General features: G+C 36.4%; 5 protein-coding genes and 2 long non-coding RNA genes across 9 annotated transcripts; 4 read left to right on the forward strand and 3 right to left on the reverse strand.

Moving 5' to 3' along the window:
• Nucleotides 1–7,758: 7,758 nt before the first annotated feature.
• On the reverse strand, nucleotides 7,759–8,847 carry LOC148781883 (uncharacterized). 2 transcript variants are annotated; one of them, XR_016055474.1, is made up of 2 exons: nucleotides 8,593–8,847; nucleotides 7,759–7,971 (listed from the first exon to the last, which is right to left on the reverse strand). It is a non-coding gene; the product is annotated as an uncharacterized LOC148781883 (long non-coding RNA). The 2 variants fall into 2 exon arrangements; XR_016055473.1 differs by having other exon boundaries at nucleotides 8,383–8,847.
• A 5,369-nt stretch (nucleotides 8,848–14,216) lies between these two features.
• LOC18426570 (uncharacterized) lies at nucleotides 14,217–22,124 on the forward strand. Of its 2 annotated transcripts, none has more exons than XM_020662557.2 (3): nucleotides 14,217–14,563; nucleotides 14,872–15,035; nucleotides 21,873–22,124. In XM_020662557.2, the coding sequence occupies exons 1-2, from the start codon at nucleotides 14,409–14,411 to the stop codon at nucleotides 15,023–15,025; spliced, it is 309 nt and encodes a 102-aa protein (XP_020518216.1). In that variant the 5' UTR covers nucleotides 14,217–14,408; the 3' UTR covers nucleotides 15,026–15,035; nucleotides 21,873–22,124. The 2 variants fall into 2 exon arrangements, with proteins under 2 accessions (XP_020518216.1, XP_006833282.2); XM_006833219.4 differs by having other exon boundaries at nucleotides 14,872–14,990.
• Nucleotides 22,125–24,162: 2,038 nt separating this feature from the next.
• Nucleotides 24,163–25,930, forward strand: LOC148781884 (uncharacterized). Its single transcript, XR_016055475.1, has 2 exons — nucleotides 24,163–24,243; nucleotides 25,508–25,930. It is a non-coding gene; the product is annotated as an uncharacterized LOC148781884 (long non-coding RNA).
• Nucleotides 25,931–39,826: 13,896 nt separating this feature from the next.
• Nucleotides 39,827–42,432, forward strand: IQD6 (IQ-domain 6). The gene is made up of 5 exons (XM_006833222.3): nucleotides 39,827–39,909; nucleotides 39,999–40,226; nucleotides 40,489–40,716; nucleotides 41,013–41,126; nucleotides 41,312–42,432. Exons 1-5 carry the CDS (start codon nucleotides 39,841–39,843, stop codon nucleotides 42,005–42,007), a joined length of 1,335 nt encoding a protein of 444 aa, XP_006833285.1. The 5' UTR covers nucleotides 39,827–39,840; the 3' UTR covers nucleotides 42,008–42,432.
• Nucleotides 42,433–43,753: 1,321 nt separating this feature from the next.
• On the reverse strand, nucleotides 43,754–46,318 carry LOC18426574 (polyol transporter 5). The gene is made up of 2 exons (XM_088866562.1): nucleotides 46,124–46,318; nucleotides 43,754–45,370 (listed from the first exon to the last, which is right to left on the reverse strand). The coding sequence occupies exons 1-2, from the start codon at nucleotides 46,254–46,256 to the stop codon at nucleotides 43,980–43,982; spliced, it is 1,524 nt and encodes a 507-aa protein (XP_088722688.1). The 5' UTR covers nucleotides 46,257–46,318; the 3' UTR covers nucleotides 43,754–43,979.
• A 13,664-nt stretch (nucleotides 46,319–59,982) lies between these two features.
• On the reverse strand, nucleotides 59,983–65,713 carry LOC18426575 (RAD3-like DNA-binding helicase protein). The gene is made up of 9 exons (XM_011622284.3): nucleotides 65,193–65,713; nucleotides 64,480–65,073; nucleotides 63,952–64,040; nucleotides 63,209–63,562; nucleotides 62,798–63,103; nucleotides 62,473–62,703; nucleotides 62,116–62,337; nucleotides 60,796–61,342; nucleotides 59,983–60,602 (listed from the first exon to the last, which is right to left on the reverse strand). The coding sequence occupies exons 1-9, from the start codon at nucleotides 65,323–65,325 to the stop codon at nucleotides 60,391–60,393; spliced, it is 2,688 nt and encodes an 895-aa protein (XP_011620586.1). The 5' UTR covers nucleotides 65,326–65,713; the 3' UTR covers nucleotides 59,983–60,390.
• A 2,660-nt stretch (nucleotides 65,714–68,373) lies between these two features.
• Nucleotides 68,374–70,404, forward strand: LOC18426594 (large ribosomal subunit protein eL37x). Its single transcript, XM_006833225.4, has 4 exons — nucleotides 68,374–68,455; nucleotides 68,892–69,027; nucleotides 69,818–69,919; nucleotides 70,101–70,404. Exons 1-4 carry the CDS (start codon nucleotides 68,453–68,455, stop codon nucleotides 70,145–70,147), a joined length of 288 nt encoding a protein of 95 aa, XP_006833288.1. The 5' UTR covers nucleotides 68,374–68,452; the 3' UTR covers nucleotides 70,148–70,404.
• Nucleotides 70,405–71,283: the final 879 nt, after the last annotated feature.

Here is a 71,283-nt window from a genome sequence, read left to right on the forward strand (position 1 = left end):
CTTTCTATGATTTTGGGTTTTGGTTTCATGGTAAGAAGTTGGAGGAGAGATGGGAGTTACAGGGGGGCAGAGTCTTCCTTCGCTTTCAGCAAATGGAGAAGCTCTAAAGAACACTGGATTCGAAGCCATGGCGGTTCTGGTTCTGGTTCTGGTTCTGCCTTTTGTGTTAAAAAGAGGCCTGGTCTCATTTTTGAAAAGGCGACGAGAAGGGTAAAAGCGTGGGCTTTGGGCCATGTCCAAAGGGTCTTTCTTGCTCTTGCTCGATGATGAAGAAGATGCAGAAGACCTACATGACTGAAAAGGCGCCTGCAACATGCGAGAGATTCTCTGCTTCAGTCGACTTTCCATCTCTCTCTCTCTCTCTGTGGTTGCTTGCGGTGTGAGTCTGAAGAAGTCAAGAGGATTTTATATTGCTATGGACATTTCTCTCTCTCTCTCTCTCTCTCTCGCTTTGTGTGGGTTTGCAAAAGTAAATGGATTTTATATGTCTTTGGACATTTGGGGAGAAGGGTGTGGACACATAACACTCGACATCCAACCATGGTTGTGTTTTTTTTTTTATTATATATCTTCAAAGCATAATACAAAAAATTCGATGTATATTAGATTAATAGAAAATTTACTGACCCGAGGTAAAATTAGAAAAATAAAAAATAAATAAAATAAAACAAATAAAAATTAGAGATCTGTCCTTCCGTATAATGACCTATTTTTAGGCTATTTGTTATTAACGCAAAAAAAAGACGGTATCTGCGTAAATTTCCCTAAATTAATTTCGTCTAGATAGAGAGAGAGAGAGGTGGTCAGATGGGGAAGGTGCAAGTAGGTGGAAAAATAGTATTTTCTCTCTCTACACCTCCCAATTTTCCATGGAAAGTGAATTGAAGAGCTCCTGCTCCTTCTATTCTCCCTTTTTGTGCAAAATAAATATTCGAGAGAGAGAGAGAGAGAGAGAATTTTAAGGCATTGAATGCGACGCCCCACTTACCAATATATTCCAGACAGAGAAACAGTGGCCAATTTGCTAAAACAAGGAGATATATATCTCTCTCTCTCTCTAACAAATTAAGGAAGTAAACAAAAGAAGATGAAGGTGACGGAATATGTTACGTTGTGATGTTTACCAATCACAAAAACATTCTTTCAAAAATTATCTACAACACATGTCCTCTTTTCAGCTAACCTTTAATTTAGAGAGAGACTGTTTTGTGTGTGAGAGAAAAAGGACAACATGTTCTTTGTCCACTACCCATTTATTTGAATCTAAATTCAAAATTACCCACCATGACAGACTTAATTGAATTAAATAGAAAAGAAAAATGCTGCTCATTTTACCCCTTCTTTTTCAAATACCTACAAGCTACCCAAATTAAATAGTGCAAGTTTATTAAGACAGATGTCCCCCGCTATTTTAAAAATCAAAGTTTAGAAAACAAACAACTGTTTTGAAAGAATGGAAATTAACGTTGAGATTCCAAAAACTAGTAAAGAATGACTATGATTTAAAACTTAGATAAGACAATTAAGGCCCAATTCTTCTTATATTGAGTTCAGTTAGGGTGACGCCTGCATAATAGATTGCTAGCCTCTTCATTCTGAAATTTGAAGCTCAAAAAACAATACAGATTTGACAAGTCTGTCGGAATTTGAAAATAAACGGTGTAGGCGGTATGTTACAAAATACATTATATTTAGGGCTTAAAATCATCATTTTTCTCCATACTCATAATGTTGGTAGTTGAAAGATGAATTTGAGGATTTTCCAGTGTAGAAACGATCTTTTCGGATTTAGAGCCGCAGCTCTGTCCTAACCTTGTTCTCTTACATGTAACAAAACAATTGAGCGACTAATCTTTGTGTAGCAAGGGAATAAATAGTTGTCTTGCAAGTAAATAAGTTTCTTTCTGCAGAAAAGACATTTTGGCAACCCATTTATATAAGAATCGTGGTAATCCTGATGACTAGTGAGCGAGATATCGAGCTCGATCTTCTAGCCTGATAAGCTAACTAGCTATTCGCATGAGAGAGAAAGAGGGGTTTAACACACTCTATATATATATATATATATATATATATATATATATATATGTAGAAAAATTTAAAAAACACTTATAAGTGAAGTGTTACAGTGTTTCACTTTCGTCACGGACTTGCTATATCTATGACAGTTTATTGAACGAATCCACAATGTTCCGCGTGAATTTTTTGACCGCGATAGACCTAGTATGTCTATGACGGTAGGCGGATGAAAAACGCATGCCATTCGACTTTTTTGGACAGCGATTAGCCTATGGGTGAAATCACTGTAACAGCCACGGACAAGCTAACATGTATATATATATATATATATATATATATATATATATATAGATGTGTGTGTGTGTGGGGTTTGCATAAGGTTGAAACCTTAAACAATCCAATTAAAGTGGACCTCTAATTTCGATCATAAATGAAATTTTGATACAAAAAATTCTCAGGATGGCTTGAGAATCTATATTCATCTCTAGTTATAAAATTTTAAACTCTAAAAATAGTTCAAATTAAGTAGATCTATAAACACATGAAAATCTTGTAAATGAACGGTTTAGATAATATGTTGCAAAATACACTATTTCATAGACTCGAAATCTTTTTTTCTTTTTATATTCATACATCTCGATGTCGAGATAATCAATTATAGGATTTTTCAACGTCCAAATAGCTTTTTAAGATAGATTTTTGAGGTGCACCTTTAACTCTACATTTTAAGGTTGCAAACTTTTATATATATATATATATGGAGAGAGAGGAAAAGGGGGGGGATAATTTTCGAAAAAGAAAAACGATCATTTTTTTATGATGCATGAACTCTCCCCCGGGTTCTTCGAATGCTCCTCTCGCAAACTTGAGTCTCCTGTTCACAATTATTATTACATTACATTATATAAAGGAGTCATCAGAAGCCAACAAAAATCACAAAATCCCATGGTAGAGACAAATAGAAGAGACGTAAAATTAAAGAATACGACACGTTGAAAGATATAGTAGTAGAAGAAATGTCAGCTCTCTCTCTCTAGAGTTGTAGGAGAAACGTCAGTCCTCCCTCTCTCTCTCTCTTCAGCAGAAAAATGTAATGGCCAAGACAGTGTTTCTCTGAGTCCTTTGTACTTAACAAGTGATCCGAAAAACAAGGGAAATTGTCATGGTACCCTTGTCTTTTAGCCTAAACCCCTCGTTGATGACACCAGGGACTGATGCTTCAGGTGGGTTTCACGAGGGATTCCCCTAAAAACTCTCTCACTCTCTCTCTCTTCTTTCACTGTAATTTTATAAATCTATCCCACCGACCCGCCCTCTCTCTTTGGCCTTTGACTTAATTTGGTGGATGCGGTTTTCATAGAAAGAGAATCCATAAGCATCCAACGACAGGAGACAGGAAGAAAGAGGTGTAGAATCACCCTTTAAACCAAGCAAAAACAATGGGTAGGAGACACGAGGATGCAGCTTTTCGACCCCTTTCTTCCCTTTCCCCTTAGACAATCCAAAAACAAATCTGTAATATGCATGGACTGCCCTCTCTCACTCTCAAGGAAGAAGATAAAGTATGCATGGATCTCTCTCTCAAAATATAATGTGTGTGGACCAGTGTTCGAAAAATCAAACCCGCCTTACCAACTGGCCAAAGCCCGGATTCAAGTAACCGGTAAATTAGCCAATTCAATTGCCCTAACCGGATAGGTCTTGGCCAATCCAAAAAGTATTAAAAAAATAAAAAATATGAAAATTAAACAAAGCACATCCAAATAAAATCGAAAAGTAATAAAAAATTAAATTTTAAAAAAATCGATTTGATTCGAGGGCATTTTCAAAATTTTCTGAAAAATATTGAAAACAGTAAAAATAAGTAATTATAGCTATAACACTTTTCAAGCTTTGTCAAAATGATAATAAATATTCAAAAATACACATACAAACAAATCCCTTATTTTAAAAAAAAGTTATATTTTTTTTGGAAAATTATAGAATACCTCCCTAAAATCAGTTTTCTACACATCTTACTTCCCAATACCTTTTGTATTATACCTTAAACCCCAACACTATTTTTCTTTGTCTTTACCAGTTAAATAATTAATGCATTTTGGGATAAAATTGCCATTTTTTCTCTTTCTTCCTTTTTTTTTTTTTTCCCTCTTTTTCCTTTTAATCACATGACCCTATCTCTTACTTTCTCTCTCTACCTTGCTCCACCTGTCTCTATCTCTTTCTCTCTCTACCCTCCCTCACCGTTTCTCTCTCCATTTTTTTTTTTACAAATCTTTTTTGTGTTCGACAAGGAGTGTGCCATACTGCATTATGGGTAAAGAGGGTTACTGGAATATAATGCAGTCCGGACCGCATTATATGAGGATAAAATTCACTGGAATTTATGCGGTCCAGTCTAGCACATTCATTACTGAACCGAAATTTTTTTGTTCCAGATCGCATTATGTTGTACCGGACCGCATAAATTCCGGTAAGTTTCTCACATAATGCGGTCCAACATAATGCTTGAGGGACCGAAAAAAAATAGCAAAAAAAAAATGGACAGAGAAACGGTGAGGGAGGGTAGAGAGAGAAAGAGTGAGGAAGGCTAGAGAGAGAAAGAATGAGGATGGATAGGGAGAGAAAGAGAGAGGATGGGTAGAGAGAGATAGAAAGAGAAAGTAAGGAGAGGGTCATGTGATTAAAAAGAAAAAAAGCAATATAGTTTTGGAGTTTAGGGTATAATACAAACAACAGTGGGTAATATGCATAGAAAGTCGATTTTGGAGGGTATCTATAATTTTTTTTTTTTTTTTTAAAATTTTGTAACATACCTGGCCAGACCACCACAACTAAATCGACTAGTACTTGATTCCGGTTTTACCGAGTATGGACAGACCACCAATGCCTCTCTCTCTAACTCTCCCCCCGCCGTACCCCTCCCCTTTTTTTCCGATTCTATGCGGGATAAAAGAGCTACACCGTATTCCCTCAAGGTCAAATTACTCACTTAGTTCACTTCAAATTATGTGACACCCTTTTGAATCACTAAACTCGTATATTAATAAAGAAAAAATAGGTTTTAAGGTCCTAACCCTAGGACCATGTTTATTCTATGTTGTTTGTTTCTAAAGTTTTTGCTAAGCTGAAGACCTTACATGCTGGACAGTTTTTGTTTTTATAGATTAATGGTGGGAATAGACAATAAGATGTTATGTTGAGGCTGCTAGACAAGGTGAACACGCAGTTTGCTCCTGCAGGAACAAAATAGCTAATCTTTTGGCTGCAAGCTATATCTCTCTTTCCCTTTTCACCCCGTATCTCACTACAATAATGTTTGCCCTAATTACATCGGGAAGTCTTATATTGAAAAAGAAATTCTTATATTGAAAAGATTTAAACTACTTTTATTGATTTTTGGCACATGAAGGTGCATGTGGTAATTTTACGTGTATAGTTTTGAATATGTTAAGAAGCCGGACTCAGATCCAGACTGGATATCCCTAGTACAACTTGGATGGATCCGAGTCTGATTCAATGATTTTGTTAGAATTTAGAAACAAATGAAAATCAGAAGACTTGAACACCTCTTCGGTCTTTTGTCGGGAACTGCCGGCCCCAAATCAGCATGTTTTAAATTGGAGCAACGAATTTTCCAAGACTAGCTTATTGAAGGAAAAATGAATTTTCCAAGACTAGCTTATTGAAGATGACGAGTTTTCACTCATCAAGATAATCATGCTTTTAGGATAAATTAGCTCAATCCAAATCGTTAGGATAAGGCTCGGATGATGACAATGATAAAGTACTTGTTTTAGTATGTAATATAAAGGACATTGTAGGAAGACCCTCTGTTTCTTGGTGGCTCCCCTTATCATGTGTTACATATCCTGGCTCTTGAGATATTTTGAGACCAGGCCACCTTAGCAAGTAGGGAGGTGCGCATAATGTCCATTAGCAAGTGGTGTTTCTAACTAGGAAAAGCATGGGGTGAGTTTGCCCGCTCTTGCAATCTCTCAAGTTTATGAAAGATTTAGGACTAAAAATATAGATATTTAGGAACCAAAACTCATCCTAAATTACCATGAATTCATTTCCACCGTATATCCATGTATATGAAGCATCAAAAGTAATTTGTAATGATTTTTGAAGAATTTAATGGACTAGAAAAAAACAAAAAAAAATTGTTGAAAAATTTATCAACAAATTTTAAATAGTTCATATTATACGGGTACATCAATAAATTTCCCTAAATCATTTAAGCTAAGGGTGGCAATGGACCCAGGCCCGACTCGGGACCCAAGGGTAGGCCCGATCCGGGTCAAGGTATGGGTTCAAAAATTGGATCGATCGAGTCGAGTCCAGGTCCAAATCTTGGACCTTAATACTATTTGGGTATGGGTCCGGTATTATTTTTCGCTTACCAATATATGAAATATACTTAACATAGTTAAATACATAGATATTTTAATGTTTGGGTCGGGTCCAGGTCCTATGAATTCAGATCTTGTCAGGTTTGGGTTCGGGTCTGAGTCCCATAGCATTTTTTCGAGTCCATGCCCGGGTTTGGCCAGACCCGGACCCGATCCGACCCATTGTCACCCCTAATTTAAGATAGACTTTGGGTGGGTGGACTCACTTTAACAAGCGAGGTTTTAAATATCGGCAACCTAGATCTGAATTGACCGCTCTGGAACAGGAATCGATCAACCCGATCTAGATCGCTGTAAATATCAAGAATCGGTCAGTTCATGGGTGAACCGGCCCATTCTCTAACAAAACTGACCACAAAACCGGCCAATTCTATGAAAGCACCATTCCCACTATATTTTTAAATTTTTTTTACTTGATTTTCAGTTTTATACCAAGGAGGTCAACAATTGAGGCCATTTTCCTACTCATGCAACTGATTGACAAGTCCAGGGCAAAAGAAAAAGACCTCCATATGACCTTTATTGATTTGGATAAAGCTCATAATAAAGTACCTCGATATATAATTTGGTGGGTATTGAAAAATAAAGAAGTCTCTAGATACTATATCGACTTGGTGAGGGATATGTACAAGGCAGCCCTAACTAGTGTACAAACAACTAATGGAGAGAAGAGAGTTTTTAGGAAAAATAAGTCTACATCGATGATCAACGTTGAGCCCATACATCTTTGTCATAGTTATGGTCGACTTAACTAAGCACCTAAAAGATGAGATACCATGGTGTATGTTGCTCGTGTATGTTGCTCGTGGACAACATAGTGTTGATCGATGAGACTCGAAGCAACGTCAATGCAAAGTTAAAACTTTGGAGGGTTATTCTAAAATCTAAAGGTTTTAAAATTAACTAGAGTAAGACAAAGTATATAAATGCAAGTTTAGGTCCAGTTTGGATGTCAAAGAAAAAAACATTCACATTTAAAAAATGCTATTTTTTTCCTCCTCAATTGAGAAACATTATCGTTTTATTTTATTGTGTTGGTAAACTGTTTGGATGTCTATTAAAATATGAGAAGAAAATTTTATTTGCCAGATATGTCTGTTTGGATGTGTTGCAATAAATTCTAAATTCGTATGTTTTTTTTTTTGCTACACAATAACAAACAAAAAGGACCCAAAATCTAGCGTCCTTGGTCTTATTTGCTCGTTGAACCTCTTCTGTGTGGTTCTTCACCTTCGTAAAACAATTCCAAACACTTCAACTGCTACAGATAAACGCCCTGGCTCCTTTTTTTGCTAATATTAACATATATAAACATGGCAGGTAAGTTTGTCCTCTGTGCCATTTTCAATAATTATTTTCCTTATAATGTATTATACTTCTGTCAAACTTAAGAAAACACAAAGACTAGATAAAAAGCTCCCAACAATCCAACACCATAACATCAAAGAAGAGGTGTACAAACAGTAAGAAGCAAACACTCTGTCTTCGTGATACTATCAATGCTATTTCTAGCGTTTCCACCACAATTGCCTCAACCCTGCAATAGCAAAGCAAGGAGAAGCACTCAAAAACTCAAAAAAGAAAAATAAATGCAATGTCCTCTTCATCTCTTTCTACATTAATCCAAAAATTTCCACTTAATATCCATCAAAACCCTTCAATAATCTAAATCTACAACACCTAAAGGCGTCAAATAAAAGCTCCCTGGACTTTGTTCTTTTGTTCATTCAAGCCCTAATTTCCACTTTATTTCCATCAAATAACTAAAAGATCTATTTGCTAAAAATAAGATGAAGTGCTAAAATGCTAACACATAAAGCAAATAAACTCATGTTTCTTTCCAACTCCTTCAATCCAAATATTATTCTCAGTAACTCAGTAAAAAACAAAGCATAAACAGAGAAGAAACCATGAAAAAAAAAGGAAAATCAGTCTTTGAAGCTTCTACCTAAGCTTTATCCATTAAATGCTCCAGAAAACCCTAATGTCCTGGCAAAAACGCACGACCAAAGCAAAGATCTACAAGAAATATCATGATTTATTGCCCTTTTCTATACATAAACGAAACAAAATCAAGCTTTGTTCATGACAAGTCTCAGAGTTCAAAAACACTTCTTGCGTGCAGGACGCAGCAACAGGGTCATGAAGGAGCCCTTACTGTAGATGCTCTGCATCCATGTAAGAGAGAGAGAAAATACAGAGGGGCACGAAGAAGCTCTTGTAGGGTTTTTTCCTCCTCTCCCTTCTCTGTGTGCCTCTTCGGCAAATTCTTTTTTTCTTGCTCATGAGAGAGAGAGCAGAAGGAGGAGAGGGAAAAGCAGGGAGGAGAGGGAAGAGCGTGAGGATTAGAGAGAGATGCCAAGAAATGTGACTCAAGCCAGAGCGTAAGGGTTAGAGAGAGAGACGCTAAGAAACGCGAAAAAGCAAAAAAAATCTAACTTCAATTTTTTTGGATGGCAATTTTTGCCATTGATGTGGGATTTTTTTTTCTTTCAATCTAAAAATTTGGAAAAAATGTGTAGTTGTCCAAACGGTCAAAATAGGTTTCACAAGATTTTTGTATTGCAATCCAAAAATATTCCAATTTTAAGTACGTCCAAACTGGCCCTTAGTAATAATAAGAGTAGAGAAGAGGAAGTAATTAAGATTGACCGCCAATAAATACCAAAAAGAACACACTTTCGATATATTGAATCATTAATCCATAAAAATGTAAATATTGATGAAGATGTCACACATATAATTAGAGCTGGATGGGGCAAAGTGGAGATATACAACTAGAGTTTTATGTGATAGCCGCATACTAATGATACGGAACGGGAAGTTTCTATATAACGGTTGTGAGACCAACCTTACTTTATGGGGTACAAAAGATCATTTATGCCCCGATTTTTTTTTTTTTTTAAGAAAAAAGGTTTTTTTGTTCCATTAAGGACACGAAGGGGTTAAATTGTAAAAATAAAACTCAAGGGTGAAGTTTATTTTCAAAATAAGAAAGAACTTTATTTTCCCCATTTCCTTCAAATTCGATATTTTTGTTCTCTCTCACTCGCTCAAGCTCTCATTTTCTCAACTCAAGCCTCATCCCTCTTAGGTGTGATTCGGGCCACCTTCAACAATGAAGTAATATTTACTACTTTAGAGTTTATAAAATAGAATACGAAAATATTCATAATAGCAACAAATTAAGAATCGCGTTTTCCAATTTTATTTTTTATATTTTGTTTTTGGTTTTAGATTTTAATTTTAGGTTTTTTTAAAGGGTCATTACAAAGGAAAAGTATACCAAGAGACCATTTACTTTTAGTACAAAGAGGTCACAACTATTTATGTCGATCAAATTTCAAATCATATGGTTATAAGTATATCTGTGACTAAACTCAATGCCCAACAATAAATTTCTTGAACTTTGTGACACACCCCAAGCCATCCAATTGGACATCTAATGATTAGGATTAATCGTGACCTCCTTGTACCAAAGATAGATGGTCTCATAGTACACAATCCTTTTTACAAATGGTAAAAGCCCCTCAAAATATTACTCAAAAATTTTTAAAAAAGGGAAAAACCTTATTAATTTTGGGGTTTTTGTTTTTTACATATAATACAAATAATAGAAATAAAAATAAAAATTAATAAATAATAAAAAAGAATAAATAACGTTGTTGTATTATTAATGAGTAATTTAGTATTTCTTTATTGCTTTAATAATTATATGAAAATGTATATAATTAGACCATTTACTTTTGATACAAGGATGTCACTATTATCATTGACCATTAGATTTGAAATAGGGTGGTTGAGGATGTGTCGTTGTTTGGGTATGAAGTCCAAAATAAAATTTATCGAATATATTGACAAACTTTCATCTATTAGATTTCACATCCAATGGCTAAAGGTGATTGTTATCTCCTTGATTCAAATATCAATGATCTTGTAGTATGGAATCCATATTTATATTTGTTTCTAATATTCTTTGAATTTTTTTTTAGTTTTTAGTTTTTTCAAAATTTTCTAGGGAAAATTACTAAAAAAAACCCCCAAAATGAGCTTTTTAAACCTTCACCCCCACCCTAATCTTTCTTTACTCCTTTTTTTAAAAAACCAACTTTCCTTACTAAACCCCCCCCCCCCCCCCCTCCCAACTGAAAAAGGTTTATTTTTTTTGTCAAAAATACCTCTTTCCGTACCTTGAACATGCGATCAAATCCTGCGGACGGATCCCAATTTCCATTAACACCGAACTGCGGTTATTATTTGTCGAAGTGCTTATGAGAAAACAATATGCCGGATTAAATATCTAAAATGCCGGACTGAAGTGCCTGTGTATCTAGGAAAAATATCGCTGGAGTGCTTCTTAGTATTGCCGGTGCACGTTTTTTAGATTCCGAACTGGCTATTAATAGTGAATCAATCTCCGGAGTGAATTCAAGAAAAGCGTGACTTTTTGTTTTGCATTTTACAGATGCCGGACTGCTTTTTTACAGTGAACTAATCTTTGGAGTGCTTTCTAATGTTGCCGGAGTGCATTTTACAGTGCCAGAGTGCTTATTTAACACTGAACATTCTTCGGAGTGCATTCAAAAAACGTCGGAGTGCTTCTTAGTTTTTCCGGTGCATGTTTTTAGATTCCGAACTACCTATTAACATTGAATCAATCTCCGGAACGGATTTAAGAAACCATGGAGTGATTTTTAATTTTGCTGGAGTGCTTTTTACAGGTGCCAGACTGATTTTTTACAGCAAACTAGTCTCCGGAGTGCTTTCAGAAAATGCCGAAGTGAATTTTAGTTTCGCCGGAGCGCGTTTCATATATGCTGGACTGTGATCTTCGGAGTGCGTTCAAAAAGTGTGGATCCCCCAAAAATGCTCCAAGTTCTTGGTTTGTTCCTTCATTCTTTGTTTGCTATAAATATTGGTTTTCTTTCACCAAACAACCTTCTTTCTCTGTCTAGAAAACATGTGCTGTGTGAAATCTCTCTCTCTCTAGAATACTTCTATTGTGTGAAATCTCTATCTTTTTCTCTTTCTAGAGTACCTCTATTGTGTAAAATATCCATCTCTCTCTAAAATACCTCTATATTACGTAAAGTCTCCCTCTGACTGTCTCAAACACAAACACAAACACACACTCTCTCCTCTCCTCTCTCTCTAGAATACTTCTATATTGGGTTGGAATTTCCTCTATATGTTATTTATTTTGCATACAGATAAATTCGATTAGTGTGTGGAAGCCAATGGAGAGAGAAAGAACTTCATGGAGAGGGAAAACTGTGACGAAGCTAATGGAGAGGGAAATCCGACGAGAAGAAGAGGTGACGAAGAAGCTGAGGAAAATAGAGAAAAGCGTGAGGAAGAAGCCGTGGTGGTGAAGGAAAAAGCTGTGAGCATGAGGAAGAGGCCGTGAGCCCTGAGGAAGAAACCGTCAGCATGAGGAAGATAGAGGAATAGGTAAAAACCAGTATTCGTGAGGAAAACATAGTAAATGGGTTAACGGGAGGGGTAAGAGCTAAAGGTGAAAACGAGGTAAAATTGCCTTTAACTCTTCTTTTTTTGGGTTGGGGGTTTTAGTAAGAAAATTTAATTTTTTAAAAAGAAGAGTAAAGAAATGTTAAGGTGGGGTAGAAGCTCTAAAAAGATCATTTTGGGGCTATTTCTAATTTTCCCAATTTTCTATATTTTTACCTATTTTCCTTATTTGAATAATTTTAGTAATTATTTTATTTATTAGAACAATCCGACTGGTCCAACCGAATCAATGCCTCCATTGGTTTGATCACCAGTCCGGTCCTAACAATATTGAGAGTGATCCATCATGATATAAACACGACGCCTAGGCCTTGTGTTGATCCGGCATGGTATCGGTCTTTGTACGCCCACAGGATGGGTTTTGTTGCTCATTTGCTCCTCTCTCTCAAAAGAGGGGCAACTGCAAAGTAATGGGCTTCACGTTGCGTGGCCAGGGTGATCGGATGTCACAACATGATGTTTTGAGCAGTGACTTAAAAATTTGTGACCTTATCCGAAATTGGGCGATTCAGATTGAGATTTACCATCACAGTATTAGATATGGTAAAAATCTAGGATTTAGTTTATTCAAAATAATAGACTCGCTGATCTTTTCGCAGAACCATTGATTCTTCACTGAGTCAAGCGAAAAAAAAAAAAAAAGATGACAAGTTTTCTCCTAAATTATTTTTTTAAAAAATTTGACACACAAATTATCGATTAGGCTGATTTTTCTAATTTGATTCCCCAATCCGACACGGGCACGGTCTGTGATCGATTTGAGTCACCAATCCATTTTTTTAACCCTGGGATTTGAGTTTTATTTTCAGTATGGGTTGAAAACTCCTTCGCCGGTAGGTTTAGTATCACGGGCCAATGAACAGGCGAACTGGTACCCTTTTTGGTGCCTTCAAGTTACTACACCAGCAGGACTAGTGAAAACTAGTCATGGACTTGTGGACCAACTAGCCCATTATACCGACCAGTTGATTGGTCAATAACTAAACTATGTGGTAAAAAAAAAAAAAAAAAATTATAAAAATAAAAACCTCACATGAACAATTTTATATTTTAATTATTTAAAAAATACCTAAAACACATGCGACACTTAAAAGAGTTGCAAACAAGTAAAATAATAATAAATCATATGCGATAAATTTGGGTGAGTCTTGACCATTTATGTTTGGTTATTTGGAAGGTAGGCTCTAAACAACCAAATTAGAGCCCACCTCAAAAATTTCGCTAGGTGCTGTTTATTTTTTTGAAAGATATTTTCTGAAAAGTTGAATATTTTTAATTTTTTTGAAAAGTTGAATGTTTTGTTCTGGAATGCTTAATTAAGTTTGAGTTACTGTGTTTGATAACCTGTTGAAATGTTAAAAAGGTTATGGGTATTGTGTTTGATAATATATACATATCTATGGGTTACGTTAGGGTACTCACACTATAGAGTAATTTATCATTTGTGAGCACCCTATCACCGTTGGGTCTATATGAAGCTGTAAGCTAGTGGGCCTACACCAATATATATATATATATATATATATATATATATATATAAATTGGGATTAGCCCACTAGCTCATATGAATATACGAGCCCAACGTTTGAGATTGAATCTGGGCCGATCTAACGATCATGTACGCTCGTTAGTGTTCGAATTTTAGTTTTTTTTTTTACAAATTCAAATCACATGAAATTTCAGGCGTGTGTTCATAAAAAATAGGTGAATCTTCGAAAAATATCAAAAAAATGTTTTATATGAAAAAATTGATCAAAATACCCCCAAAATGTTTCGAGAGGTATTTTGGTCATTTTGTTTTTCACGGATAATTTTTTTTTATATTTTTATTAGGTGTGCATTGATGAGAAGAACACATACTTAAAATTTCAAGTGATTTGGATCTATATAAAAAAAAAATTAAGCATTATTAGACATCCGTGATCGTCAGATCGGCCCAAATTCAATTTGATCCGTTAGACTCATATGTGTTAGTGGACTAATCCCAGATTTTTCCATATATATATTCACTAAAAGATGTTGTTTTGATGCCCATATATTCTCAAATTGATCTTCTCAACATCAAGATGTATGTAATGAGAAAAAACAAGATATATGGACATAAGAAAAAAATGAATTTCAAATTTAACAAATAGTATATTTTGTAATACATTTATAAACAATGGATTTTTTAGATTTTCAAGTTTTCATAGACCCGCTCGATCTACGAGCTTTAAAAAAAAATTAAAATACTGAAATCACATTGGCGCTTTTGCTTTGATTACAAACCGCACCTCAAGGGTCAGACCTTGAGGTGTTAGGGGGGGTTTCGTCCTTATGCTTTTTATAAGGGGCATTTAAGAAATTCGAAATATTCAGGGTTTATCAGTTTTAGGTTTTGTAGGGGTTTTCAGGATTTCCTGTGTCTGTGTCTGTGTCTGTGCTGAGTGTTTCCAAGGCAGGAGAATGGCTACACGTTTTGGTTACGCTGCTTCGAGGTCGCTAATGGCTGCCGCAAGATCTTCTATCCGCTCCGCAGCCCCTCGCGCGCCTCGTCTTCGCTCCCCTCCAATCACCACATTACCCAACTTCCACCGCCGTCGCCTCCCCTTAACTTCCAGGTCAACATTCATCCCTCTATTTCCTTCTATCGTATCCCCTTTTATAATTTTATTTTCCATGTAGTATTTCTCTATGTGGTTTTTATTTTCTACTAGGATCTCTTTCCAATCAAGGTGCTTTAATTTTCATCTATCTTCTTTCCTTATTGTTTCCCTTTTCTGTCTAGCACCTCTCATTACCTGCATCATTCCCTCTCTTTTTTTGTGAATTTTTTACCACCTAGCATCTCCCTTTCTTTGCATTTTTCTGTCTCTACATGTCTCTTTCTCTACAAGTATGGTTAGTTGAATTGGAATAATTTAATCAGGTGGATGGGGGAATTGGGCTGCCTACAGTCAATGGTGCCGCTCCACGATGTGATTGCTTCTGCTCGACTGACCTCTCATCTCTCTGTCAACACCCGCGGCTGCTGTGAGCTGTCTCAGGGTATCCTTCTCCCTCGCACTTGTCCTGATCGCTAGTATTTTCTTTGTGAGTTTCTGTTTTTTTTTGTCCGTTTTTCTTCTTCATTTCCTACAGTACAACTTTGTTTTTCCTCTCTTTCTCTCAGTCAGGATTAGCCTGAGTCAGCTTTTCCTCTCTTTCTCTCAGTCAGGATTAGCCTGAGTCAGCTCGGTGAGTTTGTCGTTGGTCCGCCATAAACTACATCGAAAAGTTCTTGAAAAATGCCAAAAATATGGAAAAATGTGAAATTGGCAGGAAATAACTGAAAGAATAATTGTCTGTATATTGAAGGAATTGTATACGTAGAACTTATATTGAGGGTTTTAGTTGCCAGGGTGCCAAGCATACATTCACTGGTCCTAATTTGAATTGCATAGTGATAATGGTTTTCATGGGGCACTCAAAATTACAGTGATAATACAAAAGAACTCAATCTGCAACCCATATGATTAACTGGCAGAGAGGCTCATAGTCATCCTGATCATGTTCATCCCGATTATCTTGTTCATCCGTATTATCTCCATAATGGTTCAGGAATGACTTTGATGGTTGGGTATAGTGTTCGCAAAATTGAACTGGAATGGTTAACCGGACATGGGCCAGGAAGCGGTTTAACCGGCCTAACCGGTAAACCGACCAATTAAACCGTTCTAACCAGGCAAGTCTCGGGTGGTCAAAAACGTGTTGAAAAAAATAAAAAAAAGACATAAAAAAAAATCTACTAAAATATGAAAAGCATATAAAGAATGATTAAAACCAAACACATTTAAATGAAGTTGAAAATTAATTAAAAAAATGAATTTTAACGAATCGACTTGTGCCTAGGGGTATTTTTAAAATTTTCTAAAAAATATGAAAAACTATAAAAGTGACTATTAATGACCAAAACAATTTTTAATCTTTACCATAATGCAAAGAATATTAATAAAATGCATTACGAACCATTCCTTATTTTTGAGAATTTATATACATTTTTTTTTTTTTTAAAAAAAAATACCGGCGGCTCACCAAAACCACTCAAAACCGGAACCAGCACTGGCCGGTTCCGATCTAACCATGTGGTTAGCAGTTAGATTGCCCAGTTTTTTCAATAGTGGTTGGGTAGCTCGGTTAGTCCTTCTTATCCCAAAGTTCCAAAGGCTAGTATATCCCTCATGCTTGTTCTCACCTTTTTGCTTATGCTCGCTCTTAGGTGGCCTCATCATCTTCACTATTTTCTCCTCCATCTTGTCTTTGCTCCTTAACTTGTACCTCTTCAATTCCACCTTCCTCTCATTCCTTTTCGATGGGTCTCCAACTTCTTCAACTACCCATAGAGACGTTTCTCCTTCATATTTGCCAACCACTCCTTAGCTGGATCTCTACAAAGATGTCATCCAAACTATGTCGCTTGTATTCTTCACACTAGGCTTCATACCATGTTAGACATAGATGGATATCGGTATGGCATGGACACGGCTAGATTCTCCATTCCACATAATCATGAAGAGCGTATTCTTTAGACACATCTCTGGCACATTTGGATACTTCTCAGTATATGGTACATTCTTCTCCCAAAAGAATCCTTTAATATAATATAATAGTTTGAAATTTTATTTATTTTAATATTAATATATTTTATTAGACTTAAACATGGAGAACATGTATGCATTTCAAACCTCTAGTTTGAAAAATCTATAATCTCCTATCCATACTATAGTCAGATGGTTATGGTATGCATTTCAAATCTCTGCTTCATAAACCCTATTATATCCTGCCTATACCACAGGAAAATATTTGTGCGTTTCTCATTATAACTTTGCTAGATTCTTGGATTTTGGGCAGTTCTTCTATGAATATTATGTGCCTTAGATATTCTCCAAAAAAAATAAATTAATAGTAATGTGCATTAGATTCTTGCATCTTTTGTGCAGCAGTACATCCAATTTGCATTCACTAACATTTTGATTTCTTAATCAGTCATGCTTGTCATATTGCTGCATGCACATATATACATGTGTGTGTGTGTGTGTGTGTTGTTGAATCCTTTTTTTTTTTTCAAGGCTTGAAGAATTTGATACTTTGTATTGGTGTCACACACTAATAGCCATACTCATGTACATGCAACATAGAATCCAAGTTGATTGGATTGTAGTCCTTAATTTCCCTCATAATGAGAAGGACTAGAAGACTCGACCTCGTACTCGTACTCGTGCACCCTAAAATTGAGTTCAATGGTTGGCTACAATGTTTTAAAAAGCTCGAGGTGGTCTTGACACCTAGGTGACTAGGGGGCGCTGGCTGCCTAGGAGTGATGTGGTCGCCTAGGCTGGCACCTTCGTTTTAAGGTGCTCCAAACACACACACATGTAAGTGTATAAGCAATAAACTCATAGTTTCATGAGAAATCCATTCCTTTGGGTAACTGAATGAGGAAGCATGTTTCTTCTGCTGCAACCTTGGAAGCAAGCTACCTTCTTTGCCAAACTCAAATTGCTGCTTCTAATTCTCCTCAGCCTATGTTTTAAGATTCCTGGGCCATGTCCGAAGATCAAGGTCAGCCGAATACTTCGAATGTTTGAATTGTATATTCTATATAAAGTGTATGTATAATCAATTGAACGTTAGAAATATGAAAAGGAAAGTTCTAGAGTTTGAAAGCAATTAGGTAAATGTCAGATCAAATTTTACCCATGTAAGATGTAACAAAACAAAGTGTCAATGTAATAGCATTTCCAAATCTCAGTGCCATATGCTTGAATCCACAACGGTTGGTTCCATGTATAAACTCAAGAGTACTATGACATAAGTACAAATCCACAATATAAAGAAAGGGACACAAAAGAAGCATCAAACAAAGTAGAAAATGAAATCCTTTATGTTTAATCCTCATCTTTTTCAATTGCTTTGACTAGTACCCCAATCCAAACGTTATCATAAGATTCATCACCCTTCTCTATGTACTCGCCCTCCTCCCTGTCTCTCTTGAATTGGTTGCCTCTTGCTCCTCTATCTCCCTCCTCTGTGTACTGGGCTTAGCGGTCGATCTAGTGGTCTTCGTAAGGTCGGTAGGGTCTCCCTTCAACTCTATCCCAAGTCAAAGCCTTTAAAGGGATGTCCTCTTCTGCTTCAGGATCAGTCAACAGTTCCCTGCCATCATTTATGTCATTTATAGCGGTGGGATTCTACTTGTCACACTCATTGAAGCGCATTAAGCTCTGATTATACTGGGAGATGACTAAATCATTAAGTTTATTGTTCAAGCCTATTCCTTTCCTTTCCTTTAGATGCACCTATTGGAATGTGAAAAATGAATGAGCTAGAATTTAGAGAGTTAAAGCTCTACATTTAACTTATAATTGAAGCATGAAGTTGTCAGTTATAATCATGAATTATAACTCATTATCTTAAAAATTGAGAAAAAGTCAAGTATCGAAGCCATTTTTCTACTTAGGCAGCTGATTGAGAAGTTTAGATCGTAGGAAAAAGACCTCCACATAGTCTTTATTGATTTAGAGAAAGCATACGATAGTGTACCTAGATATTTAATTTGGTGGGTGTTGGAAAAAAAAGGAGCCACTAGAGGCTATATTGACATAGTGAGATATATGTTTGAGGGAGCGCTAACTAGCGCGGTAGACAATCGCGGAGAGAACAATGAGTTCTTAGTGACAATGGGCATGCATGAGGGGTCAACACTGAGCCCAATAGTTAGCGCTGAGCACTAATTATTGTTTTGCTTATGGACGAGTTATTGAGGAACCTACAAGATGCGATACTGTGGGGTATGTTGTTTGTGGATGACATAGTTTTGATCAATGAGATTAGAGGCGGTATCAACCCAAAGTTAGAACTTTGGAGGGATGCTCTAGAATCTAAAGGTTTTAAAATTAGTTGACTAAGATAAAATATATGGAATGCAAGTTTAGTAATAATAGGAGTGGAAACGAGGAAGTAGTTAAGATTAATGGTTAAGAAGTACCTAAAAGAGATTGTTTTTGATATCTAAGGTCCATAATCCATGAGAATGGAGAGGTTGAAGAAGATATTGCTCATAGAATTAGGGTTGGGTGGGCAAAGTGGAGATGTGCATCTGGAGTTTTATGTGATTGGCTCACACCATTAAGACTAAAGGGGAAGTTTTATAGGACGGTTGTAAGACCAGCCATGCTTTGTGGGATGAATTTTTGGGTTGTCAAGAAACAACATATTATAAAATGAGTGTAGTTGAGATGAGGATGTTGAAATGATAAGTAGTAAGACAAGAAACGATAGAATTCAAGATGAATACATATGAGGGAACTTAGGTGTGGCTTCAATAGGTGATAAGATGAGAGAAAGTAAACTTAGGTTGGCTGACCATGTGTAGCGTAGACCTAATACAGGACCAGTTAGGAAGTGCAATTTGGTTCAAGGCGAGGGCTCTAAAAAGGCAAGGGGAAGGCCCAAACTGACATGAATAAAAGTAGTGAGAAAAGATATGCTGACTTTTTCTCTTACTGAGGATATAGCCCTTGATAGAAGAGAATGGAGGAATGAGATTCATGTTGCCGATCCCAAATAATTGGGATAAAGCTTGGATGATGATGATGATGATATTGACTATTAGTAGTATGAAATGTTATAATCTTTGCAAATACTTCCTTAAGTGAATTGCTCGCAAACAAATGAGCTACATGTCAAGTTCACTATGCGGATGGGCACTAGTCGCATGTGGTCTCCACCCTTCGCTTGCTTTGTTTAAATTTTAAAGTTTTGCAAGTTTGTAATTAATAAAAATCAAACAGTATGCAAAATTCTGGAGGAGCCCGCTGTCCACCTCTTACCAGTGCTGTGACTAGATGTGGGTTATGCCCTAATCAGTTGTCCAAATTTTTGGAGTGTATTTCTCGCCCCCATTCCCTTTCTTGTGGTTATTCCTTTGGTGTTCCTATGCTTTGGCGATGATATGTGCCATCCTGCTCAAACAGAGCGACAAGCTATCTGAAAGTCAAAATCCAGTGTTGAAAGGGTGGAGGATTGCACCTTATCTTCGATGATTTCTTTGGCTAGAATCCTTCCTTAGTTTCAGTCTTTAACTTCGTTGGACTTCTTGTGCAGTTGGCTGGCTATCCTATTCAGCAGATCAAAATGACCGTTCCTTGATCCCTCCTAGGGCTTCCATCAGAGCCAGAGGTGATGAAGCGTAATCGTAACTGCTGTTCCTTTGGATACACCAGACCAGCGGGCATTGGGAGTCTTTTGAGAAATAGCAAGACTCATATTATTTTGTCATTTTCTGGCCCGATTGGTATTGCCAACTCCATGTTGGTTGAGGCACAAGCGTTACTAGAGGGGCTTTTCTGTTTGTTTTGATGGAGATTCACAAAGCATAATCTTGTGGGTAAGTAGAGTTTCCCAATCCACTTGAAGAACAGATCCTATTTTTGACCTAGTTTTCAAGTTCATGAGGACACAAGTGGTAGTCAAGTATTCCTGGAAGGAGACATATGTTGAGCTTATGCTTATCAAAAAAAGCGGCTAAGTTTGGCTATAACTCACCCTCTGTATGACTTCATAGTCCAATTTTGCCTCTTTTGGTGCACAAACAAGAGTCTTTTTGGTCGTGTTCTCAAATACAATTCCATGTGATATGTACATTTAAATTAACTAATTTAACAGAATGTGGTCAATTTCTTATAAAGAATGCGTAAATAACCAAATTTTTGGCGGGTTTCTTTTTTCCTTGAATAGGACCAGTTGTCTAGGTGGTTGATTGGTTCCAAAATCATTCAATGAATCACAATCATGCTGCTGACTTTTATCCAAGTTGGTTTGAGACTGCTAGCTTCCATCTGAGAACAACTAATGTTGGACTTGGATGGTCCACCCCCTGTGGATTGGTAGACCTTATTGACATTTTATAAATTTTTCTGTGTGGAAGCAAATAAGATAAATCTTTTTCGATAAAGTTGGTTGGTTAAAATCCTATCTAATCGTAAGAAAATAAATCCATGTGGCTAATTGGATTGACTTATAACTTGGGTAGTTTAAGCATGTCGGGAGGGAATCAAGGTAGCAGAGGCCTCTATAAAAGGGATTACTGAGAGAGAGGAACAAGGTTTTTCTTTTTTTTCAAGAAAAAGGGCATGTTTCTCGTTCTCTCTTCTTTTAGTTTTATCCTCTCTCGAAAGTGCCACCACGTCCCCTCTCCTCCCTTGTTCCAGAAACCCTAAGCAATGGAATATTCTCTTGGGAAGCGACAATGGATTTGTGTTGTGAAAGATAACCTCCTGGTTCTAGTAATCGAAGAGGGAGATCTAAGGAGGCAAGATTGAATTCTTGAACGGGAAGGAATCGACATGAAATGGGAGATCAACATTGAATCCTCGTATTTATATTTTTATTGTTGTTTCCCCTCTATTGGGACACCCCACTGTGTTTAACAATTATGGATAGTGGCTATACAAGCTACCCAGATTATATAAATATTAGTTAATAAAAACAGAAGCAGAACAATTGAGCAATACCAGCCATACTAAAACTCAAATGTTGGAATTTTTTTCCCCGCCTTCTTGAATGTTAACATGGAACTGCTTGGAAATGGAAATCTAGATGTATTGTGCACCTGCTCTGACCACCTGTGTGTAGGCCCCATTCCCAACCCAAATATTCGATTTTGATTGCTAAACCCACTAGTCATGTTTCATTGCTAAAACTTGGCATGTCTTCTACAATTAACTTCCATGCTGTTATATTTAATATTAGTACACGAGGAACAGTTCAGACTTCACATGAAGGCATGCGTTCATTTTGTTTTTTTTTTTTTCATTTTTCAGTTGTGTATGGGTGCATATAAATGTTAAGGAACTTAGGATTCTGTTTGTGACATTAATATTTGTGCAGGTACTTGAATCGTGGTGGGATTGACAAGACAGTCACTGAGACAGTCGTCTTGCCATTGTCATGGGTAATTCATCTAAGGGCGCTTTAATTCCTTAGTGTGAGCTCTTCCAGAATCATGAGAATGTGGACAAATTTTGCTCAGTTTTTGCTTTGAGTTTGCTTTGACTTTTCCTTGTATCTCGAAAGGTTGATTCAGTTGATTTACCAGAAATCATACTTCTTTATTTTTTATGCAATAACTGATCTTGAACATAGTGTACCGCCCCTAATTGAACATGATGATGCAAATCATGCTTGTCTTTATACGAAACAAAGAACAAACTCGCTTAACATGTGAATAGTGTATTTTAATGGTATGAAGCTGTCTCAAGCTATTATTTTGGATTGATGAGGCACAAAACGACGTCAACACAAAGTTTGACCTTTGGAGGGATGCTCTAGAATCCAAAGGTTTTAAAATCAATCAGATTAAGACAGTATATGGAGTGCAAGTTTAGTAGTAAGGAAGTACAAAAAGACCGCACTTTCGATATCTTGGGTCGATAATCTTTGAAAATGGAGAGATCAAGGGAGATGTTGCACACAGAATTATAGCTGGGTAGGCAAAGTAGAAATGTGCAGCTGGAAGTTTATGTGATTGCCGCATACCAAAGAGGCTGAAGAGCAAGTTCTATAGGACAACGGTGAGACCAGCTTTGCTCTATGGGGCGAAATGTTGGGTGGACAAAAAACAATATGCTCATAAAATGAGTGTAGCGGAGATGAGGACGTTGAGATGGATGAGTGACAAGACAAGAAGGGATAGAATTCGAAATGAATATATTCGAGAAATTTAGGCATGCCACCAATATGTGATAAAATGAGAGAGAGTAGACTTAGGTGGGCTGGCCATGTGTGGCTCCAACTGAGTACAACACCAAGTACAACACCTGTTAGGAGGTGCGAGTTAGTTCAAATGGAAGGATGAAAAGGGCAAGGGGTAGAGGCCCAAAAGGACGTGGTTGGAAGTAGTTCGAAAAGATATGAGGACTTATGGCCTCATTGAGGATATGACTTTTAATAGAGCAGAATAGAGAACCAGGATTCATGTAGTTGACCCCAATTAATTGGAAAAAAGCAAAAATGATGATGATGATGATGATGATGATGATGATATGAATTGCCAGAAGACCTCAAGTGCTACCTGAGCAAAGATTATGGTGCACTTAGGTATTTTATGGTGTTGAAGTGGTAAAGTCTAGGAAGGGATAGTTTTCTCTAAGGAATTAATATGTGCTGGATCTATAAACTAATAGATTCCTCTATGGGAGCCAATCATCGACTCGATGCAAAAATGGGAGAGTTGTTAAAGGACCTTAGCCAATATCAAAGGTTAGTGGGCAAGCGATAGGGATCGCTCCTAGCCATTAAAGGATCAACAATATGCCGAAAGATGATTCATTTGAATCGTATTTGGAGCATACTCTTTCTCTAATGCTTTTGTATATTGCAATAAAGCAGCTTATTATGCTTTGGGAAGTTGTTTAGTTTGAAATTGTAAATAAAGCTGGCTTTGATCAATAAAAAATATCCCCCTTGTATTTGTTACCCTTCATTCCGAGGTGCTCTTTTTTTATTGATTTTGTATAGCTATTCTTTGTGTGCCCATTTTGAACTTTATTTTGATGATGTTCGATTTTTTTTTTGATAAAACTTCTAATTTCTTAAACATATTTATTTTTAATTAAAAAGTTGTGGTATGAGCTCTCAACATAGCGATCTTCCTGTATTTGTTGATCTGTTGCCCACTCTCGGCTTTCATCCATGTCCCAACCATCACCAACCGCCCAATATTAGCTGATATTGGGGTTAAATTTTAGTTATCAAGACTCCTTATTGTGTTTACTAAGCACCCGTCTTGATATCAGGCACTGTGCTTCTTATGCTCACAAGTTCAGTTCTACAACTTATGCTTGCTTTTTCTGAAAGGAGTGCAGCTTCAAGCATTTTTATTATCTTGTGGGGTAGATGATGAAATCAAAATTCAATAATATCCTCGGTTCTCATGATTTATTGTATGGCATTGTTGTATCCATTTGGTGGAAGATATTTCGTACCTTATCAAAGGTTTCTAAAACCCTGACCCCTGCCTGCAGTTCAATATCAGAGGCTAAAAACCTAAAACCCTTCTCTCCTCATGGTTTTTGTGGTTTTTTTTTTCATCTGGCATCTCTCTTTGCCTGCATCTTTCCCTTTCTCTGATTTTTGTATTTGGTTGAGCATCTCTCTTTGCATTGTTCTCTCTCTTGAAGGTTGGTTGAATTGGAATAGTGTAATGAGGTGGGGTGGGGAATCAGGCTGCCTACAGTCAATGATGCTGCTGCATGATATGGTATGACCACTGCTGCTCGGTTGAGCTCTCATCTCTTTGTCAACAGGCGTGGCTGCTGTGAGCTCTCTTAGGCATACCCTTCTCCCTTGCATTTGTCACTATTGCTGGTACCAAATGCTCATTTTTTTTGCCTATGAGATTGAACCTCATGCAGGAGTCAAGGTTTTAAAAACCTTGCATAAGGCACGAAATGCCAATATTTTTTGCCAAGTGGACACGACATCCCTGCATATGAATTGTGAGATTTGATGATGCTTTCGAATATTGATTTCGTCATCTACCCCACAAATACTAATATACATGCTTTGAGATTACATTTTCCCCGTTAGGTTTGAGGAGAAGGTACCAAATATGCTTAATGCAGCACTTCTTTTGAGAGAAGGAATGCATAAGCTACAAAACTAAACTTGTGCGTGTACAAAGGGTACTAGTGTTTGGAAATTGCCTCAGCCATGTACTTGGCCCTTGGCCGAGGAGCACCTCGGCCGAGTTATATGCACCCAAAAAATGAAAAGAAAAAAGGTCAAAAAATTTGTTAGAAATATTTAAATTTTAGAAAAAGTTTAAAGGGTTAACAGAAATCACTAGAAGACTAAAGAAGATGAAAAAATCTATAAAGGGTGCGGTTTCTATAAGGTTGCGACCTCAAACAATCCAATTAAGGTGCACCTTAAAATTTTATCATAACATGTAATTTTGTTGTAAAATATTCTTAGTATTATCTTAAAATCTATTTTCATACCTAATTAGAAAATTTTAAATATAAAAAATGGTGAAAATCAAGTAGATCTATAAATACATGAAAATCTTGAAAATAGACGGTCTAGATAATGTGTTGCAAGATGCATTATTTTCAGGATTCAAAAACTCTTTTTTTTCATATTCATATATCTCATTGTTGAGATGATTAATTAGAGAGCTTTTTCAACATTAAAACAACATTTCCGATAGATTTTTGAGGTGCCTTTGTGATTCTACATTTTAAGGTTGCAACCTTATATGAACGTTTCCCATCTATAAAAGATGGGTCATTAAAAAATTAGATCTGCACCTTGAAAATAATATTAGAAAACATATGAAAGTTTCCAAATGATCTTAGAAACTAGCAAAAAAAACTTCTAAAAAAAATATTGGTAACCAATATACTGGTGTTTTCTAATTCTTTTATATTTTTGTTTCCTTTTTTTATATACATATATTTTTGGGAGTTATTTGAGCCTTGGAAGTTGGCACCCAACTCACCCCTAACTATCCTCGCCACTAGGTGAGGCCAAGTTACTTGGCTGAGTCCTGTAATGCTGAAGCGCAGTGTCTGGTATCAAGATGGATGCTTAGTGGGGAGGCCGGGAACATCAAATTATGGAGGCGACATAGCAGTGCCTGAATAATAGTAGTTGGAACAAGTCAAACATGCTGCTAGTAGGCAAGCTGCATTTCTTGTCCCTCATGGTTGGAATCTCTTGGAAATCTCAAAGACCATAAAATTCTACAAATGTTTCTGTTTTCCTTTCTTAAAAGTTAGAAAGAAACAATTCTACAAATGTGAAACTATTGAATGATTCCTCTAATTCATTAAAACTCATGAAGGAGAAGGGGAAGCCATCATTTCAATGTAAAATTCTACATTGCCAAACAGAATGCGAATAGGGAAGGTAAGTAATCATCATGTGACTACCAATTTTAGATACTTTGGATCCAAGAAGTTTAAATGAAATTGGGTCCTTACGGTTTACGGTTAAACCCAAAAAGTATTAGCAAATAAAATATTTAGAAAGGAAAGTTTTAGCAAATAAAATCGGCAGTTTCTGACCCTTCAGCAGTGTTTGAAAGGAAATCAGTAGCAGATAAAATCTTTAGAAAGGTCGTTCTTTCTGATAACATGATTCAAATTTTGGAGGAAAGAGTATTGTTACTGACCCATCTAATGTTGCTCCTCGACTTCACCTTCTCCTCCTGCAGCTTTGGTGGTACTTGATGCCATTTCTTTTCATATTTGTAATAACATGTTCTGATTCTGAAGCAATAGAAAATATCCAGGAAATATCTGACTAAAACCCAACAATCAATTAAAAAAAATATATACGATGGTTATTATGTTTGGGCAAAAACTGAAGCACAAACATCGGCTGCATCTTTCCTTCGTACATGATTTCCTTACCATTGCAAACAACTATTTTCAATTTTAGGAAAAACCAAAAAAACAGCGAGAAGTTTCTCATGATGAAAAATAAAAGTAAAATATTTTTGTAGAATGAAATTTCCAGAATGCCCTTGTAAGGTCATTTTATTTTATTTTTTTAACAAAAAAATTGTTGGGATTAGAATTAGGGCATGCCTCTAAATTCCTATCAAGATGATTTATAAAATTAAATGAAAGAAACAATGTTGGGGTGACATTATGGTTGAAGCTAGCCCAACCATTCATTTGGATCAGTTTGGGTGAATCGGTCGTAGGCATAGTAGACCCACGTCCAAGTTGGGTTCAAACTTTTGGGCCTAATAGTTGCTTTTGGTCCAGAAGTATAGATTTAACTCATTTTGGGTCTGGCAGAAGTTCCAAGTCAAAACATAACCAGGTTGGGTTGGCACTGGGTAGGGTTCACGCACAACCCGAATTGCTAGATTCCCTTAAATAACATATCTATCTATTGTTATTTTTATATTTTAAACCCAACCCGACCCACTGGTGAGGGAGGTCCATATCCAATCGACCTGGACATGATAGGGTCCGGGTCAACCTGTGGATCTTGTTGGTTAAGTCCAGGTAGAGCCCAACCCGGCTATTGACAAATGACCGTGGCACATGTTTGGAGTAGGAAATACACAAAGTTACCTTCGGAAGTTTGTTTTTTTTTTAATCTTTGGCGTCTGGATGTATTTTATACTTCCAGTTGGGGGTGGTCCGGGGCGGATCCAGACCTGGATCCATTGGACCTGACCCAAAAATAAATAAAAAATATATTTAAATATATCTAAATATTATGTTTAATGTTTGTATAGAGCCGAGGTTCTAAACAATCAAAGTAGAGCACACCTTCATGTACATGCATCTTGATGTCGAGATGATGAATTTGAAGATATTTGGGTATCAAAACTACTTCTAGTGAAATTTTTTATGTGCGCTCTATATTACTTGAAAAATATTTGGGTCAGGGTCGGGTCCACATGGACTTGGATTCGAATAGTGTTCGGGTTTTGGCCCCATACCCGGACCAGAGTGGGGTCCCGGGTCCATTGCCACCCTTACTTCCAGTTGGAAAGAGTTTGGGCGGGGAACGTGCTTTGGGTATTTCAAAATAGGGGGAATTGATAGATTTGCGCTTGACCATGTTATTGCCAGTGAAAGTTTGAACAGATTTAATTATTTGAAGGGAAGCTTTGTACGAATGGGAAATATCTATTCCAATTTTACTACTCACTTCCATGTTTTTCTTTTGGAGGGTATTAATTTTTTGCTAAAAATATCATTGCACCCCTCGTCCGCTCCCTTCTCTCCTCTCAACTTTTTACGATAAAATTGTCACAATTTCAGCTATACTAATTAAGGAAGGTTCTGCTTCCCTCAAGGTACATGTCGCCTAAATTATTTGTACACACCCCTTTCAAAATTCAAATCTGATCTGAGCGTAAACGCCAAGAAAAAAATCCAACAAAAAGTAAAAAATCCGACCTGAGACAAATAATTTTAAAAGTTGTCTAACTACATTGCAGGGAGAGGAGGGAAAAGATCCATGGGAGGGGTGGAATTGGTTTGGCAATTTTGTGCTTAGAAGTTTAGAGAAGATTGGAAGGCATGCTGAAATGAAAAACATGGGGAGGGGCTATTGTGAAATTAGATTTTTGCATCTTTAATAATTCAATGAATCATCCACGTATATAATTTTTAGATTTTTGCATATTTGATAATTCAATGAATCATACAGATTTTTGCATATTTGATAATTCAATGAATCATACGTGCATATAATTTTTGGATTTGAGCTAACAATAATGTCACAAAATACAGTTGTTGATTCACCACCATCCATCCCGTAAAAATCAAACATTGGTGGTCCCCAAAAGTATATATATTCCATAAAAATATTGTCACCATCATCCATCCCGTAAAAATCAAACGTTGGTGGTCCCCAAAAGTATATATATTCCACCAAAAGATTGTCCACAAAGAGATTATTTATCTTTGGAAAAAGTTTATATAAGGTGCCAACTTTATACTGTACAAGTAAAGAAGGTTGTTCCTATGCTGGAAAACCTTTAAATCGATCATCTCGACCTCGAGATTCATAAAAATGATAAAAAGTGAATTTCTAATCCTAAAAATAGTTCATCTTCTAATACATTATCTGGACCGTCCATTTTTTGGATTTTCAACCATTTGTAGATCTGTTTGATGGTCTCCATTTCTGAAACTTTAAATTCCATGATTGGGGGTAACAATAGATTTTTGTATCATTGCATTTGTGGCACCAAGACTGCATTTTCAGCATTATTTTGAGGGGTGATTGACATTTTATACAAATCTCGAGGTCACAATCATTTTTATTAATTAGAGCTCGAAGTGAGCTCGATTTTTGTTACCAAAATAGATTTTGCAAGCTAGCACATGTATTAGACCTGACAATGGCCCGAGCCGGCCCGGCTTAGCACACATATTAAACATGACAATGGCCCGTGCCGCCAGGCTCAGCTAAGCCTGGCCAAGAGATCACAATATGTGCCACTTAGGGCTGCCCAGGCCAAACAGATCCCGGCTTTGCCTAGGGTCCCTGTCTCTCTCTTCATGCCCTCTCTCTCTCTCTCCAAGCCACAAAAGGAGAATTCACCTCTCTCTCTCTCACACACACATACGCAGCTATGCAAAGAGGAATGTCAGAAAACAGGAGCGTTGGGATTTAAAAAACGATCCTCTCTCTCTCTCTCTCTCTAACCACATTAAAAGTATGGAAAGTGTTGCAGACGGCAGTATCTCCAGTTACCCTTTATGCATAACATCCCTGTCATATCACTGTTGCCATTGCAAAGAGCAAGAAAGAGATATCACTGTTGCCATTGCAAAGAGCAAGAAAGATAGCTTTTTTCTGTCTTTATGTGAGAGAGAAATCAACTGCTTGGACAAAGGCCTATTTATGATGAGCGCATAATTAACTAAGCTAGCTATTCTATAGAGAGAGATAACTAACTAAGCTTGGAGGTATCTCTAGAGAGAGAGAGAAATGGAGAAAAGGCCCGTTAATCATGCATGACAACATATTATAACTAAGAAGCAACTATGTAGAGGGAGAGAGAGAAAAAGCGTGGTATCTACCTAGGTCTTATCTTTCTCTGCAAAGAATTGTTTGGGAATTGTCGCCTATTCTTGTGGATGCCAAATTCAAATGTAAACAAATTCCGTCATTAATTCTTAGGGGAAAAGCATTTTCCTTTCATATTCTGTGAAAAAGGGGAGCAGACCTCGTGAGAACTCAACAGAAAGAAAATGGACTTTTCAATGTGCCCTTCTCTCTCTCTCACTTCCAATGCACATCATCTTTGCTGACTTCAAAACCAATTTCCCCACTTTCAAATCTCTCTCTCTCTCTTTCAAACCATTTTTAAATCTCTCTCTCTCTCTCTCTCTAACCATTTTCCACTTTTTAAATCTCTCCCATCTCTCTCTCTCTCTCTCTCTCTCTTCCGACGCAGTCGGCTACTGTTTACTATTGTTAAATCTCTGCCCCCACCTTTCTCTCTCTAAGCTTTTGACATATCGTTAAACGATAATGAAAGCGAGTACATGTTCACGACTAATTGTATCGTGAGGTATGTGCATGACACCATTGTTTCATGAAATAAAGTCCAAAAACAAAGCATCTCTTTCCCTACTTTTCAAGGAAGATGATGAACGGGAACCCCTCTCTCTCTCTCTCTCTCCTTAAGGAAGAAGATGCAGGATAATCCCACCATTTCTTCTTAGTCTTACAAACATGAACTCAAAATAATAACTTGTGAGGAAAACTAAGTATACAGAGAACTCATATCTGATCTGATACAATAAGAACCCAAACTTTAATTGAAAGAAAAGCACTTTGATATAAACCTTGAGAGAGAGAGAGAGAAAGAGAGAAGAAAGGAATCATGGGGTGCAAAAAGAAGTGTCACAGAATAGAGCCTGACAAATCTCTGTGAAAACCTGGATAATGACATGATGGTGGTGAGAGGAGTTTAGAGAGAGAAAGCAATGCAATAGGTGCTTTAAATCTTCAGCTCCAAATATCTGTTTGTGCAATATCATCTCTAGCATCGACGCCCTAAAATCACTGTAAGGATCCTTCGACCTCTTCACCACTGCTACACTCTCTCTCACCTTCTTCTCAACTCTCACCTCCTCAACCACCATACTCTTTGACGCCTTCTCTCTCTTCTTCCTTTGCTTTCTCTCTCCTCTCCTCCTCCTTTGCTTCCCACTCATCAACTCTAATTCAGAGGAATGAGACGAATAACTCTTGGACCAAAACAACCTCTCCACTTCCTCCTCTCTCTCTCTTCTTTCTCTCTCTACCTCCTCTTCGCTGCTGAACCACCCTGTAGCTGAAGAGGAAGTGCTCCTCCTATAATTGTTGCTACAAAAGTGATCATATCTCTGCAACTCCTTGTTTCTATGATACTGGGTTTTGGTTTCGTAATAAGAGGTTCGAGGAGAGATGGGGGTTACAGGGGGGCATTCTCTTCCTTCTCTTTCAGAAGAAGGAGAAGGTCTAAAGAACACTGGGTTCGAAGCCATGGTGGTTCTGGTTCTGGTTCTGGGCCTCGTGTTAATAAGATTGTTCTTGTTTTTGAAAAAGAGACGAGAAGGGTAAAAGACCGGGCTCTGAACCATGTCCAAAGGGTCTTTCTTGCTCTTGCTTGATGATGAAGATGACGAAGAAGACCTGCATGACTGAAATGGCGCCTGCAACATGCGAGAGATTCTCTGCTTCAGACGACTTTCCATCTCTCTCTATATCTATATCTATATCTAGCTCTATCTCTATGTCTCTCTCTCTCTCTCTCTCTGGCTGCTTGTATTGTGAATTTGAAAAGTGGAGTGGGTTTTATATGGCTTTGGACATTCTAAGTTATTTATTCTACCTTATTATCAAAGCATAATACAAACATTCGATGTATAATCTCTAATGATTTAATCTCGTCTAGAGAGAGATTATATTATAATCTCATTTAGAGAGAGAGGGGTGCGGGGTTCTGAGATGATGAAGGAGTCCTGCAAGTAGGTGGACCTATCATTTTCCATGGAGTGGAAAAAAAGTATTTTCAGGCTCTGCGTCTCCATTAGATGGGCCCTAATGGAAAGTGATTTCATGACATCCTGCTCCTTCTATTCTCCCCTTCCTTTTGTGCAACAATATTAAAGAGAAACAAGTTTCCAATATTGAATGCTACGTACCAGTTTTCCATTTATGTTTGAGTTAATTACGTACGGACTCTTATGTAACTAGAGAAAATGCCCTGTGCTCTCTTTATATGAATATTACATTCAAGGCGATCATTTTTTATTTTATTTTTTTACAAAATTATTTTTCGATCAGAGGATGCCAGTCTCGGATCTTTTATTTTTATTTTAAAACTTACGTTACGGTCTAAGGATAAAATTCTCGAATTACTTTTTTCTTTTTCAAAATTTAAGTTGTGGTCCAAGGTTGAAATTCTCCGATCAATACTTAAATTTAGAAAAAAAAAAAAAACCGCAATTCAAGTTTTGAAAAAAAAAACGGTACGAAAATGCCATCCTCGGATCGTAATTTAAGTTTTGGAAAAAAAAAAAAACTTAAAAGTGGTCTAAAGATGGCATCCCTGAACCGCTTTTTTTATTCCAAAACTTGCAAGCAATCAAGGATGGTATCCTCGGAACACATTTTTTTTTCAAAACTTAAATTGCGGTCAAGAATTTCAACCTCGGACAGAAACATAAGTTTTGAAAAAAAAAAAAACAAAAACAAGAGCGGTCCGAAGATGAAATCATCGAACCCAGGAATAATTGTATAATAGAAAATCGTGTTAACCGACCTTGATTATAATTTTCAAGTATAAAAAGAGTTATTTAAGATTCGTGAGTTTGTAAATAACTCTACATGTTTAAAAGAGAGAATTCCATCCCCATCTAATTAAAAGATAGGTAATTTTGCTAAGCAAGGAGATATTGCTTTCTTTCTCTCTTCCTGTGTTAAGGATGGAAAATTGTTGAGTGATTTATCTATGGACCCTAGAATACCAAATGTTTCGTTTACAAGTAGAAATTACAAAGAAAGTCGGTCCACTTGCTTTATTTTATTTTTTTCAAAATTATATTTTTATTTTTTAGGTTTTTCGTTAGTAGGAGAGTGCTCTGAGTTTTGGGATAGTGCCCTAATAACCAAAAAAAAAAAATTAAATTCAGTCCAAGTATGCCTTTAGACCTAAGGGTAATTTTGAAAACTTTAAAAACTAGGTTGACCGACCTTCTAGGTGATTTCTATCTATAAATAGAGTATTTCGTATTCTAGGATAAATTTTAGAGTCCGTAAAAAAATCACTAAAAAATGTTTAGCGACAATTGTCTCCCATTAAACTAAACTCATATATTAATGATACGTGTGGTTTCTATAAAGTTGCAACCTTAAACAATCCAATTAAGGCGTACCTCGAATTTTTATCATAATATGTAATTTTGACGTAGAAACTTCTTAGGATTATCTTAAAATCTATTTTCATCTCTAATTATAAAAATTTAAACTCTAAAATGGATAAATTCAAGTAGATCTAAAAAAAAAATGAAAATCTTGAAAATTGACGGTCTAGATAATGTGTTGCAAGATGCACTATTTTTGAGATTCAAAATTTGTTTTTATTTTTATTTTTTTTATATTCATACATCTCGATGATCAATTGGAGGGTTTTTCAACATTAAAAAACATTTTTCGATAGATTATTGAGGTGCATCTTTAATTCTAAATTTTAAGGTTGAAACTGCATATAAACTTTTTTCTTATCTAAAATTCTATTTTCATATCTAATTATAAAATTATAAACTCCAAAAAAGATTAAAATCAAGTAGATCTATAAACATATGAAAATCTTGAAAATGGACGGTCAAGATAATGTGTCGCAAGATGCACTATTTATGAGACTCAAAATCTTTATATATATATATATATATATTTTGATGTCGAATTGATCAATTATAGTTTTTCTCAACATTAAAAAAACTTTACTTAAGGATTTTTTACAACCTTATATAAACTTTTTTCATTAATGATACCTCACTCTCTAACAAATTAAGGAGTCAATCAAAAGAAGATAGAGATGATGGAATATGTTGAGATGTGTGTTCCGCTTCAAAAAGACATTCTTCCATACCATATACATGTTCTCTTTTCAATCGACCATTAATTTAGAGAGAAAGAGTGCGTGTAAGGACAAGATGTTCTTTGTCTACTACCCATTAGTTTGAAAATTCAAAATCACCCACTACGATTGACTCTTTAAATTATAAAGAAAACCAAAGAAAAGGGGGGCAAATTGAGCAGCATTTGGTTTTCTTTGAAAATTCATTTTTGCCCCATATTATGAATTTGATATTCCAAAACTTGACGTAGATCGAGCAGATTTGTGAACACTAAAAAATGAATCGTCTATATCGTAGGATACAGTGTTTTTATTAGCTTAAAATCCCCTTTTTATTTTCTCATCCACAATTATTGTGGTCAAGATAAAGAAATTTAAGGATGTTACAAGTATGGGATTTTTCCAAGTAAATTGAGTATATTTTTAATAGAAATGACAATTTGGCAACCCAAGTACATGAAATTGTGAGGTCCATCTTTTAGAATGATGAACACACTAGCTATTCCATTTAGTGAGAGAGAGAGACAGTGTGTTAACACTTTTAGAGAGAGAGAGAGTGTGTTAACAGTTTTAGGGAGAGAGAGAAACTGTGTGTGTTAACAGTTTTAGAGAGAGAGAGACTGTGTGTTAACAGTTTTAGAGAGAGAGGGGGGGGATCAATTTTTGTATGATGCATGAACCCTTCCCCCCCTCCCCGAGGTTCTTGAAATGCTCCTCTCACCAACTTGTGTCTCCTATACACTAATAATATTTTTACATTACATTATACAAAGGAAATAACACAAGCCAACAAAAACCACAAAATCCCATGGTAGAGACGGATAGAAGAGACACATAAAATCAAGGAATACGACACGTTGAAAACTACAGTAGTAGGATAAATAAATGTGAGCTCTCTCTCTCTCTCTCTCTCTATACCATAAATGAGATGGCAAAACAGACTCTTCTCTCTCTAGCAGAAATGAGAGGGGAAAAGAGACTCTTCTTTCTCTCTCTAGCATAAATGAGATTGCAAAAATGACTCTCTCTCTCTCTCTCTCTCTCTCTCTCCTTAGCAATAGCAAGTGATCTGAAAAGCAAAGGGAAATTGTCTGTCCACGGCGTATGCCACTTAAAAAGGAAACAAAGATTGTCTTTTACCCCAAACTCCTCGTTCAGGACACGAGGGTTGCCTCTCTCTATTTCGTGTTTTTGAATCTCTCTCTTATTTCTGTTTACTCTTTGACTTGGTTTTCTTGTAAGCATTATTTATGCAGAGAGAATCTAGAAGTGTCCAAAGACGCGAGACAGGCAGATGGAGGTGTAGAACCGAGGTAAAACACAGGGTAACAGACAGCAGGATGCAGCTTTTCTTTCACTTTGACAAATGCAAACAAACTTTAGCATGAATGTTTCAATCACCTCTCTCCTCTCTCCTCTCTCTTTTTGTTTTTTTCACCTCTCTTTCTCTCACAACAAAGTTCAACATGAATGTTTTTAGAACAATTGTTTTATGCATGCTGGCCGCATTTCTACAATATGTGGTCCAGGCATAGGTATAAATCATCCATCTTTGGTCCTCTTAAAAGCAAAAGTTCGAATGTTTTTTTACTATAATTATTATTTGAGTAATGATCCTATGAGACACTCTTATACCCATGTTAAAGATTGTACATTCACTATCATCATATTAAACATTATATATTTTCTAAAAATTAAAATCAAATTATATTTAAAAAATATATTTATTGCCATCCCTGCATTTTTAGAATATAAGGGCTGACTGCATACTAACCGCATCCATCTTTCTAACCACCAAGTCACCTCTCACAAAATAGATATCAAAAATTTATTAAACTTCGTGACATATTGCAAGCTCTCCAATTGGACATCTAGTGACTAGGATTTAATTATCACCTCGTTGTACTAAAGATAAAAGAAAATCCATCTAAAAAAATAGATTTTTACGAGTCAACTCATTTTTATATGGCCTCCTAAAAACCGTGTCTAAAGATAAATAGTGTCCCTTGATAAATGGCTTATTGAATGACTTAATCACTAATAACGGTACATCAAAAATTCGCACAAAAGATAATATGGGCACATTAGACAATACCGCAATTGTATAATGCCATTTTAAAAATAATATCCTGGAATTTTATTAATACAAATATCCTTGTTCTTCAGAAAATTTTTCAAATAATTCTTTACAAAGATTACAAAAAGTACCTAATGTCTTTTACTAATAATTACACATGTTCCCAAGCTTGAGCGGTAACACGGAGTTCTTTCTATCTCTCTCTATATGGATAGAGAGATGATGCGGTCTCCCTTGATAACATATTTTAAAAATAGATTTTGACCTTAATTTTTAAATAATAAACCCTAACATAGAGATTATTCATATGTAAACAATATAATTTTAAAAATTATAAATTATAATTTTTGAGGGAAATATTCAAACCTTTATTTGAAGGACCATCATTTATATCCATCTTTGGATGGATGGTTTATGTCTCAAGGGACACAATGCAGAGATGGTCCTCCCAATGCAGAGATGGTCCTCCCAACATGTGTGTATAGGTATGTGTATATATATGGAAAATATTGAGATTAGCCCTCTAATTCATATGAACATATGAGTCCAATGGTTCAAATTGAATATAGGCCAATCTGACAGTCACGACCTTATTTTATATTTGAATTTGAATTTAATTTTTTTTACGAATCCAAATATCTTGAAAGTTTAGGCATACGTTCTTCTCGTCAGTACGCACCCAATAAAAATATTTTAAAAATAATTCGTAAAAATTGAATTGGCTAAAATACCCCCAAAACTTTTCAAGGGTATATTGATCAATTTATTTATTGTAATTTTTTTTATATATTTTTATTAGATTATCTTATGTTTGAAGAACACTCACCTAAAATTTTAAGTTTAAAAAAAAAAAATTAAAATTCAAATACAAAATGAGGTCGTGACCATCAGATCGATATAGATTCAATCTGGGTTGTTGGGTTCATATATTCATACGAGCTAGTGGACTAATCTCAGCATTTATATATATATATATATATATATATATATATATATATATATATATATATATATATATATATAATATTTTTTACGAATTATTTTTTAGTCAATTTATGTTTTACAAATTATTTTTTAATATTTTTATTAGGTGCGCATTGATGAGAATAATAGACGCTTAAAATTTCACATGATTTGGATTTGTAGAAAAGAAAAAAAAAATCAAATACAAAATGAAGTCGTATTTGTCAAATCGGCCCAAATTCCTATATGTAACTGTAGGCTAGTGGGCCTACGCCAGCATTTCCCTAGAAGATCATTAAATTGGTCATCTCAATCTCGAGATATCTGGATAGAGAAAAAAGAAAATTCAAGTCATGAAAATAATGCATTTCGTAATAAATTATTTGGACCGTCTATTTTTTAAAAAAAATTAATTTTTTATAGATTTACTCAAACTGCATCATTTTTTTAGCTTTAAATTTCTTAATTAGAGATAACAAGAGATTTTCACGCCATCACAAAGCTTTTCGGCAATGAAACTGCATCTTTCTAATTTGAAGTGCAATCTTGTTTCAAGAGTATAAGGTGGAGACTTTTATCAACCTATAAGAGTGTGTGTACACGTCCGGGTCTAGGTTTGGGCCCCAGCTTACCGGGTTGGCAACTTGCCCGTTTGTAAGCCCACGGGTAAGGGATGGGAAATTGATCGGGATGACCCGTGGACTCGAGGGGTCAACCCAACCAAAGTCAGTTTTAGGCCCAGGTAATGGACCTACATGGTCGGGTAGAGCCAAAATGGGTATGGGTTGGGTTCGACCTGACATGACCGACATGATACATAATATTGTAAAATAGATATAATTGAGAATAAATATATACTATAAAATATATAAAATAATTGCTGATGTTTTTTATCCATAGACTTGGACTCTATCCGACCAGTGGATCTAGTATAGATCCAACTTAGACCTATTAGGCCAGGGTCAACCCGTACCCAGCCCGGCCCATTCCGAGCCCCGCCTCGTTCTTAATCCATGGTCCTAGAGCTAAAATAAATATTTAAATTTAAATGTATGTTAAAGGGGTTGCTTTCTTTTGACAAGAAAGGGGTTACTTTCTTTCGAAGAAATGGATCTTAGGAGGATCCGTTTTTCTAAGAGAAGATTTAGGAATTGTGCTGGTAAAGCATGCTTCCGCGGGAGCATGTTTTACGACTTTTAAACAAAATAGTTATTGAAAAGTTTTTTTTTTTTAATTCTAAATTTTGGAATCGATCTAAATATCAGTAAATGATTATTTTTAAGTAAAAAAAAAATGGATTTTGAGTTCTTGACTATCCAGAACTTCTTTTAAAAAAATTTAGACAATTCCTGTGCAATCTTAGGATGTCATTTTTTTTTTTGGTATATTTTTATTTTTTCTTTGAGGTTATTCGCTGCGTTATTCCCCAAAATTAGTAATCTAAAAAAATGTTACAAGGATGAATTTTGTCTAAGGGAGTAGATGAACAGCGTACTTCCGCCGGAGTAAGGGATCATTTGGATCTGGAATCTGAGGTATTGCTCATTCACGAGCACGTGAAGTGAGAGAAGTGGTAGCTGTGGGACCTTCTTATAAATGTGCTTCGTAGTGATGTACGGTTGATATTCACTCAACTATTTATTTCAGGAACATCGCAGTCGTCCATGCTTAAATTTATATGCAGCGACAACATTCTATGCATCATATTGTATTAATATTTGCATGTATAATTTATTGTGAGTTATGGGGAATAGGGTTTTTCATCTGTAAAGACCCTTGGGACATGGGGCCTTCTCAGTTTAATTTCATTTGTATAATTAAATATAAAAGCGATGTAACCTGCACGAAAAGAAGATCCTTGAAATATTCTCCCTGTGCCTTTTGTCCTTTCAATGAATAAACAACAAAAAAATAGTTTGGCCTTTTATCTCTTATGTTTAATAATGCAGCCACCCAATTTCATTTTAATCGTCAAGATTAATCGTGATCATTTTGTATCAAAGATAAATAATATTATTTTATAATTTTTTATTTAAAAATATGGATGAAGTGTCTGAATTTTTCCTTAAATTAGTATTGCTGTAAATATTTTTACAAACAAAATTATTTTTAAGGCCTCAAATTTTAGGCCTCAGCTGTTAATATTTGCTCGGATTTTTATTGTTGTTATTATTTGCTTGCCTCAGCTAGGTTCGAGGTGAAAAATATTCTTAAGGCCTCAAATTTTTGGGATGTGACTTACTCAATACAAATGACTAATTGGAAAAAAGATTTGGGGATATGACTTAATCTAAATGATTAACCTGGGAAAATTTTGAATACTTATATTGGATGTGTCGAAAAAAATCACGCCCTAGGATTACATGTAAGCCGTTTTGGGATAGTTCTCAAAATCTTATTATTATTATTATTATTCTTTCAAATATTCATCCTATAATTTTAAAGTGAATTCCAAAATCTGAAAAAAGAAAAAGAAAAATAAAAATCCATTTGAAAATGGATTCTCTCTCCTTCCCAAGCAATTTACATATTTGGACAATACAAGGGACAAAGCATATGGTTTGTGGTGAGGTGATAATATAAGTTCGTACTTGGAATGAATGAATAGATAGAGACGTTGGATAATTTAAGAAAGAAAATGTTATTTTTAAATGGGTGCCATAATTCAAACCTCAAATTTGCCATTGCCGCCCTTAGTTTTTGATGGCTGGCTACTTAGCATAGATTCAAAAACTTTCAAAAAAAAAAAAAAAATTGCATAAAAATAACCACAAAAAGAAGCGTAATATCAGATATGGGCCCGGGAGATATCAAAAAAAGATGGAAGATCTCATTTGAATGGATGCGGTGGGCGGGACGATGGATTTGTTTTGGCCTTTATTTTGAATTTAAATCCAACGGCTAAGCTGTCGGAACACACCCCAATCCAACCTCCACCCGCCGTCCAATACACATACCCCTCTCATTCATCCTCCCACTACTCTTACTCTACTCTGGTTTTCAGTGTTCCTTCTTCTGGCTAAGAAACAAGTTGTGGTTTTTTGGATTCAGATTCCCGTCCTCTGCTGAAACAAGTTGCTGGGATTTCCATCCATTTCTGTCTCTGGTGAAGAAAGTTGCTGGGACTCTCTCTCTCTCTCTCTCTCTCTCTCTCTGCATCCATTTATCTGTCTAGTGAAGAGAGCTGGCGATTTGCCGAGATGGGGGCATCAGGGAAATGGCTAAAATCCCTTATCGGTGTCAAGAAGTCCGACAAAGACGACCACCCTGTATATATCTCTCTCTCTTTCTCTCTAAAATGGCAGCACATCTGATCCTCCTTGACATTTACCATCTGGTTTTATGTTTCATTGTTAAGGTAAAGCTGGGGAATAGCAGCAGGTCTAGAAAATGGAGGCTGTGGAGGAGCTCATCAGGGGGGAGCGCCAAATCCAGCACTGAGACCTCAGATTTGTCGCCTGCAGCTGCTGCAGAGGCCTTCAACGCGGCGGTGGCAACTGTGGTCAGAGCTCCTCCCAAAGATTTCAGGGCAGTCAGGGAAGAGTGGGCTGCCATTCGCATCCAAACCGCATTTCGGGGCTTCCTGGTAACATGACACAGTAAACCCATCAATGGATATTTGTCATTATTTTTGTTTCAATCCCAATTTCTGTCTACTTGCCGCAACAACTAAACCCTAATGTTGTAGATATTTTTTCTTTCTATTGTGAGATTGATTTTTTTGTACGTTTCTTTGAATGCTTAAAAGAGCTCTGGGTCTAAACCTGTGCTACCCATCGAAGAAAAAGTTTTGCTCTTGTTTTTTCTTTGGGAGGATTTAGGGTCTGATGAGGTATGACTGATTGCAGGCAAGGAGGGCTCTGAGGGCTTTGAGAGGATTGGTGAGGCTTCAGGCTCTGGTGAGGGGTCGCCTTGTGAGGAAGCAAGCAGCTATAACACTGAGGTGCATGCAGGCATTAGTGAGGGTCCAGGCCCGCATTCGAGCTCGCCGCGTGAGGATGTCAAATGAGGGACAAGCCATCCAGAAAATGCTAGAAGTTCGTCGCAACAAAGACAATCCCTTCAGAGAAGTTGAGGTATTCTTCTTCTCTCTTCTGAAAAACGTACATCATTGTTCATTCAACTATTTTCTCACAACGACTTTATGAGAAGCATAATATTTTATTTGTTAAGTGATTTATGGATTAGATACTTGTCTTTTTCGCTATACCATTTGATTGTTTGGATTAGAGTTTCCTTCATAATCTGTGAATGCTTAGTGATGGGTATCTTGGCTTATAGGTTCTTGTTTTGACTGTGTTACCTTATCGTGAATATGAGTGCTTTGTTTTGATAGTACATCTTCGTCTCCATTTCTCTTGTTGGGTTTCAGGATGGCTGGTGTGATAGTCAAGGAACACTTGAAGAAATTCGAGCAAAGTTACAAATGAGGCAAGAAGGTGCTATTAAGAGGGAGAGAGCCATTGCTTATTCACTCTATCAGCAGGTTTCTCTCTGTAACCTGTCTTCGATCTCCCTTACACTGTGTCGGGTCTCACAATCTGATGTCTTTCATGCTTACACAACGCAAATGCTTCTTGGATTTGAACTTTCATGCCACTGTTGCAGGATTGCTCTGCTAATTCCCTTCTCTGATTGTTTCTTTGATATTTATTTGCAATCCATTTTCAGCAATGGAGATCAAACTCAAATACAAAATTAAATATAGCAATGAATTCTTTAAAGCATGAACCAGACAAGAACAGCTGGGGATGGAGCTGGCTAGAACGATGGATGGCAGCTAGACCTTGGGAGAACAGATTGATGGAGCAACCAAACACCGAGCATTCTGATACATTCTCTTTCAAGCACTCTGATGATCAATGGAAACATGGGGAACCCAATTCAGTTAAAGTTAGAAAGAACAATATCAGCACTCGGATCTCTGCAAAACCCCCACCTGGGTACACTCATCGAATTGCTAGATCATCATCAACCCCAAGTTCTGAGCTACCCTTTGATGAAGGCTCGCCATCTTCAGTAAGCACATCTACCCCTGTATCAGGAAGCACTCCCTTGACATCAGAGAGGACTGAAGAGAGTGCTTCAAGTAGACCCAACTACATGAATTTGACAGAATCAACAAAGGCAAAACAGAGACCTTGTAATTCTCATAGGATTCTAAGGCATTCTATGGACGATTTCCAACTACCTAAGAAGGCGGCTTCTCTTTCTAATGGAGAGTCAAGGAGCACTGGTGGCTCTGATCCTTCTGTTACATCTGGTAAGTTAAGCCACTCAATGGCACGGGTGGATAGGCACCTGGTCAGAATCAGGGAAAATGGCAGTTACTGTGGAGATCTCGAAAGGCCACCTCTTTTGCCTTAGTGTTTCAATCCACATGCTTACAGCTCAAATTGGATATGGATGGAATTCTATGAATTGGATCATGGGCAACATCTTGTTGTTCCTTTATATTGATCTCCACCCACCCCTCCCTCCCGAACCCCCCCTCCCACCCCCCAGTCCCAATTCTTCAAAGCAAATGATGCTTGATTGACAGGGGGTTTCAGAGTGATGATCAATGTATTTGTTTTCAGAGCGAAATCTTGATCTTGTGAAATAATGAGAGAGAGCTTTTCTCAGGCTTCCAATGGTTAGACCAGGTTGAATTGTTCCAAGTTTCAGAAGTAACTTTGGTCCGATTTTACTTCTGTTTGTGTATTTGTTCTCTATGAGCAATGGCAGTGAATGATTTGAGTTGTGTGGATAATGGTTTTGTTGTCTTTGGAGAATGAAGTTTAGTTGCCCAAGAACAGCAGTTCTGTGTATCCAACTTCTTGTGACTAGTTTTCTACTTTTCTTCTTTATGCTTGTCTTTTTTAAATGGAAAGAAACAAATTATTTGATGCATAACAGTGTTTTGGTTTACAATAGGGAGCAGGGTTTATTAATTGATAAGTGGCCCTAGTAGCTTTTTGATATAATCATAGATAGAACTGGTAAAAAACAACATGAAAACATGTAAACAAAGCGCTTCTGTTTGCCTCATTTTTGTTTTCAGTTACTCGTACTGCCACTGCTTGAATGCTACATGAGTTATTGGTAGGCAAATAACCAGTTATGTAACCTACCATAAAGAAATCAGTGTCTGGGTGAGGTTATCAATGAGGTTATCAGAGTATCTCTTTAGGATTGGTTTGCTCACCAAATTGAGAAATTTTATGAATTGACTTTTTCTCAATTGCAAATGAAATGGCCATAAAGAACATAAGTAGGAGGAAAGGGAAAGAGGAGATTATGAATCTCAAGAATGATAAAGGGAATGGAAAGTTCATTCATTATTATCATCATTTGAAATTTATTCCAATTATTTGGGGTTGGTTACATGAATTCTGATCCAACATTCTACTCTAGCAAAAATCATGCCCTCAGTAAAACCATATGCCATCATATCTTTTTTCGCTATTTTCATCTATATTGTCATGCCCTCAATAAGATCATATATCATCAAATATTTTCTCGCTATTTCCATCTATGTTCTTTTAGACCTTTCCCTTGCTCTTTTAAAACCTTCCAATTGAACTGCACATGACAAGCCCACTTAACTCTACTTCCCTCATCTTATTGCTTATTGGAACTACTCTCAAAGGCAATATTCAGAAGCAACCATAATGGTAATTGCCTATTTTCAAATTGTTTTGGTCTAAAAAGGTTTTAATTCATTTTTGTGAGGTTGAGAATTTTTCTAGAAGGATTTTAAGGATAATCAATTATTAAGTCTCCCCCCTTGTTGAAAAATGAAACAAGGCTTAGTATAGGTTTGAAATTATCTTTAAAAGCTAGCTCTTTTCCCTGTTAGAAAATCAAAGTAAATATGAGTTGCTTTTTTTTTAGCCAATAGCACATTTGCCATTGTTTTTTAGAATTTGGAATTCCTTTCTAAGTATAATCTTACAAACTGTTGGGCTTACTTAGAAGTACGAAATTCAATGAAATGTTTTCTTTTTTCCTTTTGTAAAGACTCTATCCTAGAGAGTAGAGATCAATTGATAGAGAAGAAATTTCAACTAAGCAGCGCGCCTTTGATCAATGGGCAATTTGCCATTGGTCAAAGAATGAAAATTGAAACTATTTAAATAGTTTTCAATTACTTTGAACTTTGAAGGAGTGAATGTACTAAAAGCAACCATGGATTTGAAATTCGTCAAAATTAACAAATCCAGAATCCTATGGGTCTACTGCATGATTTTTGTCAAAAAAAGAAAAAGGAAAACATGTTAGTGGCTTCTACCCTACTTCACATGGAGGCAAACATGTTAGTGGCTTCTACTCTAATTCTAATGGAGGTGGAACCTCCTCAACCTGCAACATCTTCTCCCTCAGCTGATCCCACACCCAACTTCCCAATTTGCACTTCTCCTCTGCCTCTGTCTTCCTCAACTCCTCTCTTCTTGTCCTCAAAGACCTCACACATCTCCTCCAAGGTCCTCCCCTTTGTCTCAGGCAGAAACACATAAAAGAAGATAGCCCCCAAAGCCGATATCCCCGAAAAGACAAAGAATGTCCCTCCCATTGATATTGCCTTAGTAACTGAGAGGAAGCTCATGGACACAGCCCCACTCACCACTCTGTTCACCCCCACCGCTACGGCAGTCCCCTGCGCCCTCAGCCTCAGTGGAAATATCTCGGATGAGTAAACCCATGTTATGGGTCCCAACCCTACAGAAAAACACGAAACGGTGGCACACACCGAGATCACACACAACACCACCGCCCACGCAACGCGACTGCCCACCAAAGCGCCCACCCCGAGCCCTGCCAATGAAATCGCCATCCCTATTGAGCCCCCCAACAACAATGGCCTCCTTCCTGCCTTGTCCAAGAACAAGGCCGACACCAACACAAATGCAGTCTTCATAAACCCCATCAAGATCGTCACCCCGAAAAGCTGCTTCTTCTTCTTCAGTCCGGCCGCCTTAAACACCTCAGGGCAATAGTACACCACTGCATCATTGCCCGAGGCTTGCATAAAGAAATTGATCCCGATGGCAGCAACTAGCATTCGACGTACAGGCCTCGACGGCCTCAGAAACAATTCTTTCCATACGTGACCCCCTGATACAACATCCCCTGCCTCTGCCGCCTCCAGGATCTCTGCCAACCTCTCCTCCGCCTCAGCCTTGCTATCCGAAACCCTATTTAACACATTCCTCGCTTGCTCAATACGGCCTTTCATGACCAGCCACCTCGGGCTCTCAGGCATAATGAGCACACCAAGAGCCAAGAGCATGGCCGGAACGGCAGCAATCCCCAGCATTATCCGCCAATTTATGTTCTGGGGTAAGCTCGAGAACCCATAGTTCGATACATAGCCTAACAAAATCCCAACATTTATGAAGACCTCGGGGAGAGAGGTGAGGAAGCCACGAGACATGGCAGGGGAGATCTCGGCAGTGTATACAGGGGCGATCATGAGGGAGTAGCCGACGCCTATGCCGGCGACTACCCGGCCCGCCATGAGGAATGCAAAGGAGGGGGCAAAGCCCATGAGAACAGCCCCCAACAAAAAGGTTGTGGCAGCCAAGATGATGGTGAAGCGCCTCCCGATCATGTCCGAGGTCTTCCCTGAGGCCAAGGACCCAATGAGAGAGCACACATTGAGGGAGCCAATGAGGATCTCTTCTTGGGTGGACGAGATCTTGAGATCGTCCCTGATGTAGAGCACCGCCCCACTCATCACCCCAATGTCTGCATGGAAGAACAAATGGCTGAGAGAGACAGAGAGAGAGAAGCAAAATAATGGCTGCTAGGAATTTGATCATGGCGATAAGAGAAAGAAAGGCTCACTATGTTGATTAAGGAACAAATTTTCAAGCAAAATAATGGCTGCTAGGAATTCAATCATGGCAAATCACCATGTTCATTATGGTAAGCATCTTCAAGTATCTGTGAAGAAAAAGGAAGAAAGACCGACACGACAATGCTTGCTGGGAGAATACAAATAAGGAAGAACAAACCAAACTTCCCAAAAGTAAACAACCATGAACTCAAACATCTACATAGAGTATCTGTGGAGCGTACAGAGACAAAAACCAGAACAATGGCTGTGAGAATTAGATCATGAGAGAGAGAACCCAGCTTTCCAAAAGTCATGAAATAAAGTTAGAGAGCCATTTTCAAGCATCCAAAGGAGCATATTGCATAAAAGAAGAGAAGGAAGAAACCAAACTTTCCAAAAGTAAAGAACCATGAACTCAAACATTTACATAGAATTATCCGTGGAGCACAAAAGGTACACAGAGACAAAAACCACAACAATGGCTGTGAGAATTAGAACATGAGAGAGAGAGAGAGAGAGAGAGAGAGAGAGAGAGAGAGAGAGAGAGAGAGAGAGAGAGAGAGAGAACCCAGGTTTCCAAAAGTCACGAAACAAAGTTAGGGACCCATTTTCAAGCATTTAAAGGAGCATATTGCATGAAAGAAGAGAAGGAAGAAACTCACCGTAGCCAAGGAGAATTGAGTTCATGGAAGCCAGGACTGCACTGGCAAAAGCATATGTGGTCAAGCGGGTCTTAGTCTTGGTAGTGGCAGTCACTGCTCCACCAACTTCCCCTTCCTCTACTTTCCCATCCATTATTGATCTTATTACTTTCCTCTGCTTTTTCAGAAAACTTCTTATCTGAATCAGACGACTTCTTCTTAAGAAGTCAGCAAAGTAAATGGATATATAAGGCCAAATTCAGGGGATGGGGAGTGGATATGCTCATATCTCGCACAGGGACACTTGGGGACAACCCCCTCATTTCCCTCTTTGAGGTAGAACGGTTCAAATCGAAGAGATCTTGGAGTGGGGGTCGAGAGGGAAACTGATTTCGTTAAGAGATTGAAAGAGAGACGGCTTTGGTCGAGTAGAAAGAGAAAGACGCTTATCTCTGCAAACCTATCGGTCTTCTCTCTAGCTTCGTTGGGGTGTATCCCTCTCTATCCAGAAGCCACCTATTTTGCATGTCCCCAACTGAAGCCAATGCATAGGTGGCCTTGTTCATTTTCGTTTATCCTCAAAAGGATTGCGTCAGCTGTATTTTATTAACGGCTGTGGTTTCCATAAGGTTGCAACGCACCTTCAAATTTTATTATTACATCTAACTTGGGTGTGAAAATTTATTAGGATTATCTAGTTTATCTAATTATAAAATTTTAAACTCAAAAAAATGGTTAAAATCAAGTAGATTGACAGCCTAGGTAACATGTTGCAAGATACACTATTTTTAAGACTCAAAATCTTCTTCTTTTTTTTTTTTCATATTCATACGTCTCGATGTCGCGATGGTCAATTAGAAGGTTTTTCAACATTAAAACAATCTTCTTCGATGGATTTTTTAAGTGCATTTTATTTATATATTTTAAGGTTACAACTTTTTTATAAACTTCTTCCTTTACTAATTACAATTGCTTTATATTACAAAAAATTTTTGAACAAGAGTATTTTTCACCATTAAGAGAGATAAAATATATATTTTTATGAAAATTTAGCGGTATTTAATGCTTTATACAGGTAATTTCACATCCTATGTGGATGATGTCTTTATCTATTATAATTAATAAATATTATTTTTTATTGTGAATTTTTACTTTACTCTTGAATAATTATTTGAAATATTCTTAAACAAAAAATTACTACATTATAAAGTAAAGATATTAAATATACAAAAAAATAAAATACATTGAATAAATACTTACATGAATGAGTATCCTAACGTAACTCATCCTCAAAAACCATCCTTACCATCCTTGAAAGTCTACAAATACATTAACCCTTATTCCCAATAATACCATTAGCTGCCCATTGACTCGAAAAAATAAAGAAAATAAGTCAGTCAATTTAGAAACATTGAAAGAGAGACAGGGCCCCTCAAGTAAGAAATATTGAGAGAGAGAATGAGCTTAAAAGGAGATTCAAAAGTGCATTTATTTTCACTCCTCAAAAGTCTACAAATACATTAATCCGTAGTCCCAATAGAACCACTAGCTGCACATTAGCTTTAAAGACAGCAGAAAAGACAGCTTCTCAAAATAGAAATCTAGAAAGAGAGAGACGGGAACCGGCCAAAGAGATTCAAAACTGGAAAGAATAAAGTCATAAACAACAAAACATAACAAACAAAAATAAAAAGAAAGGAAACAAAGGCGTAATAGAAAAGATTATGATGTAGAATCATGTGGTTCCCACAAGAACGTAAGGATAAAGTTTATACTAGTTCAAGGTTCTAAACAATCAAATTAGGGCACATGTCACGCCCCAAGAATTTATAATACTGATATTTTTGAGATGTGACAGTCAAAACATATATACATCTCTTGATAGGATAAATTTATAGTGGTGATTTCTTACAAAGTAACAAAAGAAAGTTTACGCACAACTACAATATCTTCCAAAGTTGATCCTGACGAGCACTCAAAATGAAACTGCAGTTATCTTGAAAAAAAAATGTTTACCATAGTTTGATGAGTTTGGCTACTCAATAAGTGATCATCATAATCCTAAAAATAATCATGATTGAAAGTTATCAATATTTTCAAAAAGGAGATCTATTAACAGAAATGCATTAACAGTTTCACTTTAAAAAAATAAATAATTAAGTATAATCCGAATAATTGAAATGCATATAACATTTAACGGCAGTGCATAATTCAAAGGATTTCACAAATTATCCTACTGGTGTCCCAAGTAGGTCACCTATATACCTCATCAACGTCTTGATGGGTCACTTAATCCCTATCGGCGTCCCAGATAGGTCCACTTAATCCCTGCAGGTCCATTTACACCTCACCGGCGTACCGAATGAGTCCACTTAATCCCTACCAACGTCCCAGATAGGTCCACTTATACCTCACCAGCGAACCGGATGAGTTCACTTGCATACTTAAAGTGTTTCTAAAGCTCTTTCAACATTTGAAAGTAGCAATATCATGTACTCAACATATCACTGAAACTATTAATATGAATTTCACTGAAACCATTAATAACAGTCACTTTCAATAACATTTCAAAAATACCCAGTCAAATAATTTGGGCTCAAATTCAGAAAGGTAGCAGTTCGTAAAGACATTCTAGCATAATTGTCAATCTAATGGGATGTCAATTCGCAAATAAATATTTCACAGACAATGGTATAATCAATTGGAAAAATATCAGTTTTCAAATACTAAGGCAGTCATTTGCACATGAAATTTACCATGTCTAAATATTAAAAAATAGTAAAAAAAAATCTCACAATTTTACTAATAACAGAAATATCAAATTTATTTCTAATAATTTAACAATATCTAAAATTTTCTAACAATAGACAAGAAAAATAAATAAATTTATTACTAAAAATTTACAGCATTTAAAATTCCTAACATAGATAAAATATCACAATTTTTATTAAAAATATTATTTTTCAAGTTAATGAGGTCGCTTGCGCATAAAATTTGTCCCGCCTAAAATTCATCATAATAAGCAGATATATTATTTCATTTCATTTTTAAAAAAAAAACGGATTATTTTTCAAGATAATGAAGTCACTTACCTAAAATATTTGAGATGAAGCTTCCGATAAAAATTCGGCTAGAGAGAGAAAGAGCTCACTGCGTTTCGACTAGAGAGAGGGATCTCAAAATTTTCTAGGGTGGGAGTCATCACTTCTCCTATTTAAATTCTTACGATACCTTATTATATTCTTTTATTAAGTTATACCTCACACATGACGTGTAACAAGTATATTACAGCTTAAACGCTTAAAGCCCACGTCCACTCAAGGACGTGGCAAAAACAAAAGCTTAAACCAGGTAAAAGCTTTTGAAAGTAGTGATGGTCCCTAAGGACCATCATGCTCATACGAACCATCACTTATTTAAAAGTTTCTTTTTTTCTTCTTCTTTTTTTTTTTTTTTTTGAAATTTTAGGATTATTACATTCTTCCCCCCTTAAAGAAATTTAGTCCTCTAAATTTGTGTACCTGATTACTGAAGAAGATAAGGATATTTTTCTCGGATATCGTATTCTCGTTCCCAAGTCGACTCCTCTCTTGAATGGTACTGCCATAATATACGGACCAAAGGAATCTCCTTGTTGCGTAACACTTGTACCCTTCTATCCAGTATCAAAATTGGCTGCTCAATAAAGGATAGGTCCTTTCTGATCGATAGAGATTCATATTTCAAGATATGGGATGGGTCGAGCTAATATTTTCGTAGTGATGATACATGGAAGACATTATGGACGTTTGCCAATTCGGGTGGTAAGGCAAGTCTATAAGCGACACCTTCAATTCTTTCCAGGATTTCAAGTGGTCCGATATAACATGGGTTCAGCTTTCCTTTCATGCCGAATCTCATAATGTCTTTTATTGGTGAGATTTTTAGGAAAACTCGATCACCTTCCTCAAATTCAAGATCTCTCCTTCGGTTATCGGCATAACTCTTTTGCCGACTCTGAGCTGTCTTGAGCCTTTCTCGAATTAATGCTATCTTATCTGTGGTTACCTGGACAATTTTTGGCCCCAAAAGCTTTCTTTCACCAACCTCGTCCCAACAGATAGGTGACTTGCATTTCCTTCCATACATGGCTTCATATGATGCTATCTGAATACTGGCTTAGAAGCTATTATTATAAGCAAACTCAATCAGGGGTAAATCGTCATCCCAGCTTCCTGTAAAGTTAATGACACAGGCCCTCAGCATATCTTCCAAAGTTTGGATGGTCCTCTCCAATTGTCCATCAGTTTGGGGGTGAAAGGCAGTGCTAAAGGTGAGTCTCGTCCCCATGGCTGACTGTAGCCTAGCCCAAAATTTAGAAATAAACCGAGTATCCCTGTCTGATACAATACTGACCGAAACTCCATGCAATCGCATTATTTCCTTAATGTACAACTGGGCCAGTCGATCCAAGTGTGCGCCGTGCGAATCGGCAGAAAGTGGGTAGCTTTGGTCAGCCGGTCCGCATTGACCTAAATGCTATCATGTCCTGAATTTGTTCTAGGCAAGCCAAAGACAAAATCCATAGAGAAGTGCTCCCACTTTCACTCTGACACGGGTAAAGGCTGCAACAACCCAGCGGGCCTTTGATACTCAGATTTTACTTGCTGACATGTTAGGCACTTAGACACAAATAGTGCTACCTCTTTTTTCATATTATTCCACAAAAAAGTTTTCTTCAGATCTTGATACATTTTAATACTTTTGGAATGTATCGTATAACGAGAGTGATGTGCTTCTTCCAATATAGCTTTCTTCACACTCTCATCATTCGAGACACAAATCCGACAGTTGAATCTTAGCAAATCCTCACTACATATAGAGAATTCATCTCTCTTTCTCAGCTTCACCTCTTATACAATTATTATAAGCTGAGGGTCTTTCTTTTGTGCTGATCGAATCTATTGGATTAATTGGGGTTCTGCCTTAATGTTGGCAATCATACTTACCACACCATTAATGGACGGAGCCGGATGCCAATCCACTATTTCTTCTAACAATCTCATTTCTTGGATCATTAGATGAGCTAAGACTCCAGTAGATTTTCTACTTAGAGCGTCGGCCACAACGTTAGTTTTTCCTGAATGATAATGGATTGTACAATCATAATATTTTAAGAAATCTATCCATCTTATCTGCCGCATAGTTAAATCCTTCTAAGAGAAGAGGTATTTTAAGCTCTTATGATCTATATATATTTTGAATTGCTCACCATATAGATAATGCCTCCACATTTTCAAAGCGAATACTATTGCAGCCAGTTCCAAATCATGAATTGGATATTTTTTCTCATATTCTTTCAACTGTCTGGATGCATATGCCAGTACCTTCCCATATTACATTAATACACAACCCAAGCTTTTATGTGAAGCATCACTATAATTCACAAATCTCTCACTCCCCTCAAGAATAGTTAAAATAGGTGCTGAAGTTAATCGAACTTTTAGTTCTTGAAAATTCTCCTCATATTCACTTGTCCATTCAAATTTGACATTTTTCTGTGTCAATCGAGTCAATGGGGTTGCGATTCGAGAAAGTCCTTCTACAAATTTTCTGTAATATCCTAAAAATCCCAAAAAGCTTCGAACTTCAGTCGCATTACTTGGTTGTTTCCAATTAACAACGGCTTCAACCTTTGAATGATCAACTAATAAACCTTCCTTTGATATGACATGTCCTAAAAATGTTACTTGTTCAAGCCAAAATTCACATTTACTTAGTTTGGCATACAATTTCTTTTCTCTTAATATTGCAATACCATTCTTACATGCTGCTCATGTTCCTTCTGATTCTTGGAATAAATTAAAATATCATCGATGAATACTACAATAAATTTATCCAAAAAAGGCTTAAAGACCCGATTCATCAAATTCATAAATGCAGCCGGTGCATTGGTTAATCTAAAAGGCATGACTAAAAATTCATAATAGCCATACCTTGTTTTGAAAGCTGTCTTGGGAATATCTTCATTTTTAATCTTAAGCAGATGGTATCCAGATCTAAGATCAATTTTTTAAAACACTTGTGATCATTGTAATTGATCAAAGAAATCATCAATTCTAGGTAATGGATACTAGTTTTTCACTGTCACTTGGTTCAACTGTCTATAATCGATACACAATCTCATGGTCCCATCTTTCTTTTTAACAAACAATACTGGAGCACCCCAAGGTGACACACTTGACCTGATAAAACCTTTATCTAATAATTCTTTCAATTGTTGTTTAAGTTCCTTAAGTTCTGCAGGTGCCATTCTGTAAGGTGCCTTAGAAATTGGGGCTACCCTTGGCAATAATTCAATAGAGAATTAAATTTTCCTGTCAGACGGTAATCCTGGCAATTCTTCAAAAAAAAATTCAGGAAATACTCGGATAACCGGAGTGGTATCCAAATTTATCTTCCTTCCTATCATCTTTGATATAGGCAAGAAAGCCTTGACACCCTTTTTGGTATCATTGAAGTAAAATACTGGTTGATTCGGAATACTAAAGGTAACTATTTTTTTGCAACAATCAATACTTGCATGGTATGCAGAAAGCCAATCCATGCCTAAGATTACATCAAAGTCTTGAATTCCTAGGAGTATTAAATCAACCAACAATTCCTTTTCTTCTATCTTCATTACACAGGATTTGTACACTATATCGGTGTCACTTGAATTTCCCATCGGTGTGGCTACCTCTAGAATGTATTCTAATTGTTCGGGTTCTACCTTTAAGTGGCATGCAAAATGTGGTGAAACAAATGAATGAGTAGATGCAGGATCAATCAAAACATGAGCTACTTTTTGGAAGATAATAAGAGTACCTTGGATCACTGATTTTGAGGCCTGAGCGTCTTGCTGGGTGATGACAAATACTCTTCCCTTCATCTGAGGCTTTTGGGCTATCTCTCCCTGCTTTGGAAGCTGTTGCATCTGTAAGCTAGGATATTTTCTAATCTGGTGTCCCAATTTTCCACATTTAAAACAGGCTCCAGTATTCCAATAACAATGGCTCGATCCATGGTTTTTCCCATATTTTTTACATGGTTCTATTAGGCTTTGAAGTGGCAAAAGCTTTAGCTTCTTGTTTGCCCTTTCAAACTGTTGTCGATTAGATGGTGTGCGTCTAACCTGATTTTTTTTAATTTTCATCTTTTGGTAATCTTTAAAATCTTTTTCGACAATTTGGGCTCGATTTACTATTTCAGCATTTGAGAAATACATTTCATTAAATGCCTCAACCCAAGTCAAGGGTTTATTTTCTTTGACCAATACTCCTTTTGCCATTCGCCACCAATGTTGTGCTTCACCTTCTGACATAAAAACTGCCAAGGCCACCTTCCTATCATCAAGACGTTCCATTACCTCGAATATTTTCTCTAATTGCATAATCCATCCCTCGGCTTCTAGTGGGTTTACAGCACCATTAAAAGAAGGTGGGTTCAATTTATTAAATTGTTCGATATTACTCCCACCATTTCCCGTAACTGACTGCCTGGGTGGATTGTTGTTTTCCATCTGATGTTGCAACAGGGCCACCATATTTTCCAAGGCTTTGTGAATTCCTTCCATATTAGCTTCAGTTATTCTGGATCTTGACTTCGTCTCAGTCTATACACGCAATAAATGTGATTTTAAGTACATTCTTTAAATTTCCTAAGAATCTTAAACCTATTGCTCTGATACCATAAAATTGTCACACTCCATACAGTGGTGAATTCTTCTTACAAAGTAACAAAAGAAAGTTTAAGCACAACTACAATATCTTCCAAAGTTGATCCTGACGAGCACTCAAAATGAAACCGTAGTTATCCTGAAAAAAAAATGTTTACCATAGTTTGATGAGTTTGGCTACTCAGTAAATGATCATCATAATCCTAAAAATAATCATGATTGAAAGATATCAATATTTTAAAAAAGGAGATCTATTAACAGAAATGCATTAACAGTTTCACTTTAAAAAATGCATAATTAAGTATAATCCGAATAATTGAAATGCATATAGCATTTTAACGGCAGTGCATAATTCAAAAGATTTCCCAAATTACCCTACTGGCGTCTCAAGTAGGTCACCTATATACCCCATCAGCGTCCTAATGGGTCCACTTAATCCCTATCGACGTCACAGATAGGTCCACTTAATCCCTGCAGGTCCACTTATACCTCACCGGCGTACCGGATGAGTCTACTTAATCCCTACCGACGTCCCAGATAGGTCCACTTATACCTCACCGGCGAACCGGATGAGTCCACTTGCATACTTAAAGTATTGCTAAATCTCTTAAAACATTCGAAAGCAGCAATATCATGTATTCAACATATCACTGAAATTATTACTATGAATTTCATTGAAACCATTAATAACAGTCACTTTCAATAACATTTCAAAATAATTTGGGCTCAAATTCAGAAAGGTAGCAGTTCGTAAAGACTTTCTAGTATAATTGCCAATTTAATATGTATAGGAAAATTCTTATAGAAATTCAAGAATACGGAATCATCACAATTGATGGGATGTCAATTCGCAAATAAATATTTCACAGACAATGCTATAATCAATTGCAAAAATATCCGTTTTCAAATAATAAGGCAGTCATTTGCACATGACACTGACAATGTCTAAATATTCAAAAACAGTAGAAAGAAATCTCACAGTTTTACTAACAGCAGAAATATCACATTTATTTCTAATAATTTTACAGTATCTAAAATTTTCTAACAATAGACAAGAAAAATAAATAAATTTATTTCTAAAAATTTACAGCATTTAAAATTTCTAACATAAATAAAATATCACAATTTTTATTAAAAATATTATTTTTCAAATTAATGAGGTCGCTTGCGCATAAAATTTGTCGCGCCTAAAATTCATCATAATAAGCAGAAGTAATTATTTTATTTCATTTTAAAAAAAAACTGATTATTTTTCAAGATAATGAAGTCACTTACCTAAAATATTTGAGAGGAAGCTTCCGATAAAATTTCGGCTAGAGAGAAAAAGAGCTCACTGCGTTTCGACTAGAGAGAGAGATCTCAAAATTTTCTAGGGTGGGAGTCCTCACTTCTCCTATTTAAATTCTTACGACACCTTATTATATTCTTTTATTAAGTTACACCTCACACATGAGGTATAACGGTTATATTACATCTTAAACGCTTAAAGCCCACGTCTACTAAAGGACGTAGCAAGAGCAAAAGCTTAAATCAGGTAAAAGCTTTTGAAAGGAGTGATAGTTCCTAAAAGCTTTTAAAAGTTTCTTTTCTTCTTTTTTTTTTTTTTTTTTTTTAAAAAAAATTAATTTGGATTATTACAGCGCACCTCAAAAATTTCACTAGAAGAGGTTGTTTTGATGCCCAAATAGGCCTCAAATTAATCATCTTGACTTGAGTTTTCATAGATCTGCTCGATCTACACTATTTTTTAAGTTTTAAATTTTATAATTTAAAATAAACATATATTTTAAGGTTATCACAAAGATTTCCAGTATTAAAACTACATTTCTCGACACTATTGGAAGGTGTATTCTACTTTGATTGTTTAGAGCCTCAGCTCCATACAAAATGCACCTTTTACTAAATGTACTCAATATTTTATAACACTAATTACCCCTTATTTTGTAGTACAAATTTTTTAAAACAAAATATTTTTCCTTGTAAAAAGGGATAAAATAGATAATTCTATAAGTATTTAGTGGCATTTAATACACATATGGTTGATATCACACTCTATGTGGACTACATCATTCTCCACTATAATTAATAAATATTGTTCTTTCTAACATGGATTTTTATTTTCTTATTGAATAATTACCTAAAATATCCCTAGACAAAAAATTACTACATAATAGAGTAAGGGTATCAAATATCCAAAAATATCAAATATACTAAGTAAAGGAAATAATTTATATAGACCCGAGGCTCTAAACAATCAAATTAAAGCTCACCTCAAAAATTTCACTCGAAGAGGCTGTTTTGATGCCCAAATATTCTCAAATTGATCATCTCGACATCAAGATGCATGGACATGAGGAAAAAAATGGATTCGAAGCTTTGAAAATAGTGCTTCTTATAACATATTTGTGGATCGTCAATTTTCAAGATTTTCAAGTTTTCATAGATATAATCTATCTACACTATTTTTGAAGATTTAAATTTTATACTTAAAGATGAAAATATATTTTAAGGCTATTACCAAGATTTCCAGTATTGAAACCATATTGATCAACACTATTTGAAGGTACGTTTTACTTTGATTGTTTAGAACCTCGGCTCTATACGAACCGTACCCTCAAGTAAATCCTCACGTGTATAAGTACCCTAACATAACACATCCTCAAAAGTCTACAAATACATCAATCCTTACGCCCAATAATATCATTAGCTGCACATTGAGTTGAAAAAATACAGAAAATAAGCCTAATAAATTTCGAAACATTGGAAGAGAAAGGGCCTCTTAAGTTAGAAATATTGAGAGAGAATGAGAAGAAAAGGAGATTCAAAAGTGCATGTCTCCAACCGAATGCAATCCATAGGTGCCCTCATTTATTTTCGCTCTTCAAAAGTCTACAAATACATTAATCCTTAGTCCCAATAGAACCACTAGCTGCACATTGGCTCTAAAGACTACAGAAAAGACACCTTCTCAAATTAGAAAACAAGCTCTAAAGACTACAGAAAAGACACCTTCTCAAATTAGAAAACAAGAGTGAGAGGGAGAGGGGTTGGGGTTGCGGTGGTAGCAACCTACACCGTAGTCACTATATTGTGGTTTTCGTTCCACCACTACTCCTAAACTATTTGGAAAAAATAGATGAAAGCCTGTCTATCCCACTGAATTATCAAAACAACAAAGAAAAAAAAAACAAAGAGATAGAAATCAGCCAAGGTGATTCAGAAATGGAAATGATAGAACCATAAATAACAAAGACATGACAAACAAAAATAAAGAGGAAGGAAACAGAGGCTAATAGAAAAGATTCCATTGTAGAATCAGGTGATTCGTACAATAATGTAAAGGATCAAAAGGTTGGTAAAAGGGTGTAAGTGGGAGCATTATTTTGTGGGTTTTTTTTCTTTTTTTGGTGGGGTGTCAAATGATTTTTTTTTTTTTTTTTGTTTCAAATGAAAGAAAATAATCTTATGGTAATAATCTCAAACCTCAGCGAAAGTTACACAAGCATACATCTTGAGAAAGATGTTGATCAACAGAGAGAATATTGTTAAGGAGTAAACAAACCTTAAAAAATAATTAAATACTTTAGACAGTAAAAATATCCCAATTAACTTATTTTTAAATTTTCTGCCTCCTAAACTTATGTCTTCCAAATGCTCAAGCAGCACTTGTTTCGAGCTTTATTTGGAGGATTTTAGTATTGGAAAAGTATATAATGAATATCATTTATTTTTTATACAAAGAAACATAATCATAATTGATCGTTAGATTTGAATCGAGTGGCTGGGGATATGTCACTGTTCGGACACAAAGTCCAAACCATGATTAGCACATCCAGAGTACTCCACTTATTCAATTGGGCTTCTTGGGTAAGCCAAATTACAAAAATATCCCATGTCCTTGAATATATGCAATTTGAATATTTTTATAATGCTTTTTGAGGAGGTGTACACTCTAATGTTAATTGGGATGATTTTAAAAGACAAAACGGAACCAAAAAGCTAAATTGACAGATTAGACTTCAAATTCTGAGGGACACATGCTCCATGGAATCATTTGCTGAGCGCATTTGTGTGTGTGAATGAAAAAGAGGGCCAAGACAATCGTTTCAAGGAACTGGATGACATTTCATCCTCACAAATCACTGAAGATGCCCAAGGAAACGTTGGGCTAGAGGTGGTAATGGACCAAACGTTGGGCCAGGTATGGGTCTAAAATTTGGACATGGCAGGTTGGATCCAAGTTCAAAACTTGGGCCAGGTATGGGTCTAAAATTTGGACATGGCAGGTTGGATCCAAGTTTAAAACTTGGACCAGAATACTATTTGAGTTTGGATCCAAGTTCATATGGACCCGATCCGAATAGTGTTATAATTTAAATAATAGTTAATGGAAAAGTCTTAAGAACGCCTATATGCGAATTGCTACAGTGTTTCACCATCATCACGAGCATGCTATATCCGTGACGGTTTTGCTTAAAAAACACCACGGACCTACATGAACCGTGGCGATCTCTGTACATTTTTCATGTCAATTTTGCATGAAAAAAGAATCTCGTCACGGACATGTTATATCCATGACAAACCGCCACAAACATGCTATGTCCATAACGGTCTTTAATCCATGCCATCCAAAAAAATCGGACGGTGCCGAGCCTATTGGTGAAAATACTGTTTATTTTTGCCCATACGCGTTTTGAGTCTCTCCTATAGTTAATATATAATATTTGAATAAATATAATTATATTTTTTGATAGCTAATATAACTATATATTTTTAATCATAGTATTCAACTAATACATGTATATTCAACATAACATTAAAATATATTTAAGTTTATTATTTTATTTTATTAGGTCAAGTCGAGTAGGGTCATGTCCGGACCAGTTGCCACCCCTACAGTGGGCACGCTACAATGGAGCACACTTTATGGGAGGGAAGTAAAAAAAAAGCACACAAAAGCCTAACCATCAGAGATGGCTTCAATCATTAAGGACTTCAACAATATTATGTAGATTGGAACCTGGAATGCAGCATCTCAATGACAACATGGTTACCAATCCAACAAATAATCCCAAACTTAAATATTGTAGCAACTTTAACGTCAGCAATTCTGCCCATATAAACATGGGCTAAGCCATGTATTAGCCCAAAAAACTGAAGCATCCGAGTGTACTCCGCTGAGTACTCTACGGGGCGAAAACCTTTTAAAATTAAAAGAAAAATAAAATATTTAAAATAAAATAGAGTGAAGGTCAAATAGAGTAAATAAAATAAATAGAGTAAAGGTCAAATAGAACAAAAAATAACCTAAAAAATCCAAATAAGCTTACAAAGTATATGAAACATGGGTTTTAAGAAAATGATTTATAATTGGGGACATTTAAAAAGAAAAAGAAAATATAAAAATAGGGCACATGGCAAAAAAAAGAACTTGCCAATAACATCCAAATTATAAATAAGAATTTTATAGATCAATCCCATATTTTTATATATTTTTTTAGGATATTTTCTTTTTGTAATATACCCCGAGTTGTACCGAGTAACTCGGTTTGCCAAGGGGGCAGGTCCGAATAACTCGGTAATGGACTTGGCCAAGTCCCAAAATGCTGCATTCAATTATGAGTTCAAGTACCAACCAAATACCCCATTTAGGGTGAAAATGGCAGGACTGGAACTGCAAATGGGCCGTGCTCAAGCCCGTCTATGATTGGCTTTGCCTCGACCCAACTTCTACAGCAAGGCCCAAAACATTAAAACTCGGGCTAGGAGCCAGCCTGCCCCTTGGGCCTCATATAGATGCCTGAGCCCAGCTCGTAGGCCACCAGGCTGCCCAGTCTGATTGGCAGCCCTACACTGCTAATAAGATGGCTGTAGTCTGGCTAGGCTTGGTCCATGCGTGAGCCGAGCTTCTGTAGACAGTCCAGGCGTGAATGACTTAAGCTAGGTCTAAGTCTGAGCTCGATCCACAGGCTTCAATGCCTAAGCTCGCGTACAGGCCAGCCCAGCCCAGCCCAGCCCAGCCCAGCCCTCTTGCAAGGTGAGGAACTAAACTTCCCATGGACATTAAACTCTGATAAGGCTGCATAAGAAACAACAGATACTGTTCCCCAATTGGAAAGATTCAATAAGTACAAGGTTCATTTCTTCGCAAGGCAACAACAAATGCAGTTTAAGATCAACAGAGTGACCAAGACATTCTTTAATTAATTAAATAAGAAATCAGGAACAAAATTTGATTTCCATAAGAGAATAGGAAGATGTGTTAGGTCCCCAATATTTACAAGCATCAAAGATGGAGCCTATACTAGCGACTCCAAATCAATGGAAGAAAAAAAAATATACCATAAGAAATGCCCAAGTTGTGCTGAACAGCCCCTACAGATCAGTTCTAAGTTGATCAAACAACTACTATCTTGACCTCAAGCTGCTCCCACCAGCCAGATTGGTTATAGCTTTCTTAGAACACATTATTCAGATATATGTGGATAGAATAAAAATTGAGTAAAAAAGGTGTACCTCAAGCTGAATAGAAATATCTACATGCTGTAAGCAGTTTAACTTGCAAAGTTTGAGCACTGCAAACTCAACATTATCAAATTTTCCTTCCCTTGTTTATTTTGAAGAATTGATAGAGCAACCTGTGAACTTCCCCAAAGTTTGCCGTGGTGGAAACCAGACGATCTTTTATCCACAATGGGAGCTTACTAGATGGGTCAGCAAAACTTCTTTTGGAGGGAAGAGATGAATAACGTGAATCAACCAGTAAGATTGCAGCATAATCGTTAACGTGCCGGATCACTCTGCCTGCAAAGAAGAATTTTAGGAAAGATGCAACACAGATAGGCAATCAATGAAGAAAAAGTGCTATTAATAGGAGATTAAATGATGTAGCATTTCTTTTCTTCCAAAAACCCATAAATTAGAAAAACTAAAGGAAAAAGTTCCAATGAATAGGTGATAAGATGATGCAGGATTTCTTTTCTCAAGAGTCGCATACCAATAGATTGATTTACTGCCTTCATACACAAGTTTTCATAGTACTCTCTTCCTCTATTTTTGCAACACTTCAAAATTTGAAATCCAGCTTCACTAGGTGTTTCACAGTAGATATGGTTGCCAACGCATTGTGATTTGGGTTTTCCCAATCCTTCAATATGCTTGATTCTTTCAATCAGCTCAATATTGGAAGGGCTCGGATATGGAAGTCCTACCATAACCACACAGCGACCCATTCCATCACTGAAGTTTATTCCTTCTGATACCTTTCCTCCAACCACTGCTAAAAGCAGGGCACCATGGCTTTGTGCTGAATTGTCAATGGATACAAGTATGGCTTCTTGGTATTCCTTAAGAACAGACTCAACTTCTACACTATTTCTAGGCTCTCTGAAGACACGCTTTCTCTTCTGAATTCTTGCCATGATGCCAGAAGCCTTCCAAGATTCATGAACTTGCTTTTCATACTCGAATGATGAAAAGAACACCACGATACCTTCTGGCACCACAGTTACTAAATTGCAGATTAGGTATCCAAGCTCCTCCATCTGTAGCATTACCAAAATTTTCAACTTAGTCTGCCACAACTTTGCAACCTAACAAGACATTAAAAGCCTGTACTCAGGCTCGGACTCGGTAGTGTCCAAACCTGAGCTGGCAGTGAGACTCAACCAAGCATCTGGGAAATATATAAAGAAATCTGTGACCTAGTGAGACTTGCTTGTGTCTAAGGGTTATTTATGCCGGGTCTGAGTGACTCAGTCAACTCTGAGCCTGAGTCACCAATTTTCCTTTTAGCAAGAACAGTTTGAGGACTGGAGATTTTTAGGGAATTCCTTGCAACTAACCCATGATTCGTTATTTAAAAAAAAAAAAAAATTAAGAGAGAGAGAGGGAGGGAGAGATTTTTGGATGAACAAAACTGCTCGCAACTTTTGAACAAACAATTGTGTATATAGTCCAGGGACGTGTCCCAAGAGAAAATAAAATTGAAGTTCGTGCATGTTTCTTTCCCCGAAAACTCAGTGATCAAGGAGGAATGAAAAACCAAACTACATGAGAAAGTTTGGAGGGGAGCTTCCTGGTAGGCACAATTCAAAGGTGACAGCATTATAAAAGAAGATCCTTATTACGCACATTATTCCAGTAAGATCAATGAGACCATGGACCTGTATGACGCTAACTTTCATGGTTTCGTTGTGTATGCAAAATGCAATTATAGAACACAAAGAACCTCCTCATATTTAACTCTAATATGAGATCATATCATCACACTTGCCATGACACCAGTATAATCATAAGGGAGATATGTTAAGCTTACCGTGCCTGGAGAGCTTCGATAGTGGTAGCTAAAATCAAATTTCTTTCCTGTGGGCCCGCATGAAACTGCAATGGGCAAAATACTCTCTGGAGGAACAATATGGTTGCACGAAAATAAGTGCAACCGCTCCATAGGCAAGCACGGGAACAAGCGATCCACTGTCTCCTCTGTAGGCTGCAGTGTTCCTCCAGCTAGTACAACAGCATGTGCTTGATCTACAATCTGCAAGTGTTCCAGCAAATCAATTAATTTTCAGAAGATGCATATAAATGCATATATGCATATAAACTTATTTGTACAAGATGCACATATATGTGTTCTGGAATATGAAAAAGATCGAGCATAGGCCGTGAGCACCTCAGAGAAAATCTTCTCTCCAGCAAGCATAACAAATTTCAGGGATCCCTCTTTCTTTGAGACAATGATTCTTCCATCGGTATCATCATTTGTCAGTGCAAACATGAAGTCCACAAATGCTTGAAATGCAGATACTATGCTCCCTTCAACACCAACACTCCTATCGTCAATGGCGGATGATTGTGGAGACCCATTTGCCAAAATATTAAGTTTAGCTCCATAGCCACTGACCTGAGAAAATAAGCATATTAAGCCTGTAGCTTAAAAAAAATAAATCATTAAACCTTGTAACTGAACAAGTTATTCACCGCACTAATTTCCATACCTTGTGAGTGATGTTGCTCTCCTTAACGTACTCCTTTAACTTGATTAAGTTCACGTTGTCAATTTCAAGAGAAAATAGAAAATCATTTACAGTCACTGAAGAGTTGCACATCTCTGGCTCTTCAGTTTGTTGAGCATCAATTACTTTGCAGTGTTCAACAGAGTTAACTTCTTCTTTGCATATCAGCAACTGGAGTAGAGCCTTTGCAACAACCATTAGAATCTGGATGTATCGCCTATTTCCAGTTCCCAAGCGATTTCGGAACCTTTCAAAGTACATTGTCAGGTGGTACTCTACCTGTTCAAGCTGGACAGATGCAAGTTCAGCGGCTAGTTAGGTCCCAAAAGTAAACCTAATTTCGCCAAATCTCCAGGAAGAAATATTCGAAGAGATGGGGGTCTACATTCTGACCTGAAATTTGGTAACTTTTGAGTTGTACATATTAATGAGAGCATCTGCCAGATTGTGAGCTTCATCTATAATGACAACACTGTTTTTCAAAGTTAAACCAAGCGATTCACGAGCAGACTTCAAGAGAAGAGATTGGTAAGGAAGGACCACTAAATCAGCGGTTCGAACCATGCTCCGAGAGCCATAGTATGGGCATGTTCCAATTTTCTGACCAAGCCTCAGTAGATCTTCAATGTCCATTGCATCACTTTGAGAGATTTCGTTTCTCAATTGCCTCTGAAATTTTTTATGCTTCATCATTGGGCATCCAGAAGACAGTTTGCTCCTCTGGATTTTAACTCCATTGTTGCTGATCTGCAAATGAGATTGAAAGTGTCTCTACTGTTAGGATACAAAATATGCTCCTGATACTATAATATGTAACAGAGATGATCTAAGAAGTATTGAGTGTCATCAAATTCGAATAGGATGAACAAGAAAAATGATAGCATAACATTTTTTAATGATACAAACAAATAGACTATGTTTGAATGCAATACGACCTTTAAAAAAAACAAAATTCACAGAAATACAAAGTTAATGAGATCATGTTCAACAACTGCATTGAAAGCACAATTGGGTCTTTTGTCAAGAGCTCTTTAAGTATATGGTGTTTCTAAATCCAATAGTCTGTAACAGCATTGACAGGAAACCAATGATAAAAAGGATAAAGAACAACTTAATTTCAAGAACAGAAGGACAACCTTGCTTCTGGATTCCTTTGTGGTCTTTCTCCTCTGAAGTTCCATGCATCGCTCGTTAATCCTACCCAAACTTCCCAGCTTCGAAACCTCTTATCGAAAGCAAAAGAAGACAATAAGTTCAATCATTGAAATGAACTGCGTTATATCTGAAGCTATGAAGCACAATGAGCAAAACTAGATCAGAAACTCCTTGTACAAAGGAATAACGGAAAAAACAAGCATGGATATCTACAGAGGATAATCATCAAAGCTTTATTATATATAAAGAGATCTGTATATGCTAACAACTTTTTTAGCAAACACAAAGGCAGGAATCCAAACAAACACGAATCCAGAAGTATAACACCAATATGGAGTTCACAAATAGCGCTCAATCCAGTAGCTTTGCTAACTGAATCAGATAACATGAACATATGGAAATCAAAAAAACAACGGTTGATAAATAATTGTTAGATGAAAATTAATAAACAGTGAATAGTTATGGGAAATATAATAACTACAAACAAATATAATGGCTATGGATAATACCTGCATTTGTGCACAGTGATTTCCTTGAACCCAAACAGATCACTCTTAAAGTAGAAGCGAATACAGTTCTCTGCATCTCTTTGACAAACTGAGAAAGCTGTGAGTGTGTCCTGCTAGAAAAATAAACTTTGAAAACTCCATCTCCCTCCGTTTCTTCTTCTTCGTCATCATCTACTTCTTCATCACTGCTTGATCCAGCAGCCTTCCTTTTCGTGTTCTTATCACCATTTTCATCTGTTTCACTCTTGTATTCATTGACCAAAAACTCCTCATCCTCATCCATTTCCCCAATTGTTGAATTGGAACCCATTTTAATAAGACCTCCCTTTCTCCCACATATGTTGTTATTGCTCTCTATGGGGTTTCTCTGAGTCCTTCTCTCTCTAGAATCCACTGATTTATAGCCAAATGTTGATGATTTCTTCTGAGGTGATTTCTCACCTTTGGGTACAACAAAATTCTTCATCCAATCGGGTTCGTCGTCAAAATTATGCGAGCCCTGATCAATTGCTGTATTGGGTTTCTTCTCTTTTGATCTTTGATCAACAACCCATTGCAGAGCACTGCATATTATACTCAACGTTTTGCCGGTCCCTGCAATTTTTTGGAGAGAGCGGTTAGAGAGAGAAAATATGAGTGGGTTTATTTGTAAGAGCCTTCGCAGAATGGAGAGAGAGAGAGGGAGAAAGAGAAAGAGAAAGAGATAAATTTACCAGTAGGGCTTTCAAGCATGGCGACTCCTCCACTGTCGAGGGCATTGTAGAGTGCCGTCATGAATTGAAGCTGGATTGAGTATGGCTTGAAGGGAAATGCTGGGAATTTGGGAGTCTCCTCCTGCATTTCCATGAAACTCTCTCTCTCTAGGGTGGAAGAGTATGAAATTAAAATTTTGTTATCGCCTCCTTCTCTCTCCCTAAAACAAAAAAAAAGGAAAAGATAGGGAAATTCAAGTTTTTGTTTTCGCTTCCCTCCCCTCAACGGAGAGGAAGACCTGGAAATTGAAGTTCAATTTTTAGGCCCCCCACCCTCTCTCTCTAAAAGAGGGAAGGCAGGGAAAATCGGAGTTTGGTTTTGAGCTCAATCTCTCTCTACAGAGGTGAAGGCATGGAAATTGAACGTTCGCTTCAGCCTCGCTCTCTCTCTCTCTCTCTCTAAGAAGGGAAAATACAAAGTTATGGCCCCCCACCCTCTCTCTGCACTTTCCCGCGCTAATTGTTTTCCCGCCTCCTTGCTCGACACAGTCCAGTCCACACGAGGGACACTTCAACACGAGCGCCATTTTCAGTGTGACGAGGAATGCCCCCCAAATCATGCACCATACGCGTGTGTCAAGACTCAAGAGATTTGGGTCGTTTGGATGCCCCAAACTATTTCCGTTACTCCCGAAATGGAGCCGTGCTCGGTGGCAAAATGTCCTAGAAAGGTAGGGGTGGCAATGGACCCGGACCCAACCCCCGTCCGGGTATGGGTGTAAAAATTGGATCCGGTGGGTTTGGTTCGGGTCTAAATATTGGAAGGTTGGGTTCATATAGATCCGACCCAAATAGTGTTAATATTTAAATAATATATAATATTTAAATAAATAAAGTCATATATTTTTAGTTATAATATTTTAATACGGATGCATCCATAGCCGTAGAGGTAAAGTGCGCCTTCAAACTTTATCATGGTATATAATTTTGATGTAAAATATTCTTAGGATTATCTCAAAATCTATTTTTATATCTAATTATAAAAGTTTAAATTTAAAAAATGGTTAAAATCAAGTAGATCTATAAACATATGAAAATATTGAAAATAGACGGTGTATATAATATATTGTAAAATGCACTATTTATGAGACTTAAAATCTTTTTATTTTTCATAGTCATACATCTCGATGTCGTGATGATCAATCAAAGGGTTTTTCAACATTAAAACTACATTTTTTGATGGATTTTTTAGGTGCATCCGTAGTTCTACATTACAACGTTGCATCCTTATATAAATTTTTTCCTTTAAATAATATTCCGTGTTCTTCAGATCGGCTCAAATTCAATCTGGACTGTTGGGCTTGTACTGTTTCATGAGTTAGTGGGCTCACCCAAACGTTTTCCATATATATATATATGGTGAAGTTTGTATATAGTCGAGGCTGTAAACCATCAAAATAGAGCGTGCCTTCAAATAGTATAAAAAATGTGATTTCCATACTGGAAATCTTTGTGATAGCCTTAAAACATATTTTCATATCTAATTTATAAAATTTAAAGCTTAAAAAATAATGTAGATCGAGCAAATATAAATACATGAAAATCTTGAAAATTGACGTTAAAAAAATGCATTACAAGATGCTCTATTTCCAAAATTTGAATCTCATTTTTTTTCATGTTCATACATCTTGATGTCGAGACTGTCAATTTGATGATATTTGAGCATCAAAAGCATCAAAACAATCTCAATTGAATTTTTTGATATTCGCTCTAATTTGACAGTTTAGAGTCTCGGCTCTATATAATATTTTTTCATATATTTAACATAACATAATATTATTGTTTTATTGGGTCGGGTCCAATCGGGTACCGGGGCCGACCTGACCCGATCCATTTCCATTGCCACCCTTGCAAAAAGGCAACACTCTATGATATATATGCTACAATTTTTCTGATAAAATAACGCACTATTCTTTAATTTTCAAACTTATTTTGCAGTAACCTCTCCAATATTTTGTATTTAGGGGACAATAATTGTCCCTCAAAACTAACAACATACCCCCCTTATCCCCTTCATTTCATTCCATCTTTGACATGAGATTTGATGTCAATGATCTTTATTATTAGTCTTGATGAGAGTATCCTGACATTATTTAGAATCAAAATTAGGGGCTTGAGCTACTATGCAGATTTTGCTCTCTCCCACTTTTTTTTTTAACTAACACAAGACACTTAATTGTGAAGAAAACATAAATTAGAACAATACTTGGACACCATGTTTTTCATTCTCTAAGCTGACTAATTTCCCTTATTTTTTTTTTGCACTGTATATGACTGATAATTATTTTTGGCATTTTCAAATTAATTAGAGATTTTTATTATAAAATTATTTATTTTGATATAAAGAGATCACAATTACTGCAAAATCAAATGGATGAAAGTAAATTGTAATATATACCCATTTTCAACTACTCGATTTCAAAATTTTATTTTCGACTTTGAACTTAAAGAATGTCACATGTTCAACCATTCTATTTCAAATCTAAAGTCAACTTTAAATGAAAAGTAAAAAGGTGCAGTTTGTATAATAACCCGGCTCTAAACAATAAAAGTAAAGTGCATCTTCAAATAGTATTGAGATATGTGGTTTTATTATTGAGAATCTTGATGATAGTCTAAAAATAGTTCTTCAATTTTTAATTATAACTTTAAAAACTTAAAAAATAGTGTAGATCGAGTAGATATATGAAAAATTGAAAATCTTAAAAATGGACAGTAAAAAAATACGTTACAATATGTATTATTTTCAAAACTTGAAATTTATTTTTTTCAAATGTGTATGCATCTTGATGTCGAGACGATCAATTTTAAGATATTTGATCATCAAAACAACCTCTTATAGTAAATTTTTTTATATGGGATGTAATTTTATTGTTTAAACTTTAGAGCCTTGGCTTTTGCTGATTGTGTACATTTTATTTTAAAAATTTAACCATTTTCTTCCTTGAATGGTAAAATATTGTATGCACCTGTAGGTCGGTGAACGTCAGTCCCCATGGTGGCGAAGATAAACGGTCCAGATTCAATTTATGATCACGCATCAACAAATAGGACCCGTTCCATTCGCACGTGACAGCATTCCCTAAAGCCCTAACCCTAACTGTACCCATCCTCATAACTGAGACGGCAACAAATAAAACCCGATCCCCCACGCTCTGAAAATCTTCTTAGCGGCGGAGGAGAAGAGAGAGAAAGAGGGTTGCAGGAGCAGGAGAAGAGAAATGGTAAGAAAGAAAACAAAACTCAATCGAATGCACTTTTCTTGCTCTTTTCACTCGTTAATCCTTGCAGTTTTGTAACGATATTTTTACTTTTGTTTTGATTTATGAGTGTTTTGAATTAGCTGATTGTGTTCTATGGATTTATTGAAGGGTTTACGCAATGGTAGATTTAGCTGAGTGATTTCCATGTATTAGGTTTTTGTTTTGTTTTGAAATCAAGGGCTTATTTTAGGTTTAGGGTTAGATATGCATTAAACTCCCTCTCTGTCTCTACTCTCTCAACCTCGAGCTCTTTATCTACAGCCAGATTAACAATGCATTTCTCATTCTCCCTGCTATTTTCTGCATTTTACGGTGTTTTTAACCTTTTTTCAGTCTCTCTCTCGATCTTTGTTGGGTGAAATGGTTAATTTATTTATGTGTTCTTTATGTATTTAAGGGGAAGGGAACGGGGAGCTTTGGCAAGAGGAGGAATAAGACCCACACACTGTGTGTGAGGTGTGGGCGCAGGAGCTTCCATCTCCAGAAGAGCAGGTGTTCCGCCTGTGCTTACCCAGCTGCCCGTATTCGCAAATGTAAATCTTTCTCTCTCTCTCTCTCTATCCCTAAGTTTGGGACTTAGGCTAAGTATTTCTGTCTCTAATCTGCTTTCTTCCACTTACAATAAGTGCAAATCGTGTTTCTGTAACTATGTCATCACTGCATCTCTCTCAAAGATTAGGGTTTATAGTTACATATGATTCACTGTTTCGATATTTTCCTAACCTCTAGTTCTTAATCGTCAAGCGCATCACCACCGCATTCCTCATTATCCTCCAATTTTCTGCATTTGAGGCCTCAGCATTCATTTGTTCTCTCTTATCTTTCTAAGATCAGGGTTTAGGCTATGTATTTCTCTCTCTCTCTTTCTCCTTTCTCTTACAAGTATGAATTTTGTGCTATAACTAGATTATGACTGCATCTTTCCATGTCCATCTTAAAGCTTGCATTTTATGATTACATATGATTTAATATCAATGTATTCCCTCAATCTCTTCTTTACCAACAACCTGACTATCGCTGCATGTCCATTTATTCTTGATTTTCTGCATTTGAGTTGTTAATATTCATTCTCTCCTCTTCCTCTCTCTCACTGAATTTAGGGATTAGTATACTCCCAGAAGTGGGAAACCTTTTTTAAGGTTTATGGTTATATGCATTGATTTCTCTCTCACTAGACAACCAAATTATCACTGTATTTCTAATTCTCCTTATTTTTCTGCATTTTGTGGGGCTACTCGACATTTATTTCACTCTCTGCATCCAGTTTTGTCTGAAATTTTGTCAGGCTCCTTTTTGGTATTGACGTTAGAATAATGTGAGCAGATAACTGGAGTGTGAAGGCGATAAGGAGGAAGACGACAGGGACTGGAAGGATGAGGTACCTCCGTCATATGCCTCGGCGCTTCAAGAGCAACTTCAGAGAAGGTAACTCACCAAACCCTAGTTTTCTTTGCGCGTTATATTTCTCATTCCACGGCTGCTTCTGTTATCTTAACCTTGCATTTTGAGTACTTTACAGTGATTCTGGATTTTTATAGAATGCTCATTGCTAAATTGCTAAGGAATCTAATTGTTCGATTTTTTTCTCTCTGTATTTTATCACCAGGAACTGAAGCAGCTCCTAGGAAGAAGATCGCTGCTGCTTCATTTTGAGCAACACCCCAATCATGGTCTTTGTGTCAACCGAGTGTTTTCAAATTTTGTTGCATTTTGTTCTCAACATATGCTACTTTGATTCTGGTTTTTCTTCGAAGACTATCGTGCTCCTCAGGAATTTACTTGTTAATTTTCCCTGCGGAGTGCTTGATATCCATAGGGAGTAGTTTTCATGGACAATTTGAACTTATCATTATGGTTGAAAATGTGGAATTTCAATAGGTGCCTATTAATCATTGAGTATCTTTTGCCAATATTTGTGCATATTAGTTATATTTGCTTTCATATATGCAGTTATTGTTTGGCACTTAATTCATCATGTGGTGCACTATAGCAGAATATATGTACATATATATTTTGAGGTTTAAAACTTGTTGATATCTTGTGATGATAATATCAACATCTACAGTTCTCAAACATCCACTGTGGTATCAATCAAATTCATGAAGTGTATTTGGCAATTAGGACTGGACTTCTCTTTTGGAGCTAAACATGCTTATTTTTGCTGTAATATAATGAGATCTCGTACTTTAGTTTCCATATGCACATGCTAGTATTTACTTATCGTAACTATAGATTTTTGTTACTTGTATATTACTAGTAACAACTCTAGGCTGCCCATTGTTTGTCACTACTGGTAGTAAGGCTTATTTGTGAATTGCTAACACGTAGTGTGTCTCTGAAATATGTGATAAAACACTGAAGTTTTATGATTTTAAGAATTCTATGAACATCCTCATATGGAGGCTAATGGTGGTTATAGGTGAGAGCAAACAATCACCATTCCCTAGTTTGAGTTTGGGTAGCTAAGAGATAACAATGAGAATTTCCTTTATTTAAAGGGATTATCTTTCTAACAATTATAATCTTAGCTGTGTGGAGGAAGATATATATTTTAATGTGGATCATGAGGTGCTATTTTTAAGTTTGATGTGAATTGTGTGGATGAAGCTCTAGCAGTCAGTGCCAATGAAATGGTCAGTATTCATTCAATTTGATCATTCATAACTTGTTCTACTAGTGTTATGGTATTACTTATGAAAATTTGGGAAATTGAGAATCTGGCATTATGATAAATGCCTTCATGTAGTTCACTATTTTTTGGCCTATAAAAAAGCAGGAGAATGAAGGTA

This window comes from Amborella trichopoda, chromosome 5 (genome assembly GCF_054954075.1).
Source record: "Amborella trichopoda isolate Santa Cruz 75 chromosome 5, AtrichopodaSantaCruz75HAP2 v2.0, whole genome shotgun sequence".
NCBI classification, from domain to species: Eukaryota; Viridiplantae; Streptophyta; class Magnoliopsida; order Amborellales; family Amborellaceae; genus Amborella; species Amborella trichopoda.

Excerpts from the sequence above, each read along its gene's own strand:
- LOC18426570 (XM_020662557.2), top strand. The coding sequence starts at position 14,409 with ATGGCTACACGTTTTGGTTACGCTGCTTCGAGGTCGCTAATGGCTGCC. Across the intron at positions 14,564-14,871 it reads CGCCTCCCCTTAACTTCCAG|GTGGATGGGGGAATTGGGCT; the intron begins GTCAACATTCAT and ends TAATTTAATCAG.
- IQD6 (XM_006833222.3), top strand. The coding sequence starts at position 39,841 with ATGGGGGCATCAGGGAAATGGCTAAAATCCCTTATCGGTGTCAAGAAG. Across the intron at positions 40,227-40,488 it reads CCGCATTTCGGGGCTTCCTG|GCAAGGAGGGCTCTGAGGGC; the intron begins GTAACATGACAC and ends GACTGATTGCAG. Across the intron at positions 41,127-41,311 it reads CTTATTCACTCTATCAGCAG|CAATGGAGATCAAACTCAAA; the intron begins GTTTCTCTCTGT and ends ATCCATTTTCAG.
- LOC18426574 (XM_088866562.1), bottom strand. The coding sequence starts at position 46,256 with ATGGATGGGAAAGTAGAGGAAGGGGAAGTTGGTGGAGCAGTGACTGCC. Across the intron at positions 45,371-46,123 it reads CTCAATTCTCCTTGGCTACG|ACATTGGGGTGATGAGTGGG; the intron begins GTGAGTTTCTTC and ends TCTTCCATGCAG.
- LOC18426575 (XM_011622284.3), bottom strand. The coding sequence starts at position 65,325 with ATGGAAATGCAGGAGGAGACTCCCAAATTCCCAGCATTTCCCTTCAAG. Across the intron at positions 62,338-62,472 it reads GAGAGAAGATTTTCTCTGAG|ATTGTAGATCAAGCACATGC; the intron begins GTGCTCACGGCC and ends GAACACTTGCAG. Across the intron at positions 61,343-62,115 it reads ATCGAAGCTCTCCAGGCACG|ATGGAGGAGCTTGGATACCT; the intron begins GTAAGCTTAACA and ends GTAATGCTACAG.
- LOC18426594 (XM_006833225.4), top strand. Across the intron at positions 69,028-69,817 it reads AGCTGCCCGTATTCGCAAAT|ATAACTGGAGTGTGAAGGCG; the intron begins GTAAATCTTTCT and ends TAATGTGAGCAG. Across the intron at positions 69,920-70,100 it reads CAAGAGCAACTTCAGAGAAG|GAACTGAAGCAGCTCCTAGG; the intron begins GTAACTCACCAA and ends TTTTATCACCAG.